Source organism: Herpailurus yagouaroundi, unplaced genomic scaffold, assembly GCF_014898765.1.
Source record: "Herpailurus yagouaroundi ecotype Mexico unplaced genomic scaffold, PumYag 160, whole genome shotgun sequence".
NCBI classification, from domain to species: domain Eukaryota; kingdom Metazoa; phylum Chordata; class Mammalia; order Carnivora; family Felidae; genus Herpailurus; species Herpailurus yagouaroundi.
The window spans coordinates 13,614,552-13,671,621 of record NW_024412401.1 but is presented as its reverse complement, the minus strand read 5'-3'; the positions used below and the strand labels follow the sequence as shown (position 1 = coordinate 13,671,621).

The following is a 57,070-nucleotide window of genomic DNA, read 5'->3' as shown; positions in this document are numbered from 1 at the left end:
TTTTTTTTTTTTCACCTCTTTCATTTTTCACTTTCTATGGGATCAGGTTCCCCACCTTTTCCTTTCTTCCAGAGTTACTTCAACGAACAAATTAAAGCACACTTGGTGGAAGGTCCAAACAATCCACACCACAAGTAAGGAGGAGCTTTGTAGAAGACTGACCAGTGGGTACAGCAGCCAAATACACAACACAAGAGTGCACTCAACACACTCCAAAAACACTTCCTGAAGTGCCTGGCCCTGGCCAGTGTATTATCCCTCTTTAATATCGTAGTAACTTGCAGATGGAAGACATAACAAGCTGTTAAAACACGTAAAAGCCAGAAATGTAGCCAAAATGTTGAAACAGGAGAATTCTCTTCAAAAGACAACCCAGGAAGAAATGACAGCCAGAGAATTGCTCTTAACAGATACAAACAATATATCTGAACAGTTTAAAGTAACAGTCATAAGACTAATGGCTGGGCTTGAAAAAAGCATCGAAGACAGCAGAGAATCTATTGCTGCAGACATCAAAAACGTAAGAAATAGTCACAATGAATTAAGAAATAACTGAGATGCAAAATAAACTAGATACAGTGACAGCGAAGATGGAAGAAGCAGAGGAGAGAAGAAGTGAAGGTAAAATTATGGAAAATGATTAAGCTGAAAAAAGAGGGAAAAGAAATTATGAGACCACAAGGGGAGAATCAGAGACTTAAGTGAGTCAATGAAATGAAATAACATCCATATAATAGGACTTCCAGAAGAAGGAGAGAAAGGGGCAGAAGGTTTATTTGAACAAATTACACCTGAAAACTTCCCTAATCTGGGGAAGGAAACAGACATCCAAGTCTAGGAGTCACAGAGAACTCCTTCAAAATCAACAAAAACAGATCAACACCATGACATATAGTGAAACTGGCAAAATACAAAGATAAAGAGAGAATATTGAAAGCAGCTAGGGACAAACAAGCATTAACCACCAAGGGTAGACACATAAGGGTAGTAGCAGACCTGTCCACTGAAAGTTGGCAGGCCAGAAGGGAGTGGCAGGAAATAAATACTCAATGTGCTGAAGAGGAAAAATATGCAGCCAAGAATCCTTTATCCAGCAAGGCTGTCTTTCAGAATAGAAGAAGAGATAAAGGCTATTCCAGACAAACAGAAACTAAAGGTGTTCCTGACCACTAAACCAGCCCTGCAGGAGATCCTAAGAGGGACTCTGTGAGTGGAAAGCAGTAAAGATTACAAAAGACCAGAGGCATCACCACAAGCTTGAAACCTACAGATAACACAATGACACTAAATCCATATCTTTGAATAATCACTCTAAATGTAAATGGATTAAATACTCCAATCAAAAGATACAGGGGTATCAGAATGGGTAAAAAAATAAGACCCATCTATATGCTACTTACAAGAGACCCATCTTAAACCTGAGGACATCTGCAGGTTGAAAGTGAGGAAATCCATCTATCATGCTACTGGGCATCAAAAGAAAGCCAGAGTAGCCATAGTTATATCAGACAAACTAGATTTTAAAACAAAGTCTGTAACAAGAGATGAAGAAGGGCATTACATCAAAAGTAAGAGGTCTATCCATCAAGAAGAGCTAACAATTATAAATGTTTATGTCCCCAATGCTGAAGTACCCAAATAATATAATATAAATTAATCACAAACATAAATAAATTTATACACAATAATACGATTGTATGGGACTTTAATACTCCACTTACAATAGACAGATCATCTAGGCAGAAAATCAATAAGGAAACAACGGCTTTGAATGACACATTGTGTTGCATCCACACAACTCCTGAAACAAAATGCTATGGGCACCAGTGACAGTCACAACAAAGTTTATTGCAATGAGAGGCAAGGCCAAACGATCAGGACTGACACTCTAGACCAGAGTGCATCTCTAACAGCAGGGGTACAGAGTTTTTAGAGTCGACCACATAGACCACATCGTCTTATCATCACCTGGGAACAAAACAAAGAAATAGTTCCCAGATGGGGATGGAAACAGTTCAGACATGCCCTTGCCCCAATCCAATCAAACACTAATCCAATTTATTTTCCTTGAACTTTTGTTCCCTTGATTGATAGGACAAGGCTGTTATCTCTTAATCTACAGTGTTAAAACAAAGCTGTTATTTCTTAAGGCTACAGGTTAGCCCTACACTACAATTTAACCCTTACAACTGGAACAGATGGATTTAACAGATACATTCAGAACTTTTCCTCCCAAAGCAGCAGAATACACATTCTTCTCAAGTACACATGAAACATTTTCCAAAATAGATCACATACAGGGTCACCAAACAGCCCTCAACAAATATAAAATGACTGAGATCATACATACCATGCATATTTTTAGATCACAACACTAGGAAACTTGAAATCAACCACAAGGAAAAATTTGCAAAGTCCCCCAAATACATGGAGGTTAAAGAACATCCTACTAAAGAATGAACGGGCCAACCAGGAAATTAAAGAAATTTAAAAAATATATGAAAGCAAATGAAAATGAAAAAATGACCGTCCAAACCCTTTGGGATGCAGCAAAAGCAGTCCTAGGAGGAAAATATATTGCAATTCAGGCCTATCTCAAGAATCAAGAAAAGTCCCAAATACACAATCTAAACTCACACCTAAAGGAACTACAAAGGCCGTGGCAAAGAAAGCCCAAAGCCCGCAGAAGAAAAGAAATAACAAAGATTAGAGCAGAAATAAAAAATATAGAATCCAGTAACACAGAACAGATCAATGAACATAGAACAGATCAATGAATAGCCAGATTAATCAAAAAGAAAAGAGAGGACCCAAATAGATAAAATCACAAATGAAAGAGGACAGATCATAACCAACACCACAGAAATACAAACAATTATTAGAGAATATTATGAAAAATTATATGCCAACGAACTGGACAATCTGGAAGAAATGGACAAATTCCTAGACACTTACACACTACCAAAACTCAAACAGGAACAAACAGAAAATTTAAACAGACCCATAATCAGTGACAAAATTGAATCAGTTATCAAAATATCTCCCAAAAACATGAGTCCTGGTCAGATGGCTTCCCAGGGGAATTCTACCAGCCATTTAAAGCAAAGTTAATACCTATTCTTCTCAACCTATTCCAAAAACAGAAATGGAAGGGAAGCTTCCAGACTCAATTCTATGAAGCCAGCATTACCTTGATTCCCACACCAGACAAGGACCCGACTGAAAAGGAGAATTACAGGCCAATATACCTGATGAACATGGATGCAAAAATTCTCAACAAAATACTACCAAATCGAATTCAACAGTATATTAAAAGAATTATTCACCATGATCAAGTGGGATTCATTCCTGGACTGCAGGGCTGGTTCAGTATTTGCAAATCAAACGTGATATATCACATTAATAGAAGAAAGGATAAGAACCATATGATCCTAGCAATAGATGCAGAAAAAGCATTTGACAAAATACAGCATCCTTCCTTAATAAAAACCCTCAAGAAAGTTGGGATAGAGGGAACATACCTTAATGTCATAAAATCCATATGTGAAAGGCCCACAGCTAATATCCTCAATGGGAAAAAACTAAGAGCTTTCCCACTGAATTAGGAACACGACAGAGATGTCCATTCTCACCACTGTTGTTTAATGAGTGTTAGAAGTCCTAGCCTCAGCAAATAAGACAACAAAATGAAATAAAAGGCATCCAAATTGGCAAAGAACTCAAACTTTTACTTCTCACAGATGGCATGATACTCTACATGGAAAACCCAAAAGACTCCACCAAAAAATTGCTAAAACTGATACATGAATTCATCAAAGTTGCAGGATATAAAATCAATGTACAGACATCAGTCACATTTCTATACACCAATAATGAAGCAACACAAAGAGATCAAGGTATCAATCCCAAGGTATCAAGGTATCAATCCCATTTACAACTGCATCAAGAACGATAAAATACCTAGGAATAAACTTAACCAAAGAGGTAAAAGATCTGTATGCTGAAAATTTCACTATAGAAAGCTTATGAAAGCAACTGAAGAAGACACAAAGAAATAGAAAAACATTCCATGTGCATGGATTGGCAGAACAAATATTGTTAAACTGTTGATACTACCCAAAGAAATCTACACATTCAATGCAATCCCAATCAAAATAGCACCGGCATTCTTCACAGAGCTAGCACAAAAAATCCTAAAATTTGTATGGAACCACAAAAGACCACGAATAGCCAAAGTAATGTTGAAAAAGAAAACCAAATCGGAGGCATCACAATCCCAGACTTTAGCCCCTTCAAGACAGTATGGTACTGGCACAAACACAGACACATAGAGCAATGAAATAGAATAGAGAACTCAGAAATGGACCCACAAATACATAGCCAACTAATCTTTGACAAAGCAGAAAAGAGTATCCAATAGAAAAAAAGAGTCTCTTTAGCAAACGGTGCTGGGAGAACTGGACAGCAACATGCAGAAGAATGAAACTGGACCACTTTTTTACACTATACACAACAGTAAATGCAAAATGGATGAAAGACTTAAATGTGAGACAGGAAATCATCAAAATCCTAGAGGAGAAAACAGGCAGCAACCTCTTTGATCTCGGCTGCAACTTCTTACTTGACATGTCTCTGAAGGCAAGGGAAATAAAAGCAAAAATGAACTATTAGGACCTCATCAAGATAAAAAGCTGCACAGCAAAGGAAATAATCAACAAAACTAAAAGACAACCGATGGAATGGGAGGAGATACTCGCAAATGACATATCATATAAAGCGTTAGTATCAAAAATCTATAAAGAACCTACCAAACTCAACACCTAAAAAACACATAATCCAGTTAAGAAATGGGAAGATATGAATACACACTTTTCCAAAAAAGACATCCAGATGGCCAACAGACACATGAAAAGGTGCTCAACCTCACTAATCATCAGGGAAATACAAATCAAAACTACAGTGAAGTATCACCTCACATGGGTAAGAGTGGCCTAAATTAACAACTCAGGAAACAAGAGATGTTGGTGAGGATGTGGAGAAAAGGGAACCCTCTTGCACTGTTGGTGGGAATGCAAACTGGTGCAGCCACTCTAGAAAACTGTGTGGATGTTACTCAAAAAATTAAAAATAGAACTAACCTACAACCCAGCAATTGCGCTATTTATCCAAAGGATACAGGAGTGCTGATTCAAAGGGGCACGTGCAACCCAATGTTTACAGCAGCACTAGCAACAATAGACAAATTATGGAAAGGGCCCAAGTGTTCATCAACTGATGAATGGATAAAGATGTGGTATATATGTATACAATGGAATAATACTCAGCAATGAAAAGAATGAAGTCTTGCCATTTGTAATGACATGGATAGAGCCAGAACATATTATGCTAAGTGAAATAAGTCAGTCAGAGAAAGACAGGTATCTATGATTTCTCTCAAATGTGGAATTTGAGAAACTTAACAGATAAGCATAGGGGAAGGGAAGGGAAGGAAAAATAATATACAGAGAGAGAGGCAAACCATAAGAGACTCTTAAATACAGAGAACAAACTGAGGGTTGATGGGGCTAGGTAGGGGATGGAGGGTGGGGGAAATGGGTAATGGGCATTGAGGAGGGCACTTGCTGGAATGAGCACTGGGTGTTGTATGTAAATGATGAATCATGGGAATCTACTCCTGAAGTGAAGACTACACTGTATGTTAGATAACTTGAGGGGAAAAAAAAAAAATTCTACGTTAACTATATTTCAAGAAAAATAAAGTAAAATTTTTTTAAAAATTTATTTTATGTGTAGACATTATATAATAACCTCAAAACTGGAAAGGAATTAAATATCCACATTTTTGTCCCTATTTGACCATAGGAAATGGTTGAATAAGTTACAGTGTATTTTAAAAAGTAGTTTACAGAACAGTATTTATAATTCCATTTTGTAAAACAAAAAAGTCTGAGAATTATATAAGAAACAATAACAATGGTTATCTCCATATGATGTGATATTATAGTTCATTTTTATGTTGTTATTTTTACAATTCAGTGTTTTCAGCATTATTGTGGTAAGTATATACTACCTTCAAAATCAGAAAAAATAAATTTTCATTTTTAAATTATAATTACATATAAATTCTGTCATGAGATAGCCAAGTGTCAAAGGGCTGACATCATTCAGCATGCATTCATATCATTACATGATTCTCTACTTCAGGTCTGTAAAATCCAATATAACATTAGACAATCTGAGGAAAGGACAAAAGACTGTCCTCTTGTCAGTTCATACAGCATGGACAAGTTGGAAAGGTAGGAGACAACCTGAGGCTGTTTCAAAATATCCTTCTTTTGTTTATCTTCCATTCTTTCTTTACTTTTTCCCCCACTCTCTGTCAAAGAGTCAAGTAGTAGATTAAATATGTAGTAGACATTTTAGATAGGGATTGTATATAACCATAGTCATTCATTTTGCTTATCATTAATTGTTAGGTGGTGGTCTCTAATCTTGTCAGCTAACATAGTTCTTAAGTGATTCTGAGAATTACTTGGTTATTATACTGGGGGCCAACAACAGTAACACATGTCAAAGAATATGTTGGACACAGGAACACTGTCAACCACAAATACAAATGAAATGAGTTCAGGGTTATCTTGAGTGATCTTTGGAAGAGAATGCTACATCTCTTCCTGGGCAAACTTTACCAAATGAAAATATAGAGAAGTATAAATTAAAACTGCACATATTAAAAGGAATTACTATATATATGTATTCACATGGAAATATATTATTAAAAGTAATGGACAAGATAAATAAAAATGTGTATAGTATTATCATTATTTTAGAAAATATTAAAACCATATAATCTTATATGCATGTGTGTTAGTGTTTGTCAACGAACAGAAAAAAATCTTAAAGGGTATATATGTCACACTGTTAACAATAGTTATACCTGAGGTAGAAGGGAACTCTGACACTTTTCCTTTGTATGATTTACAACAGGCATCAATATTTTTAAAACTGCAAACATTAAATGGGTAAAGCACCTGGCATGGAGTAAGCGGCCAATGAGTATCAGATTCTTTTATAAATATTTAATTAACAAGCATAAATTTTTACTAAAATAAAAATTCTTACTAGCTCAGTACCACGTACATGAAGGTTTTAGAAAAACCATTTCAGTGTAAGTTGATGATGCTGGTATTAGCTGAAACTCTAGAAAAATCTGAAAACTTTAAGAAAATCTGATTTTTAACAAAATTATTCCCTCCAAAATTTATTGTGCTTCTTATGAACTAAAAACAGGACAACCCAGTATTATCTCTGGTTTGCAGTTAGCCTACTGTGTAAACTTCACAGATAAGGAGTCAAAACCATCTTACATGGAGTCAAAATCATCTGCTACAACCATAAGAAAAATTAATATGAATATTTTGGTACATTTACTTCTCTGTAAATAAATGTACGTTTTTATGTTCAACTGGCACCACACTTTTTTTTTCATTTAATACTGTATTATAAAGATATATACTTTCCTCAAATACTTTGAAAATAATTTTTAATGACTACCTAATAGCCAATTATAAGGATAGATATATCATAATTTATTTAAGGTTTGCCTGTTACAAGGTAAGTTGCTTTCAAATTTTCACTATTATAATGAAACTGTAACAATTATCTTTTATAGGATATCACTCTGCTTAGAATTATCAGTTTATAAAGTTTATCCATTTTTTTCTAATGCGGTGTTTCTCTTACTGATTTATGACACTCCCCATCTTACACTAAGCTATTAACATTTACTAGTTTGTTTGTTTGTTTCCAGGCTGCTGTGGCAACCAAAATATTGTTTTACTTATTACTTGTATTTTTATATTAGAATACTGCACTTTTATTTTTGTTTTTTATTGCTCTAAATGAATTCTGGAATAGTTTTACAATGATATTCCCCACTCTCCCCAAAAGAAATCTCATGTCATTTTGATTTAACATAGGGTTCATAGTGTTTAATTACAGAAAGAGCTCTTACCAGTTCATAAAGTTTTTACATTTTACAATTCTCAACTCTATTTATGACATATATGTTGCAGATATTTTTATCAGTTTGTCATTTTTCTTTTTAACTTTATTGTGGTTTTTTCAATTTTTAAAAATTCAAATATATAAATATAAACATACTTTCCTTTTCAGTACTTGGTGTTTCTGTTTTACAAAGGCCGAGTCCACACCAAGTTTATATGAAATACTTGCCTGTATTTTCTTCTAGAACATTTATGGTTTCATTTTTTAAATATAAAGTTTCTAAAATATCTAGAATTCTGTGTGAGGGAAGGGTCAATTTTTAAAAATAAATGACTTATCCATTACTTGAATAAACTATTGAGTACTCCATGCTTTTCCAACTATTTTGAAATGTTACCTTCATCATTATTACATATGTTTGATTCTGTTTCTCATCTATTCCATTTCATTTAATTCAGGCACCAATAAGCTATACCACTTAAATTATTGTACCTTTAAAATAAATTTGAATATCAATGTGAGAAGGTATCTTCTCTCAGTAATGTCTTTTAGGGGTGCCTAGGTGGCTCAGTCAGTTAAGCGTCCAACTCTTGATTTCAGTTCCGATCATGATCTCATGGTTCGTGAAATCGAGCACCCACACTGGGCTCCGTGCTGACAGTGTGGAGCCTGCCTGGGGTTCTTTCTCTCTCTCTCTCTCTCTCTCTCTCTCTCTCTCTCTCTCTCACTTTACTCCTCTCCTACTCGCACTCTCTCTCTCAAAATAAATAAATTTTTAAAAATGTCTTTCAGACATCCTCCCACATTTATACTTCTAGGTATCCCCCCCAAAAAAACCCCCCAAAAAACACCAAAACATATGTAATAGTATGCTGATGGAATAAAGAAAGAACAAAGAAGAATCTCTTATTATAGACAGGCTTTCCAACTTCTACTAGGACATATGCATGAGAATTAAACAGATTTGTTTGAAACTTACTCCAGTTGCCACTCGAATACTTGCTGATGGGGGTCGTATTCCAGAAGGAGGTCTTCCAGTCAACCCCATTCCACCTCGTGAAACAGGGCGAGCTGCTGAAGGTTTGTGATTACTGGCCATCGTTTGTTTACTTTCACCACTATCTGGAAACAAGTAACAGTTCAATTCTCCTTTAAGGTCTCCTATAGCAACACACTGGAGATCCACATAGCTTCCCTTCAAACATTTAATCCACAATGACTTCTCTTGCAAATTGTCATTCCAGGTACTACTACAAGGCTAAACTGGCTTCATTTTGTTCAAATATGAAAGTAATGTTCAATTTAGAGTGGAACTATGAAATCATTTATCATATGCCTTTCTCATTTCCCTATTTTTTACCAAAATGTAAGCCTCTCTAATTACCTATCTCTCTTGAGCTCTTCCCATACTCTACTAAAATTTCTCTTTTCTGACATATCCAGCACGTTTCTTCCCTCTCTACTTTTTTTTTCCCCCACAGGGAAAAATGATGATTCACTCCTTTATATTCTAAACCCTGTTATCAGATCTTTCATTTTACTCTTTGCCTTAATAGAATCCCAACTTGCCACAAAACACTTTCAGTGAAGGCTGTTTTAGCTTCTCAATCCATAATTCCAAAGCAAAGGAGTGCACAGCATTCCCGTTGCTTCCCAGTGTCACTTTTAAAACATTAATCTTCCAAATCTTCCTTTGAGGACCAAGGAATGCAACCTTACTGCCTTGGATCTTTCCTGGTTCCTTTTATCTCAGGGACCTCCTAATTTCTCCCCCCATCTTTACTAAAGTCTTTTATACCTAGTTCAAGTCTCTCTACTCCAGTTCCACCAATGTCCTGGATGACTTCCATAGGGATACTGGCTTCAATATCTAACATTCTAGGTCACAGTTCCCTGACCTAAATTTTAGTAACCATCTCAACTCCATTTCACTCATCCATAGCTATGGCTAGACCTGGAGCTTGTCATCATCTGGAATTGTTTCATCTCAATACCAATTGAAATATTTCATTGGTACTCTTTATACCCATCTTATCTTTATTCTCACTCTATCTCCCTTTAAACCCGCTCCTCAATTCACTCATCCTCTCCCAGTTTACCAGCCCCCTCCTTTACTCATCAGAATATATTATTCAAAGTTTTGGCTGATGATTTAGAATAGCACTTTTCAGATTATGGGTCATGACTTGTTAGTGGGTTGTGAAAACAAGTTGGTAGGTTTTGCCCAATATGCTTTAAACATGAAGTAAAAAATGTAAGAAGAGTGACTGAGTGGCTCAGTCAGTTAAGCATCTGACTCTAGATTTCAGCTCAGATCATGATCTCATGGTTTGTGAGTTCCAGCCCTGTGTCAGGCTCTATACTAACAGTGTGGAGCCTACTTGGGATTCTCTCTCCCTCTCTGCCCCTCCTCCACTCACTCTCTCTCGCAAAAATAAACATTAAAAAAAATGTAAGAGGGGCACCTGAGTGGCTCAGTTGGTTAAGCGTCTGACTTCGGCTCAGGTCATGATCTCACAGTTTGTGAGTTCGAGCCCCACGTCAGGCTCTGTGCTGACAGCTCGGAGCCTGGAGCCTGCTTTGGATTCTGTCTCCCTCTCTCTCGCTGCCCCACCCCTGCTTGCTCTCTGTCTCTCAAAACTGAATAAACATCACACAAAAAAAATTTTTTTAAATGTAAGAGTTCACTGCATATAGGAAGGGTATTGTTTCATTACATTTTTGTTTCAGTTATATTTATGTAAATTTACACATTAGCGAAAAAAATACTTCATTGCTAAAAAATGCTAACCCTCATCTTCATCTAAGCTTTCAGCAAGTCCTAATCACTAATCACAGATGACTATTACAAATATAGTAACAATGCATAGTTTGACATATCTCCAGAATTACCAAAATGTGACAGACGTGAAGCAAGCAAATGCTGTTGGGAACATGGCACTTGTAGACTCGCTTGACACAGGTTTGCCACAAACCTTCAATGTGTAAAAAGCGCATTATTGGAGAAGCTCAAGAAAATGAAGTACGGCTGTTGTCCATGTAAAATTTAAGTCTATTATTCTAGCTTTCCTGACAACTTTAAGGAAATGTACAACATATAGAATTTCCAGGGACGCCTGGGTGGCTCAGTCTGTTAAGCCTCCAACTTCAGCTCAGGTCATGATCCCTGGGTTTGTGAGTTTGAGCCCCCATCGGGCTCTGTGGAACAGCTCAGAGCCTGGAGCCTGCTTCAGATTCTGCGTCTCCCTCTCTCTCTACCCCTTTCCCGCTCACACTCTGTGTCTCTCTCTGTCAAAAGTAAATAAACATTTAAAAATTAAAAAAAAAAAAAAAAAAAAGAATTTCCACCTGACTGTCTCTACCACTGCTTTACTATCTTGGAGAGAGCCTAGCATTAGATCAGTCCCAGGAGATAAAATAAAAAGAACGGTCACTCCTAACAGGCCACTAACTCCTCCGTTATTCACGCAAATCAGAGACGGAGCCTAGCCTTTGGTTCCAGAAAATGAGAGACACAAACTTTAGCTCTGACAGTTATCCCCACTGGATGTGGGTCCTCATCTGTAAGACCCATGCGTGGCAATGGGCTGTGGCCTAAAGAGCTGTTGTGAAGATTAAAGATACTATATAAAAACATCGGCTTGCTAATTATTACTACCAGGATCCTCCCTAAACCAGCCATTTTAACATATACCAACAACTGGCAAGTTGCTAATAAAAGACACAAATCTATTGCTTCCAGTGAAATCCCTCAGCCCACGGTGAATTTTCTCTTTGAGGCTCTTGGATCCTTCCCTCCGGTCTCGCCTCGGCAGGTTTCCTCAGGGGACTGACTGAGGTGATCTCTCCACACGCTCTGCCGGCCTGGAGTCCGACTTCCCAGGCCTGGCGACAGGCTGAGAGAAGGGCTAAGAGCCGAAAAGTGTGGATTTGTTTTTGTTTGGAGCGGATCAGCTTCTCCAAGGTAAGAAAAGCGGCTCCGGAGGGACTGAGAGAGGGATAGATGGGACCTGGGATTTCTCACCTCCCTGGGAGTGTCAGGAGGAAAGCTGTAGCGGTGACGGGCGCTCGAACCTGTTTCCGAGGCCGCCACCCCGGCGGAGCCCACCAGTCTGCCAGAGCACCGTTAGCTCACTTCGCCACGGCAAGCTGCCCTTGCGCAGCTTTCCTGGGTCCTCAGAACTAACCACTAGCGCCTACGCGCGGCTACGTATCCCGGCAACGGGGGCGGGACGAAGAGAGGACCCGCCTCCTGATTGGCCAATCTTCGGCTTCTGCCCCTGGAAACACCAAACAGAAAGAGAATAACCTGTTCTCGCGAGATTGGAGATCTAATTTTTGTTGTCGGAGTGTCTCCAGTCTTTTTCTGAAACAAACAGAAAACGGCGACTTGAGTAGGAAAGTACGTTTTGGCTGAAAACCTTAGTATTTATAATCAAAGTCACCTTTCTGATTGTGTGCCTGACCTGCATTTACTCCTAGCGAGTTTTATTATATCGCTATGTCACCTCGTATGTGACATGATGTGTGTTATCGTGTAATAGACTTTTTAATAACTGTTTTTAGTTACTTGTGTTAGGCAGCGTTATACTATCTTTTTACTTCTTATTAGAGGTAGTTATCCTTCCTGTTAGGTCTGCGCAATGTACACATTACATTAAGTATAGATGTGTTTCTGGTGACATCTATTCCTCGTTAAAGATAGGAAACTTCCAATCTTTAAACTTCCTTTCAAAGTTATTTTGATCCAAGTTTGTGAAGGATGAATTAAATGGACAGTGGTCTTAAAAATAACTATCTTAGAATCAATGTGTAAAGAAACACCATGTAGGGGTGCCTGGGTGGCTCAGTCGGTTGGGCATCCGACTTTGGCTCGGGTCACGATCCCATGGCTTGTGAGTTCGAGCCCCAGGTCGGGCTCTCTGCTGATAGCTCGGAGCCTGGAGCCTCCTTTGGATTCTGTGTCTCATTCTCTGTCTGCCCCTCCCCTGCTTCTGCTCTGTCTCTCTATGTCTCTCAAAAATAAAGGTAAAAAAAAATTAAAAAAATAAAGAAACACAATGTAAAAAAAATAAAAAAACAAAAAAACTACTTCATCTCAAATCCCACATCTCTAATAAAGTAACTTGGAGTTTTCTTCCATTCTTTCTATGTAGAGAAAGCTTAAATGTGCTTGCAACTATAATCATAACGTACGTACGTATTGGACTTTCAACGTTTTTCACATTTCCAACTTGCATACATTATTTATAAACTAGATTTATTTCTGAATGTGCCTGCCTTCAAGTAGTTTAAAATGAATGCAACAAAATGAAATGTCACGTGGCTGAATTATCACTTCAAGTTCGTAAAATGTTTTTATGTAATTCTCCCATTTGAGCCCAACAAATTTGTAGTGTCCTTTAGTGACTATACAGGAGGACTCCACATAACAAATTTTACTAACTGGACTTTACTGTTAGTTCCCCATATTTTTGCCTCTCCATAATTTGCTGCTTCTAAAGACTTAAAGTCCTTTTCTTCAGTAAATATTGTTCCTTTGTTAACTTGTGCTGTAAGTCCAGACTCTAGCCACCTCTTTGAGTACTCATTTCTGAGTTTCTCCCTTGCATATATGAGATATGTATGTTAATAAATTTTTCTCTTATTAACCTCTTTTGTTGCAACGCCCCGCGCAAAGCCTACAAAGGTAGAAAGAAAAAAGATTGTTTCCTTCCCTACAACCTCTGCCGAACTACTCGGTACACAGAATTGTCTGAATCAACTGACATTATGGAGATTTTTTCCCTGAGTGCCTTCAGACACATGGAAGGAGGACGCAGCATTTGTCATTTGTATGCAGATGTGACAGTTGAGATAAATGTTTTAAATCTGAGAATTGCTTAACACGTAAGATATTTTAATTTTTTAGAGTACCGAGAACCCAGCTTAGTATTAGGATTTAAGGCAAACGACTGTTTACAACTTGGTCCCAAACTCTGTCGTTTTAATTAAAAAACAATGTTTAACTTCCAAAAGTCTCAGGCGATTCCACAGAAGTTCTGGAAAAGTCGCAAAAGGGTTACCCTGACAAAACGTTCAGAACGATTTCTCTCAACCACAAGGGAGCGCGCAGCTCCTGAAATCAAATCTTAAAATATCCGGATTCGGCGCGCCTGCGATTCCCGCCCCACTGCGCGTGGCATTGTGGGATTTGTAGTCCCAGCGCGCATCTCGTACTACAATAAACTGTTCAGCCAGGACTCGGCAAGGACGCGGGCTCGAAAAGGATCCGGATTGGGGCAATCGGGCCCAACGGCCGGGCCCTGTTATCTCTTCCTCGGCGGATCGTCCAGGGCGCGGGAAGGAAACGAGCTTCAGCTCGGCCTTGCCCTCAGCAGTCGGGACGCACACGCTTTGCGTCATGGCGGGCTGAGACAGATGATGAATTCCGGTGTACATGTCAGGGTTGCTGTGTCACTCGGCCCGTTCGGCGTTTCCCTTCCCCGTCGCCCTTCCGCACCGGCTCTAGGGCTCTTCCGGTCCTCAGCCGCCCCTCACCTGCAGGCCCCTCGCCCGCTGCGCTCCGGCGCACTCCTGGCCTCTTCTGCGGACTGATCTCGCGCGGTGCCTGGGCCCCGGGTGCCGGACCGACAAGGGCCATGGCGAGCGGTGCCGCCAGGTACCGGCTGAGTTGCTCGCTCCCAGGCCACGAGCTGGATGTGCGGGGCCTGGTATGCAGCCTCTATCCGCCGGGGGCCTTTGTGTCCGTGTCCCGAGACCGCACCACCCGTCTCTGGGTCCCAGACAGGTGAGCGCTGCGAGTCCGTCTGTCCCCGCCTGTCCCCACCACCCACCCCTGGCAGTGTTGCAAGCTTCCTATTGCTGGTGGGACGAGAGGGCCCCTCCCCTGCTGTATCCTGTACTGTTCCCGGCCTTGCCTCCGGTCCGCGCTCCCTCACAGTTCTGAGAGCACTGGCACTCTGGGCGCACAGGGTTAGGAAACCTGTGAGATTTAGGTGGAAAGAGCACCGCTTTAGGATTACAGAGACATACATTCTTGTCCTAATTTTACCACTTAACGAGTGGGTGACCTTGGACGAAGCTCTTATCTTTTGGGCGATGATTTGCCATGTTTCTTTCAGATTTGAAAATTTACTGATGCCAGGTGCACCCCCCCCATTAGACATTGTGAAAACATCTGACATGTAATTGAAGTAAATCCTCTTCTTTCCCTAGAATGTGCTCTGTAATCTTCCCTCAAATTTAATTTTTGATAATTGCGTTGCAGAAAGTTGCATTTGGCACGTCTCCTTGTCCAAATAAGTTTCTTAGTCTGGGGTCTGTGGTGGGCTCGGATGGAGGGGATGAAAGTTTCAATATGTTTTATGGATGTGTGAGGATGTGCTGTTTTCTTGAAAGAAAGTCCATTGCCTTCAAAAGGTTGTCAGGTTAACCAAAAAGAGAAATTAAGAAACTGAAGGTTAAGCTCCAGTCCAAATCAAGTTCAAGGGGTCGGTCCTGATTTGGCTGGTTGTAACAGGAAATTTATGACCTGAAAGACAGATTTCAGTTCAGAAAGAGAAAATTTGAGGTGATCTACTTTGTTACGTAGTAACTCTCCCATTAATATAGGTTTCACTCAGAGTTTGGGTAGCCATGCATAAATTCAGATGTTAACTCTTGGTTGAGTCTCTACTATTTGTTTAGATCCTGAAGAAAAAGAAATCAAAAACAAGTTCCCTCTTCTTACGGAGCTTTCTTACAGTCTGGGAGGGCTCATGGATCAGAAAAAAAAGTAAATAAATAATTGTTCATTGGCATGTGTACTGTGAAAAAAACAAGTATAGAATTGAATGGAGAGATGTTAAAGAAGGAAGCCTCTCTGATGAGGGTTTCAGTTTTGTTCGGTTTATTAAAGCTGACACCAAGATGGACCTAGTCATGGGAGCAAGGAATGAGAAGAGTTGAAATGAAAGAGATCTGTAGATGGTAGGAGGATCAAGCATAGACACCCTGGATTAAGAAAGAGGCAAGTTCCTGTGTGCGGGAGGGAATGAGCTGTGAGGTCAGGAGCCAGAAGTTGCCTGGAGCCACATGCTATGGTAAGAGTTCTAGAAAGAGTGTAAGTAGAAGCCTTCAATGCGTTTCAGGCAGGGAGCAGCATGGTTTGATTGACCTGTTGAGAAATACTGCTAGCTGCTGGTGGAGATTAGATTGCAAAGGGATAAATGTGGAAGTAGATCTGTTTGGAGGCTTTTGTTGTAGTGCAGCCAGTACATGATGGTAGACAGACTAGGAACGTTATAGAGCAAACTCCTATATTGAATTGGACGAGATAATCTCTGAAGGTCTCTTTTAATTCTAAGATTCTGTGATATTCCGAACCACTTAGTAACACTAATACATAAATTTATGTGTATTTGAGTGTAATTACTGATTAAGCTTGTCTCTTTAAAATTGAGTTCAGTAGAAGCACGTACCCAGCAGGATATAAACATTGCAGTCAGAAGTAACTAAAGGATGGCTGCTGTAATAGTTGAGTCTTGTCATTAAACTTTACGTGTTTTGTAGGACTGCGCTAGGTCCTAGAGTTTTTGCATTCATCAGAACTTCAGGGATTGGAGGCTGAAGTCATCTATTTGAAAAGTGTTGTGCTTTTTTCTTTTTAACTCATGTTGTGTTTTTGGTTTTGTTTTCAAAATCATTCATGAATTTATTCAGCTAACACTGATTGAGAGCCAGCGTTGTGTCACACACAGGAATAGATAGTGGGTAATTATGAAGTAAGACTGTTTTACCTCTCATTTCCAACTGTTCAGAGTAGGGTATTTTATAGTCCCTGGGTGATGAGTCTCTTCTACATCCCAACTGAAGTGTCTAACGTACCCTTAATGTTATAAAAGTGTCCTCAAGGCTGACATCCTGACAATTTGTATGTCATTTTGTATTTGTATGACAATTTGTATGTCAAATTGTATGACAATTTGTATGGTATATTAATAAATGTAATGAAGTGCTGTAAATGTTTGTAGCCAGATAGGACATGAAAATTGTTTTCCCATGTACATTGTTGATAGAATTCTGGATCAAGGTGGTTAGTGTACAGATGGATTGGGGATGATGGAATTTAATTTAGTTTTAGGGAAGCAAAATAGTTCTCTTCCAAGGTGCACTAAACCAGATACCTTGTCTTTCACAAAAGCCCACTGAAAACCCAGAGGCTCTCTCAGCCTTCTGAAGACCTTTCAGAATGGAGACATTATTCTTTGATTGTACATTGAACTGTACCAGTCAACATGTGATTGTTTCAGACTGCTTCAGGCCTCCCTAAGCCCACTTCAAGTTAAACTGGATTTCTCATCTGTCGTGGACTATTGTTTTACCTTTGGAAAACTACCCACATTTGAAAGATGCAACTTCACATTTAATGTGATGTGTTAACTCTTGCCTGTCCATGCCAAGGGTTAAATGATTTCTCCCTCCTGTAAACACTCAGCACTTTGTGTCCAAAGTCAATAGTTCCATGGAGTTTGTTAAGAAATCAGAGACATTCCCTTCCCAACCCCCATTTCCTTTTCTTGGAGTTAAAATTGTTATCTCTTTTAACTGCCTATTTTTGTGTGTTCCTTCCATGTGTATGTATAAAGTGCTTTATTGCTATTTTTATTTTTTTAATATTTTAGGCATTTTCTGTTCTTGCTGCAGAATATTGGACTTTAGCTCTCCTCCAGCTTATGCATCTTTTCTATGCTCCGCCCCTTATAGTTGAACTTAATTTAGATGAAATCAGTATAATTTTTAAGTTTTTGTTTACTTATTTAATTGAGAGCGAGAGTGCGCACAGCATGTATGGGCAGGGGAGGAGCAAAGAGAGAATTCCAGGCAGGCTCCATGCCTTATATGGGACTTGAACTCACAGAACATTTGACCTGAGCTGAAACCAAGAGTCCGCAGCTTAATGGATTGTGCCACCCAGACACCCCTAGACAAAATCAGTATTTTATGACTGCACAGGCTCTACTTACATTGCTGTGGAATAAACTATGATAACTCTTCCTCAACAGTTTTATGATCTCCCTGTAGCTAATGAGTATCCTGTTTGGGGCTTTCATTCACTTCATTTTTTATGTATTTCTCACAAATTCAACTTCATATTCTTTGCTAGTTGTCTAAATCTCTTCTCAAGACCTGTAGACATACTGGATATTTTACAGTTTCATCTTCCTGGGGGTGAAAACTTTCTGACCTGGTCTGTCTGCCCCTGGGGCACACAGATCCTGAGATCTCCCTTCATTGTGTTCTTCACAGTTTCTTCTTTTGGGCCTCTTGTGTTGGATCTGTTATCTGTATCATTTTACTTTCTTAGTTTTCTTCCTTGATGCCTTTTTGGAGCATATCCTCCAGGAGCTTCCTGAAATACAGTACACTGATGATAAATGTATTAAGATAGTGAAAGTCTGAAAATGATTTTATTCTGCCTTGCTACTTGAAAATTAATTTAAATGTTTGTAGCACTGTAATTCCCAAATAATTTTCCTTCAGAATTAAGAAGCTATTGCTCCATTGTATTCTAGCCTCCAATGTGTATTTTTTTTTAATGTTTACTTTTTTTTATTTGAGAGAGCACCAGCAGGTGAGGGGGGGAGGGGCAAATGGAGAGGAAGAGAGAGAATCCCAAGCAGGAGCCCACCAACACAGGTCTCGGTCCCACAATCCTGGGATCATGTCCTGAGTCAGACATTCAACTGACTGAGCCACCCAGGCGCCCCAGTCTTTACTGTTAAATTTGACAAGTCTGAAGCCATTCTGTTTCTTGAGCTATTATTTTTTTTCTCTCTGGAAGGCAGTCTGTATTTAGGCACCCCTAAAAAGTTTTAAAAAACACACAACAAAATAAAGTGGACAAGTTAAAAAAAAGCTACTGCCAAATACCTTCCTTTGAAGATTTTTCATATGATTCATCTTGCAACTGATTCTGAAGATTTTCAATAGTGTTCCTTTTCCTAATTCCTACCTTTCTTGGTCCCCATTTCTAGAGGTACATAGTGCTACTAATATTCTTCAGCTTTTTAGGGATTCATTGGTAGATTGGTCCTCTACTTTCCCTGATGCCTACTTAGAACTCAGTTTTCTCAGGGTGTCTGGGTGGCTGAGTTGGTTACATGTCCGACTCTTGGTTTCAGTTTAGGTCATGATCTCAGGGTTGGTGAGTTCAAGCCCTGCATCAGGCTCAGTGCGGACAGCAAGGAACCTCCTTGGGATTCTCTCTCCCTCTCTCTCTGCCCCTCCCCTGCTATTGCACTCTTTCTCTCAAAATAAATAAATAAACATTAAAAAAACCCCTCAATTTTCTCAGGTATTCTATATCCTTTATTATTTTTCAATCAGCTTTGAATGTTCAAAGTTGTGTTCCTGTTTCTTTTTCTTCTTATTCTCCCTGGCCTTGTGGGTTTATGCCTTTCTTCGAAATGTATATGGATGTGTGTTTATCTTGAAGTCTTATCTCTTCGTGTGCACTTGTCCTGTCTCCTTCTACTACATTGCAAACTTTTTAATTTAGCTTGAATCGGGGATATAATTCTCTCAGGAGTTAACTTACTGCCTTCCACATAGTACATTGCAATGTGTTGTTTGACTTGTTATATAAGGCAGTGATGCTGAGTGATGTGTGTAACAAATTGATAATCTTTCTAAACACAAGGCAGTTATTAGTATGCTGTGTCCCTAGAGCATTCATTTATATATCCCTGTATTCCATTAGTTTGCATATTGAGAATGATTGGTACTCTAGCGATTTAGATATATATGCTCTACTAATGGGTATTAAGTTAGTGTTTCATAGTATGAAAATATCCTCACTGTGTTTGAGACTTATTGATAGTGTACTTCATTATCTTAATTGTATGAATGTTTCACTTCACCAGGGATTTCTGAGGGTAACAGTCACAGATGAATAGAAATGAAGACGGAGCATGAGAAAAAGCCACTTGCGATACTTGTTTCCCTCCCTTTCCTTCCTTATTCTTTCTGTTAATTAATATACTCTTAGCAATGAAACGCTAATTAAACTTCTTCTAATCTGATGTGAATCTCAATAGTAGCTAATAAAATTAGATATTTAATATTTAAGTTAAAATAATAGATTCTTGGGGCACCTGGCTGGGTCACTCAGGAGAGCATGCGACTCTTGATCTCAGGGTTGCGAGTTTGTGTGTAGAAATTACTTAAAAACCAAACAAAACAAAACCAATGGATTGTTAAGGTAGCAGACACTCTAACGTTCAACCCGTATACTAAAAGAAAATGAGTACTTTGATACTCATGTCCTATGGTAAGTCAGGGGACAAATGTGTATCTTATTCATTACAATGTCTTTCCAGTCCTAACAGGGGCTTTACAGAAATGCACTGTATGAGTGGCCACTCCAATTTTGTATCTTGTGTATGCATCATACCTTCAAGTGATATGTACCCTCATGGACTAATTGCCACTGGAGGAAATGACCACAATATTTGTATTTTCTCACTGGAAAGTCCAGCACCACTTTATATACTAAAAGGTCACAAAAATACTGGTGAGTATAATGCTTTGATTTTTTTCTATTTGAAGAAGTTTCATCCTTTTGAAAATAAAATTCATATATCTGCATTCCATACTATTAATTATGTTTGTTTTACCTATGGCTATGACTTGATAGTGAAAACCTTTTAGGATCATCATTGTTCTGTAAATTCTATTCCAGAGTTACTGTTATCATCAGTAAAGGTTGACATGCTTATATATGTAAATAATACAGTGTTCTGTTATAAAAGGAAGAAGCTGTATAATTTTAATACACCTTGTGGTTTTCGTTTTCAACTATTTTGTGCAAGGAATTAATTTACTCAGGAAGACTAAGAGTATTTTTTCATCTTATGGTTGTTATATCTGTATTTATGCAGTAAATTGAAGACCCAGAACAAATGTGTTTAGGACCTTGGTATCATAACCGAAGAGTATTTAATACTTGTTAATATTGTTTTCTATGGTTTACGTATATTTCTGATTATTTGATATTCCTGGATTTGTGTGTGGTTTAATAGCTCTTTATTATAAAATGATATGCTTAATCAATGCAGTGTGTATACCTATTTTTTTATGTATCTGGATCTGTAAGCAAGTAGTATGCCCCATAAACACTTGAAAATTCCTTTGAAAAATTTTGTAAAATGAATTGTGTATATATATGTGAAATCTTTAATCCTGAGTGATACAGACTTTTTTTTTAACTTCATTGAGGAAGTCTTGAAATGTATACAATGGTAGAGATACAGTATTTTGTAATGAGTTATGGATAAATATATATATTTAAAGGAATGACGATCTTTTCCACCGGTGTATTTACATAGCTTTATCAACACATGGCCTATCTTCTTTCATCTCCCCAGTCTTTTACAATGTTATTTTAAAGGAAATTTCCAATATACTGTTTCATTTGTAAATACTTTAATATGTAACTCTAAAACAGGGTTTGGCAAACTTTTCTGTAAAGGGCCAGATAGTAAATATTTTAGGCTTTGCAGGCCATCTGGTCACTTTTACAACTATTCAAGTCTGCCGATGTAAAGAAAAGTAGCCATTGACAATAAAATGAATGAGCCTATCTGTATTTCAATAAACAGCTATTTATGGACACTGAAATTTGAATGTCAAAATTTTCACATATCAGCAAATATCTTTTAATTTTTCCCCCCAATTACTTAAAAATGTAAAAACAATTCTTAGTTTGTGCAGTATACAAAAACAGGTGGCCCACAGGCCATAGTTTGCTGATCCCTCTAAAAGATATATTTTTTTTAATCATCATTACACCTAAAACAAAACAAAACCTAATTGCTTATTATCAAATATCTGATGAAGGTTCAAATTATACCCAATTGTTTCTTAAATGTTTTTTTACAGTTTGCTTGAACTGTGACCCAGCTAAGGTCCGTATGTCTTTTAATGTATGGGTTTCTTTCCCCCTTTCCCCCCCACCTCCCTATTTGAAACCAGCTTATTTAACCTGTAGGATTTCCTACTGCCTGAACTTTGCTGATTAAACCCTCATTGTTTCCCTTAACATGTTCCTCAATCCCCTATATGTCTTAGGAGGTATTAGTCAGATCTAGAAACTTAATCAGATTCAGGCTCAAGTTCTTGGCAAGTACCTGTTATAGGTAGTATTGTGTACTTTCTGTTGTAGCACATTAAGAAGCACTTAATAACTCTTTGTGATGTAAATTAGTGGGTTCAAATGTTGATCACTTATTCATTATAAAATTACTAGCTGTCTTGTATGTAATGGTTTTTAGCATGTAGTGATGAGCACACACAGATCCAGTATTTCATTAAGATTTGAAAAATCATTATACTCCAACTCTACCTTTTTTTTTTTTTGCCTTTAATAGCTAGCATTTTTTTACTATATAATTTTCTGACATTGCTTTTTTTTTCCCCCCTGTCAATTCGTTGGTTACGTGTGAGACTTTTGTACAGGGAAGATAGGATAAATGCTTGCCATGTCTCTCTCCTCTCCTACCTCTTTTACCAAGTTTCAGAATGAGTTAGCTTCCTGTTTCTTTTTCATTCTCAAATTGTCCCATATTTGGCCATATTGGAAACCTCTTTAAATTGGCCCCTGTGGCCTTTTGATAAGACCTTTAGCAGTTTTCTTTGCTTTTGGTACTATAGAATGTTACAGGTTCACTTTATGTATACCTTGCTCTAGACCTGGAATCAGCTATTTCTCCAAGAAGCCCCTTGTTTTTTGCTTTTGTTTTAGTGGGAAATAATAACTGGAAACCTGAGTTTTGGTTGTAATGGTGCTCAACAGGATTTTTTAACTTAATGTTGCTTTATAATTCTATAAAACATAAATAGTTTCAAAGGAAAAACAACTCACCAAGATATATTCAAAGAAGTCTAGATTCATTCCATATTGGCTTCTTGCACAGTCCCTTTCCTTATATTTATTAACTTTGTTCTTTTTAAAAATAATAGAGCAGATATGGATGTAGATTTATATTGCCCCTTTCTTAGGTAAAAGGTAACATACTGTATGCAATTTTCTGCCCTTCCTATTTTTGCTTGATAACATTACCACTTTGGAGATCTCTTTATTATACTATATAGAAGCCTTCTCCATCCGTGTTTACGATGGCATTATAATTCATTGTTTAGCTAGCTGTACTATGACTATTCTAGCTTATTTAGCGAGTCCCCTATTGATAGACATCTGAGTTTTCAATCTTTTGCTAGTACAGATAGTACCATAATAAATGGCTCCGTGCCTCTGTCATTTTGTTAGTTTGGAAATGTCATTTAGGCATAATACTCATTTCTGGATCAAAAGGTAAATGGATATGTAATTTTGTTAGGTATTTCTGAGTCGCTTGATTAAGTGTTGTAACTTGTTTTTGCATTTCAAGCAGCAACATGAGTCCCTGTTTCCCTTACCAATGGTGTATGTTGTCAGATTTTTAGATTGTTGCCAAAATAATAAATGAAAAGTGATGTTTTAGTATAGGGGAAATTTGCATCTCTGTTATTACAGAGGGGGACATCTTCATAGAAGGAAGGGATTTTTACCCTTTTTTTCCTGTGAACTATATTAAAAATTGCCCATTTAATATTGGGTTACTGGCCATTTTTGAAGCCCTTGATTAGAGTTATTAACCCTTTCATACAAATTACAAATTTTTTCCCATTTTGTTAACTTTTTTTACTTTGCACATTTTTTTTTTGTAATGCAAAAGTCAATTTTTATATAATCTTATTTGTCTTGATCTTTTAAGGTATCATATGATCTCATAGAAATCTATGTAAAAATACTGCTTCAATTTTGGAGGGTATTTTTTCTGCCTGATTCATTTCTACTTTGTTATAAGGTAATCTTTTGTTATTTTGTTAGTTTCCTTGGTGGTTTAGAGGCCAAATGTCATGTGCTTTTTTTTTTTTCCTGGCATACCATACATACCATGTTAGTGAGTATAGCTGAAAAAATTAATGATTGACATTCTTATGTCATTTTTGTTCAGCTTTCTGGACCGTTTTATTTTCTAAATAGTAAAGTGGTACTATTCTTTAGTTGATATTATACATATAACACTTCCCCATTTCATTATAACTTGCGATTCTAGGTAATTTTATGTTGCATTATTTGGTATCGTGGGCTTTTTTCCCCTACCTATTCAAAGCTAAATGCTTCCTTATGCTTATTGAAAGAGATTTATTTTTTTTATTCATTATTTCTGCCTGATCTTGAAAGAAATTAAAAAAAAAGAAATTTTCTGTGCTTTCTGAAACGTTTCTCTTGAATTATATGTTACACTGATCTCTGAGAGAATATGAAGAGCTTTCCCAATTACAACTATCAAGGAGAAACATTTAAAACAAGAAAATTGGAATTGGTAGCTAAATCTCCTTATGAGAGAACCTCCTGTACCCAAAGATTTAAAAACTGGAACTTATTTTCTAAATCCAGCTTGATTCGCTCTTATCCATTAGGAAATATGGTGTAAGTTTTTGGAGGTAAGTTGTTATTATCTGGAAAATGAGGTTATCCAAAAGAAAAAATTTTTCACAAATTAACCATATCCTGAAAACTTAGGGTTTTCTGTTTTTGGACTTATACATGAATAATTTATTAATTAATATAAGCATCAAATGTTGAATTTACTGCCTTTTTGAGCATTTGAGTTTAAAGAACAACTGATGATACATAACCTTTTTTTTTTTAATGTTTATTTATTTTTGAGAGGGAGGGAGACAAAGTGCAGGTGGGAGAGGGGCAGAGAGAGAGGGAGACACAGAATCTGAAGCAGGCTCCAGGCTCTGAGCTGTCAGCACAGAGCCCGTCCGTGGGGCTCAAACTCACCAACCGTAGATCATGATCTGAGCGGAAGTTGGACACTTAACTGACTGAGCCACCCAGGCGCCCCATGATACATAAGCTTTAAGTTGATTTTTAAAAATTTATAATAATTTGAAAAGCAACTTTTCATATGAATGGAAAAAATTCAGTTTGACTTCTGTATTCAAATACAGTAATTGTATTTTTATTTGTGTAGTAATCTCTTTCAATCTTTGTCCCTATGACTAAGAATGGGTAATAGATCCACAGAAGATATTTTCTATTCTGATTGCCAAGACTATTTCCTGACTAGTTTTTTTTTTTTTCATTTTAAAGATTAAAATCGTTTCATTTCTCTGAACTTTAGTTTCCTCATCTGTTAAATAGGAATAACAATAGCGTTTAGTTCCTGGAGTTCTTGTGGAGTGTAATGCACTTTTTACAGTGTCTGGCACATGGTAAGGACCCTGTATCTCCTAGTTATTATTGCCAAAGGTTTCTGCTTCTTTGCAGAAGCCCAACACCAGCACCTGTTCACAGCTTTATATTTTACATACTAATTTTCTCTTCCTTTTGCCCTACTTTATTTTCCACTTATTTTTAATTTTTACCTTATTATTATGTATATACTTATGAAAATCACAATTTTTTCTGGAACAGAGTAGGTAACAAAATTTGGGGAATGTTTGTTTGAATATAGTCAATGCATATGTAGTTTTTAAATTATATTCTTATCTAGGAAAAAAATTTTTCCTAAAGTTAATGGCCCCTTTTTTTCCATTTCCATAATTTTCTGAATAACTGTAGCTGATATTTTACAAGTGTTGCAGGAAGTCTCCTAAATGCCTATTACATTTTTTAAATATTCTAACATAATGAGTGAGAACAGGTTACGGTATAGTAACAAACACTTCCCTGATCTCAGTGGCATGACACAAAAGTCCTTCTCACTCACCGTACATAGTCATCATGGATTAGTGAGGGGAATCTGCTCATCAGAGTCTCTCAGGGACCCAGGCTGATGGGGGCTTTCTCTCTACCTGTGCTGCAGTGGTTGGTTGCAGCAGTGACAGGGCAATGTGATTAATAATGCACTGACTGTTAAAAGCATATACCTGAAAGTGTCAGCCACCATTCAGACTCTTGACTAATGCATGGATCATTTGGCTGTGCCTAATGTCATGCACTAAAAGGGCGAGCCACCAACCACAGTCTACCTCTGGTTATCAGTTATTCAGCTTGCTCTCCCTTGTGCAGGCAGAACATACCCACTTCTCTCTCCATGTCAGACAAGCCAAAGTTACACTTGGAACCACAAGCCCAAAGTTAAGAATCCCTGGGTGACAGGTGGTATTTTAAACATCAGGGAGGTGATGCTCAGGTGTTCCGACATCAAGTCCCAATATAGTTCTTAAAGTCAGAGGTGTGTGGGCTACAAACATACGTTCCCTGTCATCCATTCACCCAGTATACAGTTGTGGAGCTGTAGGGTAATCAGAGCAAACACCGCCATTCAGGAGAAGGAACAGTGCAAGACAATGGTTCCTAATATGTAGTCATTCTGACATCTAGACGGGTGTCTGTTTTCAAGGACCTGCCTGCTCGGAGAGTGGAGAGATTTTTGTGATCTGTTCCCGTTGGTCTCTAAAAGGGGTTTCCCCAGTACATTATTCTTCGTAGCTCCACTTTGGCCCTCTGGCATACTCTTTCCTTTCTGTTACTCTCCTTGGTCACCTTGATATATACCCTCCTTGGAGACTAAGCAATATTCTCAGCTCTCCTTCTGCCTATGGGAGTTGGGTGCACAGGGTCATTTTTGTCTTGAAAGGTCATAGACTTTATATTTTTAGTTCTTGGCAATGCAACTCTCTTGGTAGTCTTATTACTTATTTGATTCCAGTCAGACCTCTGTGTCAGTAGCCATACCCTCAACTGTAGACTGGATTTGCTGTATTTCTCCCCCTCTCTCCTTTCCTCTTTTCCTACCTGCGTTTTTAGATTTTACTACTGAAGCTTTGAGCCTATCCGACCTCAGTGGGAAAGCTGCATGCTCAGATTCTTTTCCCTGAGCCATTTGCCCAGTTGAAGGCATTTATTTTCATGGTTAACAACCTAATTTGCTTTGCTTTGAATATACTTAAAATCCATTTAGACAGGGAGTTTGGTTGGCTCACTTGGTTGAGTGCCTGACTTCGGCTCAGGTTATGATCTCGCATTTGTGGGTTTGAACCCTGCGTTGGGCCCTGTACTGACAGCTCAGAGCCTGGAGCCTGCTTCCGAGTCTATATCTCCCTCTCTCTGCCCCTCCCCTGCTCATGCTCTTGTCTCTGTCTCTCAAAAAATAAAATAAAGATGTTTAAAGAAAATAAAGAAATTTTGGCACTGTCCCTGCTAGCCACGTTTTTTATTTGTCCCTGTTGCATGACTGAGTTTCAGTTGTCCTTTGCAGCTAAAACACCTTCTCAGGTTCATATTTTATCATTTGGGGTTGGGAAGCAATTGGCTTCAGTTTCTGAACTCCATTCCTTCTTGACAACCAGCCACTTCTTTATCTCATTGCATTCTTTTATTTATTTATTTATGTATTTATTTATTTATGTAGAGAGCATGTGTGTGTATGTGTGCGTGCGTGTATGCATGTACACACATGAGCAAGAGAGAGGGAGAAAGAGGATCCCAAGCAGGCTCCACATTTTCAGCACAGAACCTGATGCGGGGCTCAATCCCACAAACTGTAAGATCATGATCTGAGCCGAGTTCAAGAGTCGGACGCTGACTGAGCCACCCAGGTGCCCCTCATTCTGTTCTTTTCGTACTTAGTCAGATGTAGCTGATAGTAACTGACAGCTTATCATTGCAGTACCATTTTCCATCCTCTTTCTTTAGAGCTACAAGTTTATTATGTCTTCGATTTTTGCCGGCTGCAGTTTTACAAAATGTTCCACTGCATAAGGATTACCAAACTTCCATTCTCTGTTACAATGTCCTCTCCACCAGCTGCCCATTAAGCTAATGCCATTTTTAGATTTTTGTTTTAGCAGTGTCTCATTTGTGCTACCGATTTTTGAATCAGGTAGGCTAGTTGACATTGTGGTAACAGACAACTCCAGAATTTCAGGAGTTTGGCACAATAAAAGTTTGCTTTGCTTCTTACAGATCTAGTGCAGTACAGCAGGGGGCTCTGCTCCTCATAATCACTCAGGGATCTGGGATGACAGAGGTTTCATCTCATGTGCTTTCAGAGACAGTGGAGCAGTGGGAGGGAACATGGCTTAACTATGCACCTGTCCTTAAAGCTTCTTCTGTTAAATAACATTTCCCTCATTTTTCAATGCCAGAACAAGTCATGTGGCTTGCCTAAAGCCAAAAGAACTGGGGAAGTTCAATATTACCATTTGTTGAGAAGATAAAGAGCAGAAAATATTTGATGAATATCACTAATGGCTACCATGCACACCACAATATTTACCTGTTCCATGTTTTTCCTGGAAACTTTCCTCTTCAAGTCTACTGTTGGATTAATGCTCTGGGCTGATGTTAACACTGGATTCCCCTTTGACAATAGATTTCCTAGAGAGAATTCCCATATTTTTGTCATTCTTTTTTTTTTTTAACGTTCATTTATTTTTGAGACACACAAAGACACAGCATGAGCGGGGGAGGGAGACACAGAATCGGAAGCAGGCTCCAGGCTCTGAGCTGTCACCACAAAGTCCAACGCAGGGCTCAAACTCGTCAACCACGAGATCATGACCGGAGTGGAAGTCAGATGCTCAACAGACTGAGCTACCCCTGTGCCCCTATTTTTGTCCTTCTTAACTTACTTTTTCATTTTGGTGTATTAAGCTTCTTAAGAAAGCTGTTACAGGGACTAAATGTATTTTATATTTGTATATTAGAAAATGTCTTTATCCTTACATTTGATTGTTAATTTGGGTGGATATAAAATCCTGTATTAAAACCATTTAATCTCTGAATTTTGAAGGCATTTCTCTATTGCCTTTTAGTGTATTGTGTTAACTGAAAAGTTTGATGCTGTTCTCATTTCCCATCTTCTCTGTGGGACACGTGCCTGGTCCTTGTAAGCTTTTAGGATCTTCTCTATTTCTGATGTTAGAAAATATTTCACAGTGCATCTCTGTCTCTGCTTTTGAAAGTGACTTTCATTTGGCTCTTTTGTGGGTTCATTCAATCCAGACATTCATGTTCTTCACTTTTGGGAATGTTTCTTGTACTATTCTTTGTCTTATCTGTCCTGCCCCCCCCCCCATTTTTTTTCTTTCTGGAATCCCTATTTGTTGGATATTGAACATTGTGAAATTATTTTCTAACTTTTTAAACTTTTTTATTTTTTGAGTCTGTCTCTTTGGTCTAATTCTCAGGAGAGACTTTTTTTTTCTAGTGCTATTTGATTTTGGTTTGATTCTTCTACTTTTAGTTTTTATTTTTCTTGTTCTCTCAATAGGCCTTCTTATGTAATATCTTACCTATTTGCAAATATTATGTGACTATTAAAGTTTTATGGGGTTTTTGTTTGTTTGTTTGTTTGTTTGTTTTTTGGCTTCCTGAAATTAGGTTTGTTTCTTCTGGCCTGCCTAACCCTTTGCCTTTTATTTTTGTGTTGCTTTGTTTGGATTTTTCTCTTTCCCTTTGGAGACTTTTATAAAATGGTTGTTGATATTAAACTGGCTGCTCATATTTAAGAATAAGGTATAAAGAAGTTGAAAATTTTTTAGCTAATGTACATGAAGCTTGGTGATTGGTGGGCTTCATTAGAAGGTGATCTGGAGGTGGTCTGACCTTTTAGGTGGGAAACCCTCTCACATTTCCTTATCTGAAGTTCTTTAGCATTATTAAGACTTCTAGAGCAGAATTTTCCTCCCTCTTGCCTGGGCAGTGGGGAATATATGCCTGTCTGCTGGTATTGTGGGAGAAAGGAACGACGTAACTACCACATTTCAGGATGTAGATTTTCCATTTATTTCCCTTGTGTTTCACAGGGCTTCTTATTCCAGACTTTTATTTTACCTAACTGCCTGAATCTGTAAACTGTGCTTCAGTTCCTCCAGAGAATAAACCTCCCATTGCCTGCAGCTGGTGAGGATGTACTTTCCTGACACTGGAGGCTGCTAGGAGAGATCTAGCATTTCAAGTTCTCTGCCTAGCTCCATTCTCCATCGAACCTAGTGGCTGGACATTGAGTCTCATAAGAGTTCCTTGGGGGAGTCGCTCAATTCTTAGCTCTCTCTGTGGGTGTTTAACTTATAACCTCCTTCATTTTGCTATGTCAGTGACAGTGTTTTCTGTCTTCTTTGTCCTTGTAGATTAATACCATTATAGCTTTACTGTGAACAATCTGCCATTTTTAATCAGAACTGTATCTTTTTGAGGGTGCCTGGCTGGCTCAGTCTGTTAAGCATTCAACTCTTGATATCAAGCTCAGATCATGATCTCATTGTTTGAGAGTTGTAGCCCCACAACAGGCTCTGGGCTGGTGGTGCAGAGCCTGCTTGGGATTCTGTGTCTCCTTCTCTCTGCCCTTCCCCTGCTTGTGTGTATACATGCGTTCTCTCTCTCTCTCTCTCTCAAAATAAATAAACTTTTAAAAAAAAGGAACTCTGTCTTTTTTGTTTCTGTGTTTTTAAATAATTCTTCACATGTTTAATTTTTAGCTTGCATGATTTTACATTAAGATAATAAGATATTTAATTACCTATTCTGTTATTGTTGAACATTTAGCTGAACTCTACTGGGTTTTTTCTTCTTTTTTTTTTTTTTGTCATTTTAACTAAATATCTATATAAACAGCATTTCAAAATCACTTGCATTATCTTTCTATTTAGTTTTTTATAACCAGAAGGCATTGTGCAATCCATTTGATCCTGCTCCCTCACTTTACAGATAAGGAATGTGAGTTATCCCATGGTCAGACAATTCCTAAGTGGCACAGCTAGGCCTTGCACCCAGGCATTCTGGCTTAGCATCCGTGCTCTTGACCATTGCACTCTACATCTCCATGGAATTAACCCTTAGCTGGCCAAGTTACTGTTAGTTCACAAAGTGTTTTTAAAATTGCAATGCTTTAATAACTAGCAAGGTCGAACATTTTTCTATATGACGATGTGTTAACTAATGCCTTATTTCCCTTTAGTTTGTAGTCTTTCATCTGGAAAATTTGGGACATTACTTAGTGGCTCATGGGATACCACTGCTAAAGTGTGGCTGAATGACAAGTGCATGATGACCTTACAGGTACAGTAGTAGTTCTGTGTGAATGTTCTAGATAATAATTAAATATGATCATTCTGTGGCAACTTAATTTAATTCCCATTTAACTCACAGGGTCATACAGCTGCAGTATGGGCGGTAAAGATCTTACCTGAACAGGGCTTAATGTTAACTGGATCAGCAGACAAGACTATTAAGCTGTGGAAAGCTGGAAGATGCGAGAGGACTTTTTCAGGTAAGATCGGAGTAGACAACTTTTATAATAAATCTCTTCATATTCACTCAGATGGTGTTTTCTCAAAAGTTTAGAAGCTTGAAAATGGTATTCAAAAACCATCAGTGTATACTATAGAACATTGGGGTAAATGTAACTTTCTGACAATATTTAAAATCTTTTTAAAAGATATAATGAAACTTCTCATAAAACATCCAGATGTGGACTAATACATGGCCACTTGAACTTATAACATGGTTTGCAATTGTTTTTGGCTGTCATTTTAACAAGTTTAGCCTGAAACTTCCAAGCATAAGCCTGGTGACTTGATGGTGGCTCAGTATTGTTAACTTTATATATGGAGGAAAGCATCATGAGTATTTTATGAATACTGAAGTACATTATTTAGTAATAACAAATTTAAACATATGTTGTGGTTTTAGGGGGGTAGTCTTTTTGAACCTTACCTATTAAATAGCTCCTACACTGAGGCATGTGCTAATACTACTATTGATGATTTATTTGTGGTGCACTTAAATTTTTTTTAAGTTGTGTTCATTTAAGTAATATCTACATCTAACATAGGACTTCAACTCCTGACCCACAATCCAGAGTCACATGTTGTTTGTCTGACTGAGCCAGCCAGGCACCCCTTTGGTATAAATTTTTACGTTGTTTTTCTTCTCTTGTATTTTCTCTTTTGAAGTTGATCACTACTCCGGATAATACTGCAAAAGTCCCTTATGAAGATAAAACTATTTGTAGATGGACGAGTTATAACTAAGCATCCCTATGTTACATACAATATATGTTATCAAGTTGTCATTAATCCTTGATAGCTAATCTAAATCAGCAAATACTGAGCATGGGAAATTTTTTAAGTTTTTGTTTATTTGAGAGAGAGCAGGTACATGTGCACTTGAGGGAGGGAAGAAAGAGAGAGAGAGAGAGAGAGAGAGAGAAAGAGAGAGAGAATCCCAAGCAGGCTCCACGCTGTCAGCTCAGAGCCCAATGCGGAGCTCAGTCACACAAACCATAGATCGTGACCTGAGCCAAAATCAAGAGGAGGTTGCTTAGGCAACTGAGCCACTCAGGCACCCCAAGCATGGGAAATTCTTTGATTCCTGATCTCCTTTATTAGAGAATATTCTGTCCTTGAAAAAAAATGTAGTATCTTCTGTACTGCCTCAAGTAATATTGAAAGAAATTGAATTTTATGAAGGTTTAAAAAACATTTTACATCCTTTGATTAATGGAATATAGATGTTTTTCCAAGTACATAATTAAGAATATAATATAAGAAGTTTATTCCATAAAATCTTTCCTTTAAAAAACAAATCATTGAGGGGCGCCTGGGTGGCTCAGTCGGTTGAGTATCTGAATTCAGTTCAGGTCATGATCTCGCAGTCTGTGAGTTCAAGCCCCGCATCGGGCTCTATGCTGACAGCTCGGAGCCTGGAGCCTGCTTCGGATTCTGTGTCTCCCTCTCTCTCTGCCCCTCCCCCGCTCATGCTCTGTCTCTCTCTCTCTGTCAAAAATAAATAAAACATTAAAAAAAATTAAAAAAAAATCATTGAGACTCCTGTGTGGCTCAGTCAGTTGAGTATCCAACTCTTGATTTCAGCTCACAACCTGAATAAATAAAAATGAAAAATCAATCATTAATATTTACTGTATAATTTCAATGCCTGCATTTGTATATATTATGAACTGTTTCTATTAACAAAGCAGGGATGTTTGGTTTTATATTTGTTTTTTGGTTAAATCAGAGGGGAGAAGTTAGGATTTGTTGAATCAAAACAACCAGGATTATGAGGCAGGAAACATGAATCTTGTAGCTTTTCCATTAGTTGTGTGGTCCCAGATAAATTAATCTCTCTCAGCATATTCTAAAGTTTACTTTTTATGATGGTTTTTATTTCAAATTCTTAAATAACTGATCTTTTATAATTTAACTTCTCTTCATTTTTTTTTTGTTGTTTTGGGATTTTATTTTTAAAGATTTTTTTTTTTAAGATTTTATTTTTTATTTTTTAAAATTTACATCCAAATTAGTTAGTGTATAGTGCAACAATGATTTCAGGAGTAGATTCCTTAGTGCCACTTACCCATTTAGCCCATCCCCCCTCCCACAACCCCTCCAGTAACCCTCAGTTTGTTCTCCATATTTATGAGTCTCTTCTGTTTTGTCCCCCGCCCTGTTTTTATATTCTTTTTGTTTCCCTTTCCTTATGTTCATCTGTTTTGTCTCTTAAAGTCCTCATATGAGTGAAGTCATATGATTTGTGTCTTTGACTAATTTCACTTAGCATAATACCCTCCAGTTCCATCCATGTAGTTGCAAATGGCAAGATTTCATTCTTTTTGATTGCCAAGTAATACTCCATTATATGTATATATATATACCACATCTTCTTTATCCATTCATCCATCGATGGACATTTGGGCTCTTTCCATACTTTGGCTATTGTGGATAGTGCTGCTATAAACATGGGGTGCATGTGTCTCTTCAAAACAGCGCATCTGTATCCCGTGGATAAATCCCTAGTAGTGCAATTGCTGGGTCGTAGGATAGTTCTATTTTTAGTTTTTTGAGGAACCTCCATACTGTTTTCCAGAGTGGCTGCACCAGCTTGCATTCTCATTAACTTCTCTTAATTTTTTTAGTACTTTACAAATACTAGTCACAGTTTTATGTGGTAAGAAATTTAGAGGCCATAACTTTTTGTCATATTTGAATATTTTATATGCTATGATGCTTACCAATTATTGTTATTGAGGATGAAAAATTGAAAATGAATTGCCAGGTAAAAATGAAGAAGTGTTGGGATTAGAATCTTATTTCTGGAGAGTTGTAGAAAATAATTTGGTGAAGATAGTGTAAAATAACTTCCAAAGACCGGTAATAAAAAATATTGCCAAATCTGAAATACAAAGTTTGGTTACCAGGCTTTTCTACAGAAAAAAAATGAATTGCTCTGCCTTGCAAATCAGTTATTACTATTCACTGATATGTTTTATTTATTTGTTTATTTAGGGAGGACACAAGTGAGCCAGGGACAGAGAGAGAGAGGGAGAGAGAGAGAGAGAAGTGGGGCTCATGTTTTACTTGAAGCGGGGCTTATGCTCACCTGAAGCAGGGCTCAAGCTCATCTGAAGGGGGTCTTGAGCTCACCCAATTTGGGACTCAAACTGTGAGATCGTGACCTGAGCTGAAGTCAGATGCTTAACAACTGAGCCACCCAGGCACCCTGATGTGTTTTATAATGTTAATTAAATACATAGATCCATCAGTCAAATCATCCATCTTATTGGTTCATATTATTTTTCTTTTCATATAGGGCATGAAGACTGTGTACGAGGTTTAGCAATTTTGAGTGAAACAGAATTTCTTTCCTGTGCAAATGATGCTAGTATTAGAAGGTGGCAAATCACTGGCGAGTGTCTTGAAGTATATTATGGACATACCAACTATATTTATAGCATATCTGTTTTTCCAAATTGTAAAGGTAAGATTAGCATATATCATGTATTTAAAATTCTGTATTGAACCTTGTTCCGTCCCATTCTTGAGGTGGGGGTAGGAGGGCTCATTACCGAAATCAGTTTACTAACTGTACTTGAATAATTTAGTAGCTATGTTTCATAAGGATCTTCTTGTAAAGGAAGAAATTGTGTGATCATCTTTATATCAATTCACACTTGATGGTTAATGTCAAATAGTTTTGGGTATTTGAGGAAACACTTTGTATAATTTATTGGTGCAAAGTGCATAATATGTAAGGTGTGAAATGTAGAAAATATGATTTTTGAAGTTTTTGTGGTATAAGTAACAAATAAATAAAATGTAAAACTATAATTTTAAAATATTTTGGGTTTAAAAAAGTCATTATGCCTCCCTAGAAAGGTGATATTTATAAATGTACTTAATTTTATTAGTTCAAACTAGTTTTTCCTATATTCATTGATTTTAGATTTTGTGACAACGGCAGAAGACAGATCTCTGAGAATCTGGAAACGTGGGGAATGTGCCCAGACAATCCGACTTCCAGCTCAGTCTATATGGTGCTGCTGTGTTCTAGCCAATGGTGACATTGTGGTTGGTGCGAGGTATTTATATTCTAGTCAGTCAATAAATATCATGTGTCTAGGCCTTTGGTAGGTGTTAAGAGTGCACTGAGATAAGCCATAAGGAACTTTAGGTGAATTGGGAGACATTTCAGTACATTTCTGTACTGAAAAAACAGCATTAGGCATAAGAGCTTTTATACATTAATGGTACATGATACAGTACAAAAGTATTGCTCTGCCAATTGTGCAGTCAGAACGTCGAATGCAAAAGAAACTGGAGAAGGTAGAGATTAGTGTGGGAAACCTTTATGAAGAAGAGGAAATTTGAATTGAATGTTGAAAAATAATGAGAAAGAAGGGAAATGAGAATTTCTGTCATAAAAAAACAACAACAACAGTGTAAGTAAAGGTGTGGCAGGACCAGGAAAGTGATTTGTGGGGCAGATGAAGGAAAGTGGTGGAAGACTCATGCTAGGGAATAGTGGGGGATACTGGTAAGGTGGTAAAGGCAGTAGGGTGGAGCATAACCGTGGACAGCCTTGAATGCCAGGTATCTTTTAGAGTCCGTGCTTGGAGTAAAGGGTTGTAGCTACTGAAGTGACATGAATAGAGCATAACCTGTGAATTATTAACTATGTAGGTTGGATTTAACTAGTGGTGATGGCAGGAAAGCAACTTGGAAAGCAGTTCCGGTAGTAGGGGTGTGATGTTATGAAATACTGTCCCCACGGTGCCAATGGACAAGAGGCCAAAATATTAGATATTGCAAAGGAAAGATTGTCAAAAGGAGGATAAAAGAAAACTGTAAAGCTTCAAGCTTTTGGTGATTGCATTAATATAATGGGGGAAGTGGGAGAATTGGTTAGGTGCAGAAGATGACAACCTCAGTTTTAGATTTCTGAGGTCCGAGTGGTGATGAACCACCCTCGAGCCGGTGGATCTGGCATGGAAGGCAGAAAAGAAAGAAAGGAAACCTCTAAGGGGTGGTGAGTCTAATAAAGCGGAGGTAGTTTACATTTTGGCTGGGTCAAGGGTTGATTTGTTGATTTAATTATTTTCCCCCTAAGCATATTTAAAGTTAAAGAAAATAAACAATTTGAAAGGGTAAAGTTCCTGTCAGTCAAAGGTTACATAAGAAACAAAGTTCTCTGTAGAACGGGGCAGGATTAGTGCATTTGAAGGTGGCCAACTTGCCTCTTACCCAAGAATTTAGAAATGGTGGAAGTGAAGTCATGTGCCAAGACTAGAGGTTGGGATTGCCATCTAGTCTAAGGTGAGGCTTTTTTTTCATGAGTGGGATTACATTGCTGGTTAAGGGCATAGGAAACACAGACTGTGTTTCCCAAATGAACAGATACTGAGCATCTGCTATTTTCTAAGCTTTATGTTGGTTATTTGAGCCCTTTGTAAATAAAATAACCCACTACCCTTCTTTATACTCTTGTATCTATGTAATATTGACTTAAATTGTATGTTATAGCTCCAGATTTTTATGATGGTAAATATCTAACTTGGAATTCAAAATTGTGTTAGATACATATTTCTCTGTCTTTTCTCAGTGACTTTTCCCTTAAATAATCTTTTTCTACCCTGTAGATGGCTTTAGAAAGCAGCATAGGATAGTGTGTGAAGTCAGCAGAGTGCTCTCTCTACTCAGCCATAAATACATAGTAATGTTTCTCATATTCACAAATACAGATTATTTTTGCTTTGGATCATTCAGGTGGGATAATGTTAATACAATATGGCAGTGACTTCAGATCACTTTGTTTTTCCTTATAGTGATGGTATTATTAGAGTGTTTACCGAATCAGAGGATCGGACAGCAAGTGCTGAGGAAATCAAGGCTTTTGAAAAAGAACTCTCTCAGGCAACCATTGATTCTAAAACCGGTGATTTAGGGGACATTAATGCTGAGCAGCTTCCTGGGAGGGAACATCTGAATGAACCTGGTAAATATTTCAGTGTATATAGTAGTAAAAAATACTACCCTGTTTGCCTTTGGGAATAATTAGAATGATAAGAAAAACAAGTTTGTTTTGCTAGTCATTAAGTGTTATTCTCATTGCCAGATAGGGATTTTTTAGAACTTTTACACTTAACCACTATGAGAAACCATATTCTTGCTTCTTTCTGTGTCACATTTTGAGCTTAACTCCTTAAAGAAGAATCTTCATTTTTGTTTTAAATCCATCTCCTGATACCTAGCTCGTATATAATGGGTACACAAAAGTCACTTCTTTAATACCTTTTGGTTGATTGGGTTCCCTGAGACACACTGTATAGACTAAAAATAAAAATGAGTTCAAAGAAAGCAGTGTCTCCTTAATGAGTTGGGGATCATTTGAGTTTAAACCAGAGGACAGTAGTTATTTCAAATGAAATCTTGTGTTTGATATATCCCTGATCCATTATATCATTGGTTCTTAGAACCTGGTACATGGACCCCTGGGAATATTGAGATTCCTTCAGGATGTCCTTAAGGTCCAACTAATTTAATAATACTAAGTTGTTATTTGACTTTTCCACTATGTTAACATGGTCTGTGTTAACTTATGGTCCAAAAGCAATGCTGGGTAAAACAAACAAACAAACAAACAAACAAACACAGGCTTCTTAGTACACAAATCAAGGCAGTGACACCAGACTGTTCTGGTAGTTATTGTGCTCTTCACTGGCATGCAGTTGTAGTTAAAAAAAAATGAAAACCATTTGCCCATAAAAATGTGCTTGAGGAAGCATTAACAATTAATTTACTACCTCTCGAGGCTTTATTACATGTCTGTTTTAATATTCTGGTTGACAAAATGTCAACACATAAAGTACTCCCGAGTACCATGGTGTCTCTGGGATAAGTACAAACATTCATTTGCATTGCGGGCTGAACTTTTCATGGAGTGCCATATTTATTCATAGAAGTAACTATGGTTATTTAAGCTTGGGTTTAGGCAAGACTTTTTTTGAAAATTAGTAAAATGACCATGTCACTTTAAGGAAAACAGCTGACAGTATTTATTGCTAAAGATAAAATTCAAAACTCTCAAATGAATATTGAAATTTTGGAAAATTTGTATTTATTACCAGGAGCTTGTAAGATAGACCAGTGCATTTTAGTATTTAATAGAGCCTGAAAAATGCACTGATGGTTGCAGATTCTAAATTGTAACCTTTAAAGACCTACTACTTTGTAGAATATTCACATTTTTCTGAAAAAGCTGTTAAACTAGTCTTTTCTTTTTCAACTATGTTATCTGTGTAAGGTTGGATTTTCTTTATATACTTCAAATAGAACAACAGATTACAACAGATTGAATGCAGAGGCAGGTATGATAATCCAGCTGTCTTCTATTAAGAGAGACAATAAAGATTTATAAATACAAAACAATGTCAGTCTTCTCAGTAAGTTTCTAAAGCTACTCTTATTTTTCATATTATTTATTCAATATGTAATAGATCTATTGTTTTCCATTAAGTGAATTTTTTTTACTCTTTATTTTTAATTTCAAATCCAATAAGTCAATTCATATAACCTACATAAAAATAGTCATGAGTAACTTTCATGACTATTGTAAGGAGATCTTAAAATCAGAAGTTTGAGAACTAATGTATCGTATTGTCATGTTTTTAATATTCTTACAATTCTTTGCAAAAATGTAGTCTTTTTGTCACTGTATACACACACACACACACACACACACACACACATATTCAGTAAGTATTTCCTAAGTGCCCAATGTGTGCCAGGCATTGTTCTAAGCTTTGGGGAATACAGCAAATATAAAAGGTTACAAATATCTCTGTTCTTACAAATTTATACTCTATAGGAGACAAATTAAAAAGTAAATAAGTAAATATATAAGTATGTCAGATAGTGATAAGTACTGTGGGAAACAAAGCAGGAGTTGGGTGTTTTGTAATTTTAAATACAGTGTTCAGGAAATATATAATATTTGGTATTGCATTAGTTGCTATTATAGATAAACTAAAACCTCACTGACTTAATACAAGAGTTTATTTGTTGCACATTCAAAGTTCACTTGATGACACGGTATATTAGCTATGTTTGGGGAATTTTTATCTGTTTCTGGGGTTTGTTTGTTTTATTTTAGAGAGTGTGCACATGAGCGGAGGAGAGGAGCAGAGGGGAAAGAGAGAATCTTAAGTAGCCTCCACACTCTGTGGGAACCCAATGCAGGACTTGATCCCATGACCCTGGGATCGTGACCTGAGCCGAAATCAAGAGTTGGTTGTTCAACCAACTGAGCCACCCAGACACCCCATCTTGAGCATGTTTGTAGAGCAGTTTTTCTCCTTGTGGTCATTTGGGGATGGAAACCACCATCACCATGTAGCTTCCAAGGGCTTCTTGGGTAGAGACATTCAGCCATCAGACAGGATAAAAGGGAAGGTTAGAGGAAGATCGACTAGGCCTAGAACTGGCACATAGCACACCCATTCAGATTGCACAGACCATTTCTCAGTAAGTGGCATCTAGACACTGCACCTGGCTGTAGCCACAGCTACATCTCTACCCTATGGAGTAGGATTGTGAATCTCTGGAGGACAGCTGCCTATTTCTGCCACTGAAGGCTTTGCTGAGAATGTGACATTCAAGTAAGTTCTTAAGGAGGCAAGAGAGTAAATCTTGCCAACATCTGTGTGAAGAGTGTCATGGGCAGAATTAACAGCCAGTGTAAAGACTCCAGGGCTAAAGTCCGGAGATGGGTTGAGGGGAGAAGTGCAAAGTGAAGACAGAGGGGATGATAGATTTGGCCTTGTACACTACTCCAAGGACTTAGGCCTTGATCAAGAGAGATGGGAAGTCATTGAAAGGTCTCGAAGAGAGGAGTGTCAGGGACAGTTTAACCTTTGAAAGAATTTTTATGGTTACTGGATTGAATATAGACTGTAGGGAGCCCCAGGGCAGGAGTAGAAGGCCATTAAATCAGTCCAGCCGAGAAACGTTGAGTGGCTTGTAGCATTGGGTAGCAATGGAGATAGAATAGATAGTTTTTTTGACCTTTTTTGAAGATGGAACTGATAGAGGGGCACCTGGTTGGCTCAGTCAGTTAAGCATCCAACATCAGCTCAGGCAATCATCAGGTAACCACAGTTAGTGGGTTCGAGCCCTGTGTCGGGCTCTGTGCTGACAGACAGCTCAGAGCCTGGAGACTGCTTCAGATTCTGTGTCCCGCTCTCTCTTCCCCTCCCCTGCTTGTGCTCTGTCTTTCTGTCTTTCAAAAATAAATGAATGTTAAAAAATTAAAAAAAAAAAGACAGAACTATAGAATTTGCTAAGGGTTTGGCCATGGGATTCAGAGAAAGACGAATCAGACTCTTCTATACTTTTTGGCCTGAGCAGCTGGAAAAATGGAGAGTCGTTTATTAAAATGAAAGTGTTGTCAGAAAATAGTAATAAAACTTATTTTTAGTGGGCCAGCTACTTTCTAATGGAAATACACCTTTTTTTCTTTCCTTTATTTAATAAAGGTTACTTTTAACCATTATTGTCTTTTGAGACACTTTCCAGTACAGTAACTTTTTTTTTTTTTAGTGTTTGTTTATGTTTTGAGAGAGTGCACACATGAGTGGGGGAGGGGCAGAGAGAAAGGAAGAGAGAATTCCATGCAGGCTCTGTGCTGTCAGTGCAGAGCCTGACATGGGGCTCAAACTCATGAACCATGAGATCTTGATCTGAGGAGCAAAACCAAATCCCAGATGTTTAACTGATGGAGCCTTTTAATAAAATTTCCAGTTAAACCAAATACATAAAGTTAAGATTTTTTAATCTGTGTCTTTCATTTTTACTCTGCTTTTCTACTTTTGATTCTTAACATTTTTATTTTAAGGTACTAGAGAAGGACAGACTCGTCTAATCAAAGATGGGGAGAAAGTCGAAGCCTATCAGTGGAGTGTTAGCGAAGGGAGGTGGATAAAAATTGGTGATGTTGTTGGCTCATCTGGTGCTAATCAGCAAACATCTGGAAAAGTTTTATATGAAGGAAAAGTATGTCAATTTCTACTTTCTAATTACCATTATCTTAAAGCATTAGACAAAGGTTTTCTTTTCCCTTTTCCCCATGCTAATACAATTTTCTTTGGTGTTTTGCCATTTAAAAATACATTTCTCTGGGGAGGCTTCTCTCTTTTCCCTGCCTTGAAATTGACTTTTAAAAAATCTTTTTCCGTATTTGATACATTAGACAGTATTTGTCTTTTGGTACTTACTGTGAGTAAACTGTTCCCAACCCTTTTGGATTAGGAGCTTCTGTGCCACCTTCCAGCCAATGCTTTCTGCCTCGTTATATTTAACTTGGCAGGACATGAGGGCCCCTGTGTGGCAGTGCTTATAACACCAGCATGTTTTGCTGAGTGGGGCATGGTAACAGCTAATACTTCTGGCCTTGAGATCAACCAGTTGGAAACCTTCCTTTGGCCTTAGAATTTATGTGTAGTTGTAATACATTCCCCTCCTCCATCCCCAGTGAAATACTGACCTTGCAGCATATGCAGATGGTTGCTATCAATCATCACATGCCAAGTGGAAGATTGTAACATTGCACTTTGGAGAAAGTTTAAGGATTATAATTTTATTATAAAATGTTTATATAAATATATTTGTTATAAATAAATATATTTATTATAACTTTATAAAATAAAGGACACATAAGATCTGTGATATATATGCCATTAATATGAACAGATAAGTTAGTAATCATTTATCTCCTTTTTGTATTCCTGTTGAAGGAGTTTGATTATGTTTTCTCAATTGATGTCAATGAAGGTGGACCATCGTATAAATTGCCATATAACGTCAGTGATGATCCTTGGTTAACTGCATACAACTTCTTACAGAAGAATGATTTGAATCCCATGTTTTTGGATCAAGTGGCTAAATTTATTATTGATAACACGAAAGGTCAAACCTTAGGACTTGGGAACACCAGTTTTTCAGATCCTTTTACAGGTAAGTTTACGGTTTATATTAAGTCTTCTGTACTTAATTCATTGGTTAATTTTTTTTAAGTGTATTTAAACATCTGTTATCATAAGCTGTTTAAATTAAAACGAAGATCCAAGATCTATAGCAGGTTTTTACTTTAAATCATATTTTAAACCTCAAATTATATAGTAATTCTGTGTTTATAGAAACAGTTCTATATTGCTCACTTTCAAAAATATAGCCACACTGTAACTAAGTAAAATTATGAAACTTCAGTCATTTGAAATGAAAATAAACCTGGAAGTTCCCTTATATAGTGACTCTTTAAAAATACCTGTTTTGGTGAACCTTAGTAAATAGAATTTTTTTTTTTCCACACAAGGCTAAATTGGTTAGTTGGGCATAAATCTAGGACTGAACTATGGGTAGTTTTTTGTTTTGTGGGTTTTTTTTTTAATGTTTGTTTATTTATTTATTTATGTTTGTTTATTTTTCTTTTTGAGAGAGAAAGACAGAGCATGAGCAGGGGAGAGGCAGAGAGAGAGAAGGAGACACAGAATCCAAAGCAGCCTCCAGGCTCTGAGCTGTCAGCACAGCCTGACATGGGGATTGAACCCATGGACCACAAGATCATGATCTGAGCTGAAGTTGGATGCTTAACCAACTGAGCCACCCAGGCACCCCTATTTATTTATTTTTGAAAGAGAGAGTAAGCAAGGTAGGGACAGAGAAAGAGAGAGAGACAGAATCCCAAACAGGCTCCATGGTGTCAGCACAGAGCCTGACGTGGGGCTCGAACTCACAAACCATGAGATCGTGATCTGAGCTGAAACTAAAGTCAGTCACCTAACCGACTGACCCACCTAGGCACCGCTGAACTGTGGGTAGTTTTAGTTTACATGTGATTTGTATTCCACATGTTGATTTTTAAGTCGGTCGTTCATAACATAGTATACAGTATCTAAAATGTTATAAATGATATTAGGTTCTCAGACCAGTCCATAAATGCTAATCCTAGTAGTATTAGTCTGAGTCCTGATTCATAGGAAATGAATTATAATACTAATTGTACTCACCTTAGTTTTGGGTCCCAGGAACTGAGACCATGGTACAGGAGACAATAAAATGCTTCCTTTTTTCTTAGGTACAAGGGCCAGCTCTAAATAAAATTCTGAAATTAGCACTTTATTGTTAATGTTTTCCTGTTGTCATTTTTCATGTGCTAGTGCTCTTGTTTTATAAAGATTCCATATCCCTTCCTGCACTAAGACCTTATGTAGATCTTTTTTTCTTCTTCTTTCACATACTTCATGCTCCTAAACTATCTCCTCTCCTTCTTGTTCTTTTGCCCACTCACCTAATAAAGTGAATGTCAACCTGCATGTTGACTTAAACAGAATTATCACACTGACTTGCTACTGAATCTAAATAATGTAACCCCTCCGAGTAGTTGCACTTGACAGGAAAAAAACCTGTGTTTATTGTCTGGGTATTCTGTTGGTGGAATTTCAGACTGTAGTACAAAAGACTGAACACATAATTATAGTCCTGTGTAAGCTGTTTTGTGGAGCAGAAGGCAGAAATTAGAGCAGCTGGCTCCATTTGGAAATCTTAATAACTGTGGCTTTTTTTGCTCTTCTGAAACTATAAGCATCTTTTTATATATATCTTTCACATATATCTTTTTGTAGATGCCTCTGATTAGTTTCCTAGAGATACTAACACAACATACACTCACACACACCACACATTTGTAAAAGTGTAAGTGGAAATCTCTTTCCTTTGTGTCACTCATCACCTTTCAGTTCTCTTCTCCAGTAGGTTGTAAGCTTCAGTGGATACAAGCAATCTTATTCTCTGCTGGATCTGCGCTACTTGACACATGAGTTAATGAACTCAGGGGTTCTTTAAAAGATTACCATTTGATGACTGTGGTTCTGTTAGCAACAGGAACAGTGGGAATTCTAGTGAATTTGTATAGGAACAGCAACTGATTATATGTGTATATTATTTAGGTTAGAGACCACCTGTAATTTCTCCTTTTATATTTGAATTTTTAGTGATTTTAATATTTAAGTGCACAAGCTAAGATATAATACAGCAATAAAGACAAAACTTGGAGAATCACTGAAATGTTAATTTCTTAGTAGTCTTTTCCTACTGTAAGGCTTCTAATTTGTTATCCTGTCATGTGATGGCTTTGCTCTTTTGTTTTTTCTCCAAGCTTAGAGTCCTCTAATGTAAGCACTGTGCCATTTTTGAGATTCAAAATTCTGGCTTGGGGAGCCTGAGTGGCTCAGTCGATTAAGCGTCCGACTTCAGCTCAGGTCATGATCTCACAGTTTATGAGTTCGAGCCCCGCATTGGGCTCTGTGCTAACAGCTCAGAGCCTTCATGAAGCCTTCTTCGGATTCTGCATCTCTCTGTCTCTCTCTGTCTCTCCCTCTCTCTCTCTCTCTCTGCCCCTCCCCTGCTCACACTCTGTCTCTCTCAAAAATGAATAAACATTAAAAATTTTTTTTCTTTTTTAAATTCTGTCATACTTCAGCTTTTCCTTTGTTTGCACGCACAGGTGGTGGTCGGTATGTTCCAGGGTCTTCATCAGGATCTGCTAACACGCTGCCTGCGGCAGATCCTTTTACAGGTGGGATGCAGTTTCAAAAGTACATCTTTTTTCACTTACTGTGTAACATTTTGCATTGTATGGCTTTACATTTTGGAGATATCATCCAATTATTAATAATTCCCTTATCTATATTTCTAATTTTGATGGATCTCCTTTTCTTTAACTTCTAATTTTTGCCTTTTCCTGGAGTATTTTGTAGTTTTCCTCATGACTTTTAAATAGCATATTATTAGAACTCATCGTTTTCTCCAGTGGTCCTTCCTGCAAGGAGAGCAAGAGTCAGTAAGGGCATAGGTTTTAGAGTCAGATAGACCTTGGTTCAAAATCTGGCTCTACCACTTACTTGCTATGAGAAGTTGGCAAGTTGCTTAACCTGTCTGAGCCTATTTTTTTTATCTGTGAAATTAGATAATAGGGGAACCCACCAACCAAGACACAGCATGATTGCTGTTACTGGCGAGATCCTACCGATCACAAGCCAAGAAGGAGCCATGTGAGTCCCTGATATTGGATGGAGCGGTGCAGTCAAGAAGTCTGTCTGGGCATATTTTGCCTTAGCAAATGAAGGAGACAGTCCACCCAGCTACCCAGGATTAGTCTTCTAATCTGTTATTAATGGCCTTCGTGATGCCCTGGAAGTGTTGGTGTATCTCTTCAAAGTGACTTTATTTACCAAGGTATGCATGCCTCAGCATCAACACTACTGGGAAAATAATTGCCAAACTTGGACTTAAGTGCAGCTGAAGAAGTCTCTGTTTTCAGAACAGCTTTTGATATATTTTATGAAGCTGTGGTTGGATCTTCAGCCAGAGTTCCTGGACAATAGACCAAATTTGGGAAGAGATCCTTGGCATTTATGGTATCCACTGGCCTTGCCAAGATACAGTCCTGTCTAAACCATAAATTGGAGCAGCACACAACCTTTGGTCACTGTCATGAATTTGTGAATCGCTGTCAGTGAGCTTCTTCTCTCCAGTGAATGAATTGGTGGCCCAGTTGCACGTAGCTGCACCCTGTGCATTGATAACCAGTAAACTGCACTAACCACCTATCAAGATCAAGCTAAATGTTGTGATGGCACAGTGGCTGTTAAGGAAATCTTTGATGACATAATGCAATTTGAAAAAGTAGTAACGATCTGAAGCGTAGATAAGATGATGACTTATTCAGACATAGTGATGCCCTAAAACTTAGAACATCATAGTTCCCGGATCTCATTAGCAGCTTTTTCTTGGAACAGAAAGAACATACCAAGCTTCGAACAATACCAACAAAATCAAGAGAATTCCTGGGGCCATCATAGCTGGAGTATGTCTCACTGTTGCATAATGTCAGTAACTCAGAAGATGCAGTGATTATGGAAATATGCAAGATAGCATACTAAACATCCAAGAGAATTATGGAATTAGGATAACTGAACCACACTATTATAAAAAATAGATAACCATATTGAGATGTTAGGGAAATGAAATGGTATGGTACATGTAAAGTGTTTAGCAGAATGCCTGGACTGTATTTAAGCCCTCGGTAGATTTTAGTATACATTCCTCCAATTTTACCAGTAGCACTGGGGCCAAGAGTTTTCCCCATCTAGCTTATGATTTAAGGTCAGTCTTGATTCTTTTTTTTTTTTTCCCCCTTATTTATGTGGTTCCCAAACTTCTAATGTCAATTAGAATCATCTGGGATGCTTGTTTAACTTATCAAAAGGTCCTTCACACAGAGATATTCTGATATACTAGATTGGTGAGGAGGTTAAAAATACTCATGCCCTGATCCCTCACCCATGGATTCTGATTAAATGTTCTTTGCTGTGGTTTGCTATTAAGTAATTTCAAAAGCTCCCTGTCAGTTTCTACAGTGAAGCCAGTTTGGAGAACCACTAGGCTGTTATGGGTGGACCCTGAAAATCTACATATTGAATAGGTGACTCCTTCAGGTTGTTGGAGAACCACATTTAGAAAAGTGTAGGATTGGGATGCCTGGGTGGCTCAGTCAGTTAAGCGTCTAACTCGTGATTTTGGCTCAGGTCATGATCTCAGAGTCGTGAAATTGAGCCCTGTGTTGGGCTCCACAGTGGATGTGGAGTCTGCTTGAGATTCTCTCACTCTCCCTCTACCCCTGCCCCCTACTTGCATACTCACTCTCTCTCTCTCTCTAAAAATAAATGAATAATAATAATAATAACAAATGTAGATTTACTTTGCCTCATAATTAATGCCTTGGGCAAGTTATTTAGCCTTTTTGTAAAATATTGTTAATAATAATAGTATCTAATTAATATTTAAATGCATATATAAACATAAGATGCTTAGCATACTAGCTAGCATATTAGTAAAAACTCAAAGCCTCTTATTCTGTGTTCTTCATTATCTTAATTAATCTATTTACATCTGCAGTTTTTGTTTTTCATTTTTTGTTTTGTTTGCTTTTCTGTATGTATTACACCCATTGTACCAACTCCTAGATATTAAATTTGGAGGGGTTAGAACAGTAGCTTATCTTTATTCATCCTATAAAGGCTGACCCAAGACTCTGAACATCTTCAAATCCTGCTGATTCTTTCTCTACATTTGTTTCTCATGCTCCTTTCTTTGTATTTTCAATGAGACATCCACAAGTAGGATCTCAGATGTGCGACAGAGCTATTTTCATACCATCTCTAAATCTTATATAATCTTGTTTTTTGCTTATGTGCTAGTTAATCCTCTGTCTCTATTTCAGTAGGATGGTGTTCACATTTATTTTTTTTTCTTATTTTTGTTTTTTTAAGATTTTCTTTTTGAGTAATCTGTACATCCAATGTGGGACTCAAATTTACAACCCAAGATCAAAATTACAACCCAAGAGTTGCATGCTCTACCAACTGAGCCAGCCAGGTGCCCCACATTCACATTTCATTATGGAAACCTTGTAATTTCTTCTCTCCAATCCACTAATGCTTTTTCACTTCATTAGCTTCTGTAATTATAATGTATAAGGCATCTAATGTTTACTTTGTAACTTGAGAATTTTAAGTCTCACAATTATTGGCACCAACTATATGTCAGGTAATGTTCTCAACATTTTTCTGTATTAAATTTACAGCCCATTTATTATATATATAAAGATACCATTCTGGGGTGCCTGGGTAGCTCAGTCAGCTAAGAGTCGGACTTTGGCTCAGGTCATGATCTCATGGTCCATGAGTTCAAGCCCTGCATCGGGCTCTGTGCTGACAGCTCAGAGTGTGGAGCCTGCTTCAAATTCTGTGTCTCCCTCTCTGCCCCTCCCCCACGCAAGCTCTGTCTCTCTTTCTCTCTCTCAAAAAAATAAACATTAAAAAATTTAAAAAGAAAGTGGCGCCTGGGTGGCTCAATTGGTTGAGCGTCCAACTTCAGCTTAGGTCATGATCTCACAGTCTGTGAGTTCGAGCCCCGCATCAGGCTCTGTGCTGACAGCTCAGAGCCTGGAGCCTGCTTCAGATTCTGTGTCTCCCTCTCTCTCTGATCCTCCCCTGTTCATGCTCTCTCTGTCTCAAAAATAAATAAACATTAAAAAAAAAATTTAAAAAAGATGCCATTCTAAGGTGTGACTCCTAATGACAGTAAGTTATCGTGTGTAGAGAGCAACATTTTGAACTTTATAATTTGCAGTTACCTTTGCTTACTAGATGTATTTAATTGCATTTTAGGCAGTGGTCGTTATGTGCCAGGGTCTGCCAGTATGGGGACTACCATGGCTGGAGCTGATCCATTTACAGGTACATACTTTTCATTTCCTTTTCTTCTTCCCTTTTGTTGCTAGAGGACTTTTCATATAGTAGATCAAGACCAAACTTCTTGACCTGGCTTTTAGAGCGTTCTCAGAATTGTGTCATAGTGCATATTTAACTCACGTAGGAAACTTTAAAAAAGTACTTCAACCTCATCCCCAGAGATGTTCACTTGGTCTGTTACTGCTGTGCGTTGGGGCCTTGGCAAGGGTAGTTTTTATAATCTTATAATGTGATTCTAATGTGTGGCCAGGATTGAAAACTGCTATTCTGCTCTTATAGGTCAGGTTTTCTCACTACCCTTATAAAAACTGAGCTTATTCGTCTCTCTCCTTTGTTTGTTCTTAATGTATTGAGAATTTTAGTCACTATGCTAAATATTATTCTGCTTAACAGGACTTACAAAACAAATCTGATTTTGTGATTTAGGCCTATGCTATTTGGCCTTCTCCTAAGCAATTAATTTTTCTTTTTATTCTTAGTATCTAGCCCAGAGTCTGACACATCTTACTTGTTCATCATTGTTGAATATAGGCAGACCTGCTTTCCTTTGTAAGGGCTGCTAGTAAAATGCAGAACTAAACTGTAAACCTCTTGCAAGTTTGACAACTCTCTTTGACATATATTTTCCCCTACTTGTTATTTTCTACAAGAGAATAATATATGTATGACACATATGTTCTCGACCATAATAAAATGTATACTTATAAACCCGGCACTCTACTTAAGAACTAACTTGGTATATGATTTTTGTAAACTATTTTTTCATTGCAAAAGTAACACTGGCTGGTAGTTTTGAAGTAGATCATAGTGGACGAGAATGCTTCAAATCAGATCTCAATTTCACTACTTTCTACCTGTTTTACTATGAGCCAATTACTCTGTTTCTGTGCCTCTGTTTTTCTCATTTGTAAAGTTGAAGTAATATCTACCTCTTGGAGTTGTTAAGAGCTTAAAATGACAATATATGTAAATCACTTTATACAGAATAAATGCTTAGTAATTGTCAGCTGTACCTATTGCATTATAAAAGAGTCTAAAGTTAACAGTGCTGGGTGGCTCAGTTAAGTGTCCGACTCTTGATTTCGGCTCAGGTCATGATCCCAGGGTCATGGGATCGAGCCCCGTGTTGGGCTCCATGCTGAGCGTGGAGCCTGCTTGAGATTCTGTCTCTTTCCCCCTCTGCTCTTCTTTGCACATGCTCTCTCTCTTTAAAAAAAAAAAAAATTAATTAAATTAAAAAAAACTTTTAAAGTATGAGAGATGTAGAGAATATGAAATGGAGAGGCTTTGTTTTACATTTAAGCTCCCATTCCAGAAACTAAAATTTATTATATCAACAAATATAAATAGTATATAAAATCTTACGATTTTTCTTTCTTTTTTCTGAAGTGCTTGTTTTATTGCATGCACTGAATAGTTATGTATCTCAATAATTGTAAAAACAAAGTCATAGAGTTAGAAAAAAAATCTCATTTTTGATTATTCTTTATGTTTTTCATCATCGTTTGTTCTGTGAATAGGCAATAGTGCCTACCGATCAGCTGCATCTAAGACGGTGAATATTTATTTCCCTAAAAAAGAGGCTGTCACTTTTGACCAGGCAAACCCTACACAAATATTAGGTAAGTGCATTTTAATTAAAAAGTTTTTTCACATATCCATAGACTTCTGTGTAGTGCAGTCAAGGCTGTTCTTCTCACATGAGCTAGGAACTGGGTGCTTACGTGACAGAGACTTCTGTTATTACACCACTGTGTCTACTACAAATACGCAGTCTCATAATGGACGCTTAATACTTGCAAGATGCCTTATTCAAATATGAGGTTAATGCTTTATGATGCTTTTATTGATAAAAAAACTAAAGGGGAAATCTAAATCCCATCCCCTAAGCTCTTAATGTTTTCAGGAAAAGAAAATAATGAAAATGAATGAGTAAAGCACTTAAAAATAAAGATTATGCCTTTAAAAAATTAGTGGCCTTTAGAAATCATAATAAAAGGCTGTTCACATTGCCCATTAAAAATGAAACTGCCAGCTGACTTTGATAGCTTTTTCTGTTAACTCATTTCTCTCAAAATAAAATGGCAGGTGGCTTTGGACTAAATACTACTAGCTCTGTTTGCCATTACTACCTCATGAGAATTAATTGAGATAAGATAACATATACATCTCAGTATAAGATACGGGTGTTTTGATCAGAATTAACTTTCATACTATCTGTATAAAAACCATTAGTAAGTACTTTCTTACTTATTTTGAACAATACACATTCTCTTCCTTTTGCATCCCTTAAATAAACTTTGTTTTCAATATTCTGTTAGTGTTAAAATTTTTAATGCCAAAGGAAAGTGAAAGAGGTCAAGTTTCCAGTTATGATTGATAAAAACCTGTAAATTTGGACAATTTAAGCTTTTTGTGATGGGAACTTGAGCTTTTTTATTCTTTATAAGATTTTTGATGGGATGCCTGGTTGGCTCAGTTGGTAGAACATGAGACTCTTGATCTCATGGTGATGAGTTCAAGCCCTCTGTTGGGAATAGAAATTACTGAAAAAGAAAAAAAAAAAGATTCTTGAGGAAGCAGTGTTGGATGACTCAAAGTAGCATTAGTGATGACAAGGATGCTAATATTGAAGATGCAGGTAAAGGGCTTAAAAAAATTGTTTCATGAAATGTAAATATGGTGACAAAAGGCAGTATTTGCATTAAAGAGGTTTTTAAAGTAATGTCAAATATGCATATGGAACTAAGTCAATAAATTAAATATTGTACACATTTAACTCTTCAGTTATTTCATTGACAATCATAGAAGTAACATAAGTTGGCCAAAAGTTGTTATAAATTTTTCTTTGAGAATATAGAGGATTGACTTATAGTTGGTTATAAGGATGATACTGCTTTGAAAGCCAAAATGATTACAAGTATCTACTTTAAAACTCACTTGAAGCAGAAAGCCTCATAAGATCTTAGAAAATAATAAGTAAAATAAAAATCACCACAGTAACCTTTCATTTTTCTATAATGGGCTCAACTTAAAAATACTCCCAGGCCTTACCCTTATTTGACAATCCTTGATAATTGCCATGAAAAGTCTCACCTCCCCATGATGTGTGGTAGAATTCTCTTATAGAAAATTTTGGCACTTTTGTATTACATCTGGCTAATTACAGTTAGAGAATTTTCAAAGTCTGGGTTTGTGTTCTAGGTAAACTGAAGGAACTTAATGGAGCTGCATCTGAAGAGAAGAAGTTAACGGAGGATGACTTGATACTTCTTGAAAAGATACTGTCTCTAATATGTAATAATTCTTCAGAAAAACCCACAGCCCAGCAACTTCAGATTCTGTGGAAAGCTATTTACTGGCCTGAAGGTATGGAAATGGTCTTTAAAATGTAATTAGAGGGGTGCCTGGGTGGCTCAGTCAGTTAAGCCTCCAACTTTGGCTCAGCTCATGATCTCATGGTCCATGGGTTCGAGACCTGCATCGGGCTCTGTGCTGACAGCTCAGAACCTACAGCCTGACTAAGATGCTGTGTCTCCCTCTCTCTCTGTTCCTCCCCTGCTCACACTCTGTCTCCGTTTCTCAAAAATGAACAAAACACTAAAAACATTTTTTTAAATATAATTAGAAAACAAAGTATGTCTGTTCATTTCTGTCAGTATTACTGGTGTTTCCAGATTGAGTAAAAGTTACCCTGGGTACTTGTTATTCACATTGTGAGAAACTTCACAAAAAGGACTCACCACACCCCTGTAATTCATAGTCTTGATTTGTCACATGCCTTATGAGAATCTGAAAGGAACGGCATGTACCATGGCATGTACCATTTCGTATACTATTTCAGAGCATCTGTGGATCCCGGCAAGCCATCCAGGAGATGTTTTGTGACCTATTAACCCCAGGCTACAAACCTTTGCTATAATTTTGTTTTAACTCACTTAATACCTTTTAAATTCCAAAAGTGTCCTCTCCCTTATTATTTTTTCATGCTGTTGATTAGAGAAGAAAAATAATTTGTCCCACAAAATATCCATATTTTGGATTTGGGGTTCACTTAATGTGTTCCACTATGTCTATAGTTCCTGCTAGACATAATTAGATCCTGGTTCAATAGATTTTTTTTTTAAGTGCATATCCTTTATAAATGATGCCACATACTATCTTTATATCATAGGGCATATAATTTCTGGATTCCTTATTTTTAGTGATGTTAAGAAGATTATTGAGTGGCTACATTCAGATGGTGTCTGCCCAGTCTTTTGAATGTAAAGCTCTCCACCAATCTGTAAGCATGCTATTAGCATTTGTCAACTGGAATTCTGTAAAAAGCTTTTCTTCTTCAACTCTTTGGTCTTGTAGGATTTTTTAAAGCATCTTACATTACACGATTCATTCCGCAAGGATATATTGAGTACTCCATATGTGTCAGGCTGTTTGATAGCCCATTTAAATTATTTTTAAAGTGTACGTGATCTCATAGCAATAAATCCAGTCCCTATAAAAATGAAAAAGTTAACACAAGTTTTAGAAATATATATATTACATAAAGCACGCACATGGCTTTTAACATTTTCTAAAATGAGCATGTGTTGATGAAGTATAAGATTCTGAAAATTGAGTAACAGTCATAGGAATTTTCTGGGGTTTTATAAACATTAATGAATTTTTGTTTTTAACAGATATTGTCTTTCCTGCACTTGACATTCTTCGGTTGTCAATTAAACATCCCAGCGTGAACGAGAACTTCTGCAATGAAAAGGAAGGGGCTCAGTTCAGCAGTCATCTTATCAGTCTTCTGAACCCTAAAGGAAAGCCGGCAAACCAGCTGCTTGCTCTGAGGACTTTTTGCAATTGTTTTGTTGGCCAGGCAGGACAAAAGCTCATGATGTCCCAAAGGGAATCTCTAATGTCACATGCAATAGAACTGAAATCAGGGAGCAATAAGAACATTCACATTGCTCTGGCTACATTGACCCTGAACTATTCTGTTTGTTTTCATAAAGACCATAACATTGAAGGGAAAGCTCAGTGCTTGTCAGTAATTAGCACAGTCTTGGAAGTTGTACAAGACCTCGAAGCCACTTTTAGACTCCTTGTGGCTCTTGGGACACTTATCAGTGACGATTTAAATGCTGTACAGTTAGCCAAGTCTTTAGGTGTTGATTCTCAAATAAAAAAGTATGCCTCAGTATCAGAACCAGCTAAAGTAAGTGAATGCTGTAGACTTATCCTAAATTTACTGTAACAATGGGGACGGGAACTGAGATTTTAAATTGATTAGTGGTTTTTTCCCTCACGTTTTACATGACTGATTACAGATGTTAAAAAAAAAAAAAAGATGCTGTGGAATAAGTAAAATTTCAGATCTTGTAAAGTGGGGGAGGGTAAGAGGAGACAAAGAAGAAATAAAATTTTTGCACTGATGAACTGTGAGATTTTCCTGTGTGATGTGGGTAAGTTTTCAGGAGTTTAGAAACAAATTAAGAATGAGCTAAAATCAACAACAATGCAACTATTACAGTGGCATTAATGTACATACCTCTGCTGCATGAAAGAAGATAAGAGCTTTTATTTATATAATTTACTCTTGCTATTTATATAATACCCCCAAACTGTTTTACTTGTTGGTGATTGTCTTTTATTTAATTTCTGCTCTACTCACTTCCATTGCTGATTGTTTCAACAACCCCAATACAAAATACGTTATAATTTTCAGAAATTAAGTTCTAAATTATTCCGTATATCCAAAAGATACGATTTATTCATTTAAGTTACTTGTAAATAGAAATTGTATTTGTTTGATGGCTTATTTTTTATTTTGAGACAGACAGAGTATGAGCGGGAGGAGGGGCAGAGAGAGGAGACAGAGTCCCAAGCAGGCTCCATCTCACAAACCACAAGATCACGACCTGAGCCAAAATCAAGAGTTGGACGCTTCACCTACTGAGCCACCCAGGCGCCCTGATGGTTCATTTTTACATGAAAGAAAAGCAACCTACTAAGCTGTGTTAGGTTGTGTATCACTTCAGATAGATGAGGCCCCAAACAAATTAACTCCAGGCTTGTGCTCCAGTTTCTTTTGCCCCTGTCTATTGGAGGTAACTTCATTATTCATTCCAGTTTTGAAATTAGTTCATTTTTGGTCATTTCCTTTGTCTCAAAAGGAATTTGGAATGTGTTGAGTTTTCGAAAGCATTTGTGCAAGCCAGAACCATGCTATTTACAAGTCCAGAGCCTATCATATGAAACTTACTATTTTTGAGTTCTTAACACTGGCTAGGCACTGTGGTAACCACTTTGATATTTAATTCCCAAAACCTCTTAAATGGAGGGTGATGTTGTCTCTATTTTCAGAAGTAAAGATAATAGGATGAATCATGATAGGAGAAAAAAAGAAAAGTACTATACTTCCTACAGAGAAAAAAAGAAAAGTACTATACTTCCTACAGAGAAGCATCCATATTTGTCTCTAAACATCATAGGAACTAGCAGAAAGAAGGAACCAATGCACTAATTACATAATTTAATGTCTAAGAGAACTTCAGTTTCTTAAGCATAACTAGGAAAGATCTTTTCACAAAGAGGACTTTGCGTAAAATTGTGAATAGCATTCTCAACATGGATCGTATACAGAACCATCAATTTGCTGGCTTTATTGCAGTCAAAGAATAATCCTTCTCCAATAAGAGAGGAAAGGTTTCCCATCATCTGGACTAATTCAAGGAAAAACTTTTGGAATATCAAAAGGAAATGGGTAAAATAGAAATAGAAGGAATGTGTATTTTGCTGAGTATTAAGTTGCAGTTTTCTGATATGTACCCAGACTTTTAAAAACCTCCATTAGGAATCTGTGCTTTACTTTTTGTTAAGTTTGGATTTAAGTGGTTAAGTCAAACTTAAATGGTGAAGTTAAGAGTTTAATCCAGGTCAGCCTGATTCCGTTCCACTGCTTTTCTTGTTAACATTTCCAGTCTAGCATGCAGTCACAAGTACAAACAATTTATCTACAATATTTTTAAATACTAGGTAGGACCTTTCAATGATGGGAGGAACTAAGAACATGAGTTGACTCTTCAAAATAATAAGGGGTGGCAAATTGTAAACAGTGTTTGCTGCTTTTACTGTACAAGTCTTTTTTCAACAACTTTTATAATATCAGTATTTCATGTTTATTGCAGAAAAATTACAAAAAAGTTTAGCAAAAAAAAAGATAATCCCACTTGAAAAATAAGTGTTGTATGATGGTTTTGTGATATTTTAAAGTCTTTTTCAGTTAAACTTTTTAATGATTCCCTTATTATTTTTTTGTGAATATAAAAACATACATTCATTGAATAAAACACACACATCAAATAAAATTTGCCTGTAATCTGACTACCAGAGAAAACCATTAACGTCTTTTGGTGTATCAGTAGGTATGTAAATGTGCTGTTTTTTTCTGAAAGGATTGTGTGATACACATTGTTCAATAACCTGATTTTTAAGCTTAATATAGTATACATCCACCCTAATAAATACAGTACATAATATGGATATACCCATTTCCTATTAGCCGATGTTTTCAATTTTCAACTGTCAGTGCTCAAATAAAAAAAAAAGTATCTTACTAGTTCCTTAGGCTACATTTTCTACGTAGAATTGGTGGGTCAAGTTATAACAATGTACATGTTTAGACTTGATACATGCTGTCAAGTCACTTCCAGTGGTAAAAGTCTTGGAGTTAATGTCTTTCATGTTGCATTTAAAACACAGTTGCCTGCAAAAGAGATGTATCATTGTCTTGATTTCACAACTATTATCCTCCATCTGGCCTTACATTTTTTTAAGTTGTTTTTTTTTTTTTTTTAACTATTGTTTCTTTTTGAGAGACAGAGACAGAGAGTGTGAGTGGGGTGGAGGGGCAGAGAGAGAGAGAAAGGATCCGAAGCAAGCTCCAGGCTCTGAGCTGTCAGCACAGAGCTGGATGCGGGGCTTGAACCCACAACCTTGAGATCATGACCCGAGCCAAAGTCAGAGCCTCAACCAACTAAGCCACCCAGGCACCCCTGGCCTTATATTTTTTAAGTGAGCATGCTTCTATTGTGGTTCTCCCCCCAAATTCCAACCCCCCCACCCCCAGCCCCTGATATTAGCAGAGTTTATAACTAAGTAGCAATACAATGAATTTTTTACCTACCTCATAATCCTTTTAAGTGATGGAAGAAGCATAGTGAAAAAGATTCTTCACAAATTCTGGGGATGAGACTGGGAAATAGCTTCCTTAACAGTTATCACTGTGTATCTTCTGGTTATTTTGTTAAGAAATGATAAAATGTATAGAGAATCATTTGTGATGTATCATACTTTGTAAAGGTCTTGAGATATAAATT

General features: G+C 37.3%; 2 protein-coding genes across 6 annotated transcripts in view; one reads left to right on the top strand and one right to left on the bottom strand.

Moving 5' to 3' along the window:
* Window positions 1-12,181, bottom strand: part of IFT74 (intraflagellar transport 74) — an 89,085-nt gene extending 76,904 nt beyond the window's left edge. For 2 of the 3 annotated variants that reach the window (XM_040481406.1, XM_040481408.1), the window contains exons 1-2: window positions 12,032-12,181; window positions 8,987-9,129 (exon numbers count right to left, since the gene is read on the bottom strand). In XM_040481406.1, coding sequence (XP_040337340.1) covers window positions 8,987-9,106 — 120 coding nt within the window. In that variant the 5' untranslated portion in view covers window positions 9,107-9,129; window positions 12,032-12,181. The remainder of the gene's footprint in view (window positions 1-8,986; window positions 9,130-12,031) is intronic. The other variant, XM_040481407.1, reaches the window with a different exon arrangement.
* A 2,252-nt stretch (window positions 12,182-14,433) lies between these two features.
* On the top strand, window positions 14,434-56,236 carry PLAA (phospholipase A2 activating protein). Of its 3 annotated transcripts, XM_040481403.1 has the most exons (14): window positions 14,434-14,797; window positions 20,370-20,563; window positions 31,014-31,114; window positions 31,205-31,325; window positions 34,646-34,813; window positions 35,279-35,414; window positions 37,158-37,327; window positions 41,225-41,382; window positions 42,123-42,342; window positions 44,891-44,962; window positions 48,618-48,686; window positions 50,222-50,323; window positions 51,906-52,070; window positions 53,381-56,236. In XM_040481403.1, exons 1-14 carry the CDS (start codon window positions 14,649-14,651, stop codon window positions 53,944-53,946), a joined length of 2,391 nt encoding a protein of 796 aa, XP_040337337.1. In that variant the 5' UTR covers window positions 14,434-14,648; the 3' UTR covers window positions 53,947-56,236. The 3 variants fall into 3 exon arrangements, with proteins under 3 accessions (XP_040337337.1, XP_040337338.1, XP_040337339.1); XM_040481404.1 differs by lacking the exon at window positions 44,891-44,962; XM_040481405.1 differs by lacking the exons at window positions 44,891-44,962; window positions 48,618-48,686.
* Window positions 56,237-57,070: the final 834 nt, after the last annotated feature.

What these genes read in the sequence shown, in the direction of transcription:
- PLAA (XM_040481403.1), top strand. Translation starts at nt 14,649, where the DNA reads ATGGCGAGCGGTGCCGCCAGGTACCGGCTGAGTTGCTCGCTCCCAGGC. An exon ending in GGAACATCTGAATGAACCTG is followed by an intron (nt 37,328 to 41,224) that starts GTAAATATTTCA and finishes TTTTATTTTAAG; the next exon opens with GTACTAGAGAAGGACAGACT. An exon ending in AAGTTTTATATGAAGGAAAA is followed by an intron (nt 41,383 to 42,122) that starts GTATGTCAATTT and finishes TTCCTGTTGAAG; the next exon opens with GAGTTTGATTATGTTTTCTC.